At 41.1% G+C, this 72,089-nt stretch overlaps 1 protein-coding gene across 1 annotated transcript; it reads right to left on the minus strand.

The window, feature by feature from the left end:
- Positions 1–11,014: 11,014 nt before the first annotated feature.
- On the minus strand, positions 11,015–47,644 carry LOC140726682 (serine protease 23-like). The gene is made up of 2 exons (XM_073043367.1): positions 47,296–47,644; positions 11,015–13,521 (listed from the first exon to the last, which is right to left on the minus strand). Exon 2 carries the CDS (start codon positions 13,510–13,512, stop codon positions 12,394–12,396), a length of 1,119 nt encoding a protein of 372 aa, XP_072899468.1. The 5' UTR covers positions 13,513–13,521; positions 47,296–47,644; the 3' UTR covers positions 11,015–12,393.
- Positions 47,645–72,089: the final 24,445 nt, after the last annotated feature.

The raw sequence follows: 72,089 nt of genomic DNA on the forward strand, positions 1-72,089 counted from the left end.
GGCTGGAGAAGAGGGAGTCTAATAGGAGAGGACTGAAGGCAGAGGAAGAAATAAAAGGGGGAGGAGCACCAGAGGGAGGCAATAAAAAGTTAAGGAGATAAGGTGAGAGAGGAAAGGGGGATGGGGAATAGAGAAGAAGGAGGGCATTACCTCATCACCCCATTCTTAGTAATAGATATGAGAATATTTTGGCTATTTTTTCACTGTATGCAGCAATTTATGTTGCTATAGTAAAATTCGCAACTCTGAGTCACAGGTCAATTTAATCCCACTTCAGTAGCTCAGAGATGGAGCACGTGTAGTTCTATAATCTATTTAGAAAGGAAAATGGGTTTTGTGTTCATTGGACAGCCAATCTAATCTGAAGTAGGAGTTAAAATTATAACTATTAAGCATCATAAGTACATTTCATTGAATTATTCAGCATGGAAGCAGGCTCTTTGTCCAACATGGTCCATACTAACTAAGATGGCTCAGCCAAGCCGATCCTGTTTACCCGTGTTTGGCCCATAACCTTCAAACGTTTCCAATCCATTTCCCTGTCCAATTGTCATTTGAAAGCTCTTCCTCTGGCAACACATTCCACATACACACCACATTTTGTGTTAAAAGAAAGGTTGCCTCTCAAGTTCCTATTAAATCTTTTCCCTCTCACCTTAAACATGGATTCACGATTCAAGATTCAAGGCTGCTTAATGTTATTTCCAGAATACAAATGTAAAGGAGAACAAATTAATTGTTACTCCGGATCTAATACAGCACAAAAAAACACAAACAAGAGAAAATCTGCAGATGCTGGAAATCTGAGCAACACGCACAAAATGCTGGAGGAACTCAGCAGGACAGGCAGCATCGATGGAAAAAAATGCAGTCAATGTTTTGGGCCGAAACCCTTCCAAAAATATGTAATAAGGTTAAGAACACAATAACAAAAACATATAAATATAAATACACAGACATCCCATCCTGCAAAAACTCATTTCATGAGGTAGCACCATGAATTTGCAGGAGACTCCCAGGAGAGGTGGGATGTCTGCAATAGAGTAGCTCCTTAGCAGCTAGCTAGCTAGTTTAAATAACGTTAGCTATGCTAATGAATGAATGACGCCTGTTAAACTCACCTCTCCCTCTCCCTCTCCCGCTCTCACTCTCCCAAAAATCGATTTCCGGGATATTGTACATCATTTGTGGGTGTCAGGGAGCCGTTATCAATTTGCGGGAGACTCCTGGAACTTCCAGGAAAGGTGGGATGTCTGAATACCTAAGACGGCTTTTGTACGTCAATTGTACGTCCATAAAGTGATGCTAGTTACAGGAGTGTCTGTACGTAAGGTGACTCTGACAGGAAATTATAAAGCAGTGCTGGTGGGTGTGTGGTTGTGAGGGTCAGTGGGTGAAAGTATTGATCAGCCTTACTGTTTATGAAAAGTAACTGGTTTTGAGTCTGGTGGTCCTGGCACTGACGCCACATAGCTTCCTCCCTGATGCGAGTGGGACAAACAGATCATGAGCAGTGTTTGTGGGATCCTTCATCATACTTCTGGCCTTTTTTCAGCACTTCTCTGTATACACATACAGTGTGTCCTTGATGGTAGGTGGGTTGGTACTGGTGATGTATTAGGCAGTTTTGACTTCCTGTTGTTGAACCTTTCTGTCTGCCACAGTGCGGTTTCTGTACCATACAGTGATGCAGCAGGTTAGGATGCTGTCTACTGCACATTGCCAGAGTTTTGGTGTGTATAATCCACCTCTCTCCAGACACTCAGAAAGTATGGGCATTGGTGAGCTTTCTCGATTGTGTAGGATGGGCCTGGGACCATGAGAGGTTGTACGAGATGTGCTTCCCTGGAGTTTAAAACTGCTCGCACTTCCCACTGCTGTGCCACCAGTGGGGTGTGAGTGATAGAAGTCAATAACCCTCTCTTTTGTCTTGTTGACGTTGAGGCAGAGATGGTTTCGTTTTTAATTTAGTGCAGGTGTTCCCAACCTGGGGTCCATGGACCCCTCGGTTAATGGTAAGGGTCCATGGCATAAAAAAGGCTGGGAACCCCTGATTCAGAGATACAGCATGGCATAGGCCCTCTTGCCCTTTGAGTCATGCCCGCCCAGCAGCCCCGACAACCCATGGCCAAAGAACCTATCTGGTACAGCTTTGGACTGTGCGAGGCAACCGGAGCACTTGGGGAAGACTCACACATTCCAATGGGAGGATGTATCTGAGGTCTGTTGCCCAGTTGGGCAGTGATGTGCTTAGAATGGGGAGTCAGAGTTTGTTCACAAAGGTCTGTGGGTCAATAGTGTTGAATGCCGAAATGAAATGCGACTTCTGAAATGCCCTCTAGTTCTTGGTTCCCCAACCAGTGTGCAGTTACCCTTTCTATGCCCATCATGACTTGATACATTTCTATAAGATCACCTCTCAGCTCTGACGAATAAAATATAATCTCTTCCTATGAGTCAGTCTCTGGCAACATGCTTGTGAATCTTCTGTGCACTCTTTCCAGTTCAATGGCATCATTTCAATTTACTGAAAGAAAGAGAAGCACAGGAGTAATCATAGAAGAACGGGACAAATTTAACAATAAATGCAACAGCTATCATGGAACGATGCAGTGCTATGTTAAAAAATACAAAATAGAGTATTATCTTCATATCTTGGAGGCTTGACTGTGGAATTCAGCAGATGCTGAACTCTGCCACCAGGTGGTGCTACTAGCATGAGATTTGGGCTATACCCTGTTCAGCCTGAGGAGTCAATAAGATTGCTTACAACTACCCCCCACGTTCCAGAAACAAGACTTTCCCACTCCCTTTACACCACTAACTGACATCTGCAGCCAGTCATCCCTGGTGACCAAAGATACTGAGTAGCAGTGTTAGCATGAACCTAATCTACTTGGCCATTTATTCGCATTCTAACTAACACTTGACACATTTATGTGGTGTCTGTACAATACCAGCAGGTGCCCTTTAAACACACAGGCAATAAGAAACGCATGATGCAACAGGTAAATACTGATTGCTCCTACAACTTAAGAAGTCAAATTTTGTGGACAGACATCTAAACAAAGCATTTTTCTAATTTTAGTTTCTTTATCAAGAACAAGCAGAGGGAGCACATTAAGAGAACAGTCACTTCCAATAGGAACAAGCATGCATGGGATGTTTTAACATTGGTATGTCAGCTACAAAGGACAACAACAACAGTCGGTCGGCTTACTCCCAATCTACACCGATATTGTTCTCGCTACTAAAATTTTGGGCTGTATTTTAGGTAACCTAACGCTCAATGTTAAAAATAGCCAGGTCCACTCCCTTGGGATTCCGCAGCTGCTGGTATAAGGCATGTTGAAAGTGAGTTTGATTTAACCTATGGTCTTGACACAAAGTCAAAAGCAGTAGGAGTGCCTCACACCCAAAAATATCGCAATCATAACTGCAGCCCACCATTCCTCCACTGTGATCCTTTCAAGGATTTAGCCAATGCTGTCTATCAAACAAGAACAGCCCGGACATTATTCCATGCTTTCTGGCAGACTGCTGGCACTTCTAGTGTATTTAATATTACGGTAATATTTGACTAATTTTGTTATTTATTGAGATACATTGTGGAATAGGCCCTTCTGGCCCTTCGAGCCATGCCCCAATTTAACCCTAGCCTGATTACAGGACAATTTACAATGACCAATTAACCTACCGACCGGTAGGTTTTTGGACTGTGGGAGGAAAGCTGAGCACCCGGAGCAAATCCATGCGGTCACGGGGAGAACACGCAAACTCCTTGCAGACAGTGGCGGGAATTGAACCCAGGTCACTTGTACTGTAAAGTGTTGTGCTAACCACTATGCTGCAGTGCTGTCCAATTATATGCCAGTGGGCCTCCGTCAGTGAGGAAGCTGGAGCACCCGGAGAATATTGTAAGTATATTGTCTGATTGTAGCAGAGAGATAATGAGGGATTTATTTAGCCAGAGCGTGGTGAATCTGTGGGACTCGCTGCCAGAGGTGGTTGTGGAGGCCTGGTCACTGGGTGTATTTGAGGCTGAGCTTGTTGGGCTCTTGATTAGTTCAAGTGTGAAAGGTTACAGGGAGGAGGCATGAGAAGGGGGTTGAGAGGGAAATGGATCAGATGTGGTGAAATGGCTGAGCAGACTCGATTGGTCAAATAGCCTACTTCTGCTCCCATGTTTTATGGTCTGATTATATTATTAAGCATTGTTTGTTTACACAATTCATTGTGGATCATATCTAAGAAGAACATATTCAGTATTGGGACCACAGCTGTTTACAATTTATGTCAACAATTTGGATGAAGGCATTGAAAATAACATCAGCAAATTTGCTGATGATACTAAGCTGGGTGGCAGTGTGACATGTGATGAGGATGTTAGGAGAATTCAGGGTGACTTGGATAGACTGGGTGAGTGGGCAGATACTTTGCAGATGACGTTTAATGTGAATAAGTGTGAGGTTATCCACTTTGGGAGTAAGAACAGGAAGACAGATTATTATCTGAATGGTGTAGAGTTAGGTAAGGGAGAAATGCAAAGAGATCTAGGAGTCCTTGTTCATCAGTCACTGAAGGTGAATGAGCAAGTGTAGCAGGCAGTGAAGAAGGCTAATGGAATGTTGGCCTTTATTACAAAGGGAATTGAGTACAAGAGCAAGGAAATCCTCTTGCATTTGTACAGGGCCCTGGTGAGACCACACCTGGAGTATTGTGTACAGTTTTGGTCTCCAGGGTTAAGGAAGGACATCCTGGCTGTAGAGGAAGTGCAGCGTAGATTCATGAGGTTAATTCCTGGGATGTCAGGACTGTCTTACGCAGAGAGGTTAGAGAGACTGGGCTTGTACACGCTGGAATTAAGGAGATTGAGAGGGGATCTGACTGAAACATATAAGATCATTAAGGGATTGGACAAGATAGAGGCAGGAAATATGTTCCAGATGCTGGGAGAGTCCAGTACCAGAGGGCATGGTTTGAGAATAAGGGGTAGGTCATTTAGGACAAAGTTAAGGAAAAACTTCTTCTCCCAGAGAGTTGTGGGGGTCTGGAATGCACTGCCTCGGAATGTAGTGGAGGCCAATTCTCTGGATGCTTTCAAGAAGGAGCTAGATAGGTATCTTATGGATAGGGGAATCAAGGGATATGGGGACAAGGCAGGAACCGGGTATTGATAGTAGTTGATCAGCCATGATCTCAAAATGGCGGTGCAGGCTCGAAGGGCCGAATGGTCTACTTCTGCACCTATTGTCTATTGTCTATAACATGAATGGCAGATATCATCACAACACCGCATTGTATGTGCACAACAGATAACTGGATGCTGTGTACTGAATGAATTCAGCAGTATTTTGAAGCAAATGAAATAGCCAGTGATAAATGAGTGGCAGTGCTGTTGAGTGCAGTTGGTGGAAAAGCATACAGTTTGCTTAGAAGTTTAATTGTTCCAACCAAACTAGTCGAGATGATCTTTGCTGATATCATGAACACAAAACAGGAACGTTTAGAATCAAAACCACTGTTGATGGCAGAGTGCTTTAGGGTTCATGAGCAGAATCAAGAGGAAAAGGAGTCTATTTCAGTTTATGGGGCTGAATTGAAGAAATTATATGAGCATTGTCTGTTTAGTGATGGGCGTAATAATGCATGGAGAGATCATTTAGGATGTGTAATCTTACAAGAACATATTCAAAAATGCCTCCTAACTGAAGAACAACTCACATTTAAAAGAGCAGTTGAAATCACTGTATCAATGGAAACGCAGTCAGAGACACAATTGAGTTGCAGTCAGGAGTGAACGTGAGCGTGATCAGAAACCTGCCTGGCCAATCCAGAAACACTATCATTGTGGCAGGGCTCACATACACTGACCAATAAAGGTTTAAAGGTGGAACTTGAAGAAAATACAGTAACGAAGCCAGGAAGGATGGATCTGTGGTGATTTTAAGGTCACAATCAACCCAGTAGTGAAAAGGCCTGCCTTATGGGAGCTGGAAATAGTAGAGGAGCTACATGCCAGTAATCTTGGCATGAGATCTCTCTCTCTAATAAGAGTGTCTCTCTCAAATAAAAGACTGCTTTATATCTACTAGCTGTGTCTCTCCAGTGACTTTGTTCACATTACAACAGTGTAACCACAATACTATCAGCAAATCTCCTGTTCTACCAGAGGCTTCAATAACACTTTTTCTTTAAAAAATTATGGTAAATGATCACCGCAAACAAAGATGAGGCAAGCGAAGGTGAGCTGAGTGCGAGGCAAAGTCAGGGCAAAGTCGAGGCATATTTGACGTGAAGCCAAGACGAGCAGAGCAAAGCAAAGTCAGAGTGGAAGAGAGGCAGATTGAGAGCCCGTCCACCTGAACTGCCAGCGAGGTTGGATCCATCTAAGTGCCGGGCAGATTTGCAAAATTGGGTAAGGTTGGGGGTTTCAGAGCGAGCAAATACCTGGTGTTTGAAGGATTTAAATGCTGGGCCAGATAGATTGAAAAGGCAGGGTGTTGGGATTAGAGGCAATGGTCAGGCTGGTTCTGCTCGTGGCTCCGCGACATGTGTTCCACTCTTTGCTACACTGAGGCTGAGGCTGTGGCCTGCTCCAGCTGCTCTGGACTGACTCACTTTCGCTCCAAGTGCTATTTAATTACTTTTATTGTTTGCACAATTTTTTTTCTGTTTCTTTCTGCACATTGGGTGTTAGTTGTTCTTTTTTTCTGTGGGTCTCTTGTTTTGTCGCTGCCTGTAAGGAGTCGGATCTCAAGGTTGTGTAAGGTATACATATTCTGATAATAAATGTACTTTGAATTTTGGTATCAGTTGCTGGAAATCTGAAATAAAAGCTGTTTCTGGGAATACTTATATCAGAAAGCATTAACGTGCCTAAATGGAAGATGCCGTGCTGCTCCTTGAGTGTAAAAGCCAAACACAGGGAGGTCAGAGGAGAAGCAATCTTCCAAGTTTGCATTCTGACTCCTAATAGTGGGTCACAACCCAAAATTCCTCTCCCTCCACGGATGCTGCTTGACCCAGAGTTCCTCCAGCAGTTTGTCTTTCTGCTCCAGATGGCAGCATCGTAGTCTCTCATGTCACGTAGATAGACTGTATTTGATTCTGGTCTGCAGTCACCCATCTTCTGTCTAAATCTGCAGTGTGTCAAATAGTTAAAACTTTTCGGTACCCTCACAAATGTGTGGAATTTAAGTTACTTACAAATTTGCACAACTTAAGTTGATTTCACATGCTTTTGATTTGGCCTACTTAATTTGTTTGGGGAGCAGAAAATTTGCATTTATATCAAATCCCAGAATGAGGAAATCATGTTTTAAATAGATTTAATTCTCATTATTTTGGATGGTACATTTTATTTGATAAATCTGATCATTTTAACTAGACAGCATGTCACTGCAAACTTCATTGTAGGTTAAATTTATATTCCCTTTGTTTTCTGGTAGTCCCGATTTCACTTAACTGTTTTTATTATGCAACTTGAAATCTAGTTGATTTTAAAGATTGAAAGAGAATAAGTTGAAGTGTCAGCAGTCAATTTCAATTCATAGGCAACACTAGTGAATCTGCAGATGCTGGAAATAAATAATTTCAATTCATGTTTAGATCAGGTTTATGAAGCAGAGCTAATGACAAGTTTACACTTTGTATGGATAACTATACCCCGTGTATCACAAACTATTACACATGTGCAACATCTGATTTTACAGCTGAGTAAACAATGTTTTAAAAAATGCTCTAGGTATTACTAATAGAATTTATTTGGTTAGGAAATTTTTCTATAATCATGTCCAGGGTACTGACATGTTTCAGAGTCCAGCCTGCACATGTCAGGCGACGTGCAAGATGTGGAAGTTATTAATTGAACGTGAAGAATGTTAAAGACTTCAAACACAAAAGGATAAAAAGAGATTAGAGTCAGGGCAAATTTAAACAACTTAATAGAGGAGATGTTCTAAAGCAGACAGTGTTGATTTTGTGAATCTGGCTCTGCAAATTGAAGATCTAATTACTTTTTTTAGAATATTGTCACATAGTGCTACTTGACAAAGACTTAGTGGGAATCAAACTTTACAAGTAAATAAGGGACAGAGGTTCTTTGATTACAGGAAGATGATAACTTCAGCCCTCTGAGTCCCACACTTCAAAAATTCAATCCCTTCTCCTGCCTGTCACTACAAATTTCACCATTTGAAAATTTGTTTTGTGATCATCTGTGGCTATTAATGTACAGATACCCTTCATGCAGAATTATACAACTCAGTAGTTATTTACAATGGTCATTGTATTATTTCAGAGTTTAGATTTGATCTTAAAATCAAATGTCATGAAACATGTCCTTGATGTTGTTAAAGATGACTTTGCATAACTTGGACATCAATTCTGAAACCTAGCCATCTCATACCACTTTAAAGCACTGAACAATATTTTAAATATTTGATTATATGTTAAAGGTACATTGAAAGAATTTGTAAATCAAATTAATAGTTAGTTCTGTGCACAAGGATGAAATATGAAAGTGTGGTGAATAGCCAGGTGTATCTAATCCCACTTGGAACCTACATATTTAAGGGTGGATCAAATTAATGTGGGCTGCTCTAATGACTATCATCCAGTAGCACTCACATCGAAAGTGATGAAATGCTTTGAGAGGTTGGTCATGACTAGACTGAACTCCTGCCTCAGCAAGGACCTGGACCCATTGCAATTTGCCCACCGCCACAATAGCTCAATGGCAGAGGCAATCTCAATGGCTCTTCACACGGCTTTAGATCACCTGGACAACACATATACCTACGTCAGGATGCTGTTCATTGACTATAGCTGAGCATTTAATACCATCATTCCCACAATCCTGATTGAGAATTTACAGAATCTGGGGCTCTGTACCTCCCTCTGCAATTGGATCCTCAACTTCCTAACCGGAAAACCACAATCTGTGTGGATTATGATAACGTCTTCTCCTCTCTGATGATCAATGCTGGTGCATCTCAGGGGTGTGTGCTTAGCCCACTGCTCTACCCTCTCTATACCCATGACTGTGTGGCTAGGTATAGCTCAAATACCATCTATAAATTTGCTGATGATACAACCATTGTTGGTAGAACCTCAGATGGTGACGAGAGGGCGTACAGGAGAGAGATATGACAACTAGTGGAGTGGTGTCACAGCACCAACTTAGCACCCAATGTCAGTAAGACAAAAGAGCTAATTGTGGACTTCAGGAGGAGCAAGTTGAAGGAACACGTACCAATCCTCATAGAGGGATCCGAAGTGGAGAGACTGAGCAGTTTCAATTTCCTAGGTGTCAAGATCTCTGAGGACCTAACCTGGTACCAACATATTGGTGCAGTTATACAGAAGGCAAGACAGTGACTATACTTCATTAGAAGTTTGAAGAGATTTGGTATGTCAACAAATACACTATAGATGTACCATGGAGAGCATTTTGACGGGCTGCATCACTGTCTGGTATGGAGGGGCTGCTGCACAGGACTGAAAGAAGCTGCAGAGGGTTGTAAGGTTAGTCAGCTCCATCTTGGGTACTAGCCAACAAGGTACCCAGGACATCTTTAGGGAGTGGCGTCTCAGAAAGGCAGTGTCCATTATTAAGGACCTCCAGTACCCAAGGCATGCCCTTTGCTCACTGTTACCATCAGGTAGGAGATACAGAAGCCTGAAGGCACACACTCAGTGATTCAGGAACAGCTTCTTCCCCTCTGCCATCCGATTCCTAAATGGACCCTTGAACACTACCTCACTTTTTAAATATATTTCTGTTTCTCGCATGATTTTAATCTATTCAATAAACATATTCTGTAATTGATTTACTTATCTATTATTATTATTGTTTTTTTCTTCTATATTATGTATTGCACCGTATTGCTGCAGCTAATTTAACAGATCTCACGACACATGCCAACGATAATAAAGCTGATTCTGATGTTCAGCCAGTGCTGGTAGAGAACACTCTGGTTAACTGCTGAACTCAGTTCAGGTCATTTCTGATTGCCCTCCAGGGTTTAATGCTTCCAGACCTCTTCTTGCTGCTGAGCCCAGCACAAGGTCTGTGGGCTGAGCAGAAACGTATCCTTTTGGCAAGAACTGCTGGTAAGAGTAGCGGTTCAGTATTCATTGGGAAGGAGTCACTGACATTTATTTAGAAACATAACCTCAGTATCGTTTTACCATTTTCTTTGTTTTAATTAATTTCTAGCACAAAGGTATTTAAGAACATTTTAAATATTGAGTAATTTTCTTCATTTACTTATCTATCTTTTTAAAAATGTATGTTCAAAGGTCTTTTTTTTGAACCACAAGCTATAAAAAAAACAAGATATTAGGGACATCGTCTTGGAATTTGGAGAACTATCAACTAATGCACAGTTACCACTTATGGATTGCTTCACCTCATGGGACTGGCCTGATCACTAGGAAGATTATATGAGTAAAACTGTAGAATTAAGCATGGCTAATGAAAATGCATGGAAGTTGAATGGGTGAGGCAGGGTGGAACGGGAGAAGTCATAGAGTGATGGAGAGAGGCCCTTTTGCCCACCTAATCTGTGCCAATCTATTAATCTACCTAGTCCCATCAACCTCCACCTGGACTATAGCCCTCCACATACCTCCTGTCCACGCAACTGTCCAAATTTCTCTTAAATATTAAAAATGAACCCACATCCACCACTTCCATGGCAGCCCATTCCACACTTTCACCACCCTCTGAGTGAAGGTCCCCCTCATGTTCCTCTTAAACATTTCATCTTTCACCCTTAACCCATGACCTCTAATTCCAGTTTCACCCTAGCTCAGTGGAAACAGCCTGCTTGCATTTACCCTGTTCATACCGCTGATATTTTTGCAAGTGTAGGGTAACTTCACTAGAGTGACCACAATCGGGCCCAGTTTCTTTTATCATTCTCTAAATGTGGTCAAGGTTGCTAGGCCAGAAATGATAAAACTTTAATAAAAGGCAGCGATAAAGGAATTGCTACAAATACAAATAAAAATGGACCACTTGCTTTTTTATTGATTAAAATATTGACATAGATTGCATTAGATTGTCCACATTCAAAGCCCGTGGCTCATTAGCAACATATTAAAAACAATTCTTAGAGCAGAGCAGTATTACATTTGGTAGATGTGTAAGATATAAATTCTTCTGTAGACATCTTTTCATAATAAATTCTGGTAAATTTTCATACACACCAGCTTTATAGAAAACAAGTATTGCCCCATTATCCAAGTTCATCCTGCTGGGACTGAAAAATGCAAAAAGTTTATGAATTTCTTAACTTTTTGTTGAATAAACTAAAGCTTCAGACATTTTTTCCAATGGTTTGCAAGTGCTGTGCAAAAGGTATAACAAGGATTGAAATAAGCGTTTGAATTTGATATTGACTGATTCAATTTTTAGTACAGTATTCAAATACTGTTAATTTCCCATGCTCCCATTTTGTGGCCGAATCATTTTGTCATCACTAACTGCATATTTATTTTGAATAGCCATTCACTTTATGTAACTAAGTATGCCTCACAGTTCAAATTAAAATCAGTGAATGATGTCTTTTCTGCTTATTGTCATTAACAGTACAACATTTTACATCAAAGGTTTCCAAAAGAGGTTGTGATGCTTAAGGTACAGATGAATAGCTGATAATCGGCGGTACTCTTTCTATCATTCTTGGCCAATTACCAGCAGTTCTATTCAAGTCAACGTCTGCTTGAAATAATAAGAAAAAAAACGAAATTGCTGGAAACATTCAGTTCTAATGAAGGGCCCTAGACCCGAAATATTCCACAGAAATTCTATTCCCTTTTGCAGGTAATTCTAGACCCGCTGAGTGTTTCCAGCATTTTCCATCGTATTCCAGATTTTCTTCCAATCTTCAAATAACCTTAAATGGATCTGCCTGTCATATCAAACAGATAATATGACAGATTATAGACTTGCTTTCACAACCATAGATCATGGTCAATCTGCAATCAAAAACAGTGCATTTATGATGCAGTTGCTTGTCTCTAACACATGGTTGCAGCACCGGTTCTAGTTAGGGAAAAGCCGCTTTTCAGTACCCAGAAGAACTCTCGATTCTCCTACTCAGGAGAAGACCGAGTACATTATAGATCAGTACAACCTGCATGTCTGCACCATCCATGGTGCCAATCAGAATGCATCCTATCTGCCCATACGTGCGCTACATTCCTCTACTCCCTGCTATTCACACATCTGCTTTCCTCTTATTCTTATTGATCACCACTTTTAGGTTTAACAGAAGAACTGTGCCTACAGTAAAATGAGGCACTGGAATTGAATATTTGTGGTAGAAGTGTATACTAGCTTGCAAAGCACATGGTTTAAAAAGCAGAGCAAAAATTAAGATCTCATCCATCCCTACAGTCAATATAATTTCCTTTAATCCAGAAACAAATCTGAGCATACTTCAGAGGAGTGATGCGAACAGCTACATTGTAATCTTGCTGCATGCCGTTCTTATCCACCCACTGGTGACCTGAAAATATCCCAACCACTTTTCGTTCCCACTTCCGAATTTGCCTGTTCCACATTCGGATGTAAACACCTGAGCCACTGGCCCCGGGCTGAGCGTCACAGTGCTGATACAGGAGGTCATAGGTTTCATCTTTAACCAAGCAGAAACGATACACAAGATCCCCGGGACGATCATTATCAAACCCGGAAAAGTGAATCCGGCCACCGGGCAGCTTCTCCCGAGGAGGAGCAACTCCTATTTTCATGAAGGGTTTCTTGTGAGCTCTCTTCAGTTCCAGAATTGCGTAGTCATAATCCATGCCAACATCATTTGCTGAACCTTTGATCCACCCCTTTGGAATGTATGTCCGCTTCACCCTAATCCAATGGAATCGAGGCTTCTCTGGAAGAAGTGGGTTGATTTGGTTTATGACTCGTCCCTTCTCTCTCTGTTTGGTTTTAAAGAATCCAACTTTCATCTTTTGTGCATTTTTCACGTAGTTCTTGCCATCATGAACACAATGAGCAGCAGTCAAAACATGTTTAGCAGATACCAAGGTCCCGGTGCAACCCGTAGAGATTTTCACCGAAGTTGAAAACGGATAATTGAACAGCAAATTTTTCGACAAGATGCTGAATCGAGAGTCCAAGCCAAAGATCTGTCTTTTTGTTCTTACGCTGTTTCCGTGCTTCTGTTCATGTCCGAAACCAGCAGCAATGAAGCCATGGATATCCACATCTGTGAGAGTTCTGCTTCCATTTAGGTACAAAATTTCATAAGACAAATATTCTCTCAGATTTTCATAGGTTGGCAGGGGTGCTCTTTTGTGACAGTCTAACCCACACTGCGAAGTTACCTTCAGCTTGGCTTTACCTTCAAAATGCGCACTCTCCAGTGTAACAGTTGCCTTGGGGTAAATCGCAGGTACGTAAGATTTCTGCCATTCAGCCTTGCGCATCACCACATGTTTAATGGAACAAAGCAAAATGAGAAGAGCTGGCCTGGCCACCATGATGACTGGCTGTGTGAAAGAACAGACTTCTGTTAGTGACATGATTAATTCCATACTCACACACATTAACAGAACAACGCATAAAAATTATTAAGCCAGTAACTGGGCTAGCCCCAGCTTTCTATGGACTGATTCCAATTGTAGCATCAACTTCTTTCTCAGAGAAACACCCAGTCTACCACTATTACTCAACGATGAGAAATTGGAATGGGCCAAAAAAATCTAGTGAATGTGGTTAATGATTCATTTTTAAAGCCTTTTCTATCAAGTTGTTAGGAAATTGGGTCATAAAAATGCCATCAGATTCAGCTATAAATTGCAAAGGTTTTATAAAGGTATTTTATAGAAAGAATTAAGGAATGCAGCAGAAAACCTGGAGCAGCCACATAACCTGCCTTTTATTTAACTGATGCCAACTGTCTAACCCACAAGTCCGGACTACATTGGCAAGGCACAGAACCATTAGCAAGTTTTTACTCTTAACTAGACCCCATTTAATTCTTGCAAATCACAAAAACGAATGAGAATTCCTTGTGCAAGTTCCTTGCAATATGTTTTTCTAAGGTAACAGGCTTTTCAACAAGAATTGTTTTCCTTATGTGGGGCTAAAAAATGAAAGAGAAACAATCCATAAAAAAACTTCCATTACATCTTGCACAAGCTGAATGTGTAGCTGTTATTTTTCATTTGTTCTAATAAGCATAGGTCTGAATGTTTAATATTAGCCAGTTTGCACGTGGGGGCTTCAGACACCCAAAATTTGATTAACAGGTAAACAAAATGTGTACTGTCATTACAATTCAACAGATGAGAAAACAGACACACAGTATTGAAAATAGTCAGTAAATTCTCACCATCTTAAAAAAAAACTAACGCTGACTTGCTAGGTTCTTGATTAATAATGGTGTCAAAGATTATGGAAAGAAGCCAGGAGAATGGGGTTGAGAGGGATAGTAAATCAGTCATGATGGTTGGGCCAAGATTCAGTGGGCTGAATGGCCCAAGTCTGCTCCTGTGTCATATGATCTCTCATTTTTTTCTATTGTTCAAATCACTTTATATGAAAGTGACTGTAACTATTCTAAATATCTAAAATGGGTTTAAGTATCAATTTGTGTGACCTTAATGGCCACAACACTAGACGAAATACTTCATAAGTTGTTGAAAAACTAACATTTCAATTGCAGGAAACCTAAAATAAAGACAGTACTGGAAAACCTCAACAGATTAGGCAGCACTGGTGCATGGAGAAAGGAAATTAATATTCCAGGACAAAGATTTCATTCAAACTGGAAAAATGATTTAAAAGTGTTTAAACTAACAGAATGGAGGAGTGGAAAAGATTCAAGATTGTTTAATGTCCTTTCCTGTACACAAGTGTAAGGAGAACGAAATAGTTGTCACTCCAGGTCCGATGCAGCATGAAAAAACCCACAGAAGATAATGAACACAGTTATAATAATAAAGACACACACAATAAATATAAATACACCAGGTAGCTTATTCAGTAAGTGACACTAGTCTGTACACAAGGTGACTGACAGGAAATAATAAAGTAGTGGTGGAGTTAGTGGGAGGAGGTGTTGATCAGTCTTACCGTCTGGGGAGCATTAACTGTTTTTGAATTTGGTAGTCCTGGCGTGGATGCTACATAGCCTCCCAGTAGAGTGGGAGTGGGATAAATTGTTCATGAGAAGGGTGTGCAGGGTCTTTCATGATGTCACTGGCTCTTTTCCTGTATATATATCCTTGACAGCAGATAAGCTCGTGCCAGTGAAACGTTGGGCAGTTTTGATCACCCGTGTCTACCACAATGCAGTTTTAGTATTAAGTACTGATGCACCTTGTTAGAGCACTCTCTACTGTGCACCTGTAGAATGACGGGAGTATAGATGTGCAAATTGTGCAAAGTCCAGCTCTTTTAAGCCTTCTCAGAAAGTAGAGGCGTTGGTGAGCTTTCTTGACTGTGTAGGATGTGTTCTGGGAGCGGGAAGTTGTGTGTGACATGAACTGCCAGGAGTTGGTAACTGTTTGCAATCTCCACTGCTGTATCACTGACATGAAGTGGTGTGTGGGTGTTGATGATGAGCCCCACCTGTCGTGTCCTCGGTGAACTTGACAATGTGATGACTGGGGTGTTTGGCCGTGCAGTCATGTGTGAGCAGGGTGTACAGCAATGGGCTCACCCATGTTGAGGATGGTGGGGAGGGAGGAACGGTCGTGCATCCTGACTATCTGACACCTGTCAGCAAGTCCAACATCCAGTTGCACAGTGGTGTATTTAGACCGCGGACTAAGAGTTTGTTCTGTGGGACAACAGTGTTGAATGCTGAATTGAAATCCAGAAACAGCATTCTGACATAAATGTCCCTGGTTTTCTAGGTGCTTTAGGGCCGGGTGAATGACAGATTCTACGGCATCTGTTGTTGAGCGGTTCTGTCGGTAAGGATATTAGTGTGGGTCCAATGTGGCAGGAATGGAGTTTTTGACACGTGCCATAACCAGCCGTTCAAAACACAACAGTGCCTTCGCCTGGTAGTCACTTATTTCTGAAAATATGGAGTTCCGTGCTGCAGGGATGATGGTGGCTGATTTGATGCATGTGGGCATAGCAGTCTGGATGAGTGAAGTGTTGATTTAAGTAAGCTAGTGTGCATACTCCCCGAGTATTCGGCCCGGCTGCAGAGTCCTTCTCACGTGAGCATTTCTTACAAACGGGGACTGCTCACCTGGGAGGGGTTTAGCTTTCATGACCGGAGTTGTGTTGCATATCATGAACAGAGGAAGACTGAAGCACAGTGCTTTTGGTGATACCCTTGATACCTTTGGTGATAGATGCACCGAGGCATTTAGACAGGAAAAACACAAGACCGTTCTGAAACTGTATGATGAGGAACAGAGCAGCTGATGGAATTCTGAGAGTAAAGACCATACTTTCTGAGAAAGAGAAGTGTGGAGAGAGGAAGAGAAGGGGGAAGGGAGGTGGAGTCAGAGAGGAGGGGGGGCTGCCATGAAGCGGGATGAAGAAAACAGGGATGTTGTCAGGAAGCAAGTGGGGGGGTGGTAGTGTCGGGAAGAGGTGGAACAGAGGTGGGCATGGGAAAAAGAATGAGATGTGTAGAGGCATGGAGAGGGGTTGTCGGGGTGACGGGAGAGCGGTGTGTTGGGGCAAAGGGAGGAGGTATAAACTGCTTGTAATGTAATCCACCTTTAACACAACAGAACTGGGACAACTTTGACACACAGATAAGGACTGGTATCTGAAACCACTGAATTCAGTCGAGTCCGAGCGTTTACAACATGCTCAGGTGGATGTCACACTGTTCCAGAAGCAAACTCAGTCCTTGCTGAGAGGAGGAGTTGACAAGATCAAGAAAGGAACTGAAAGTCCTGTCAGCCATGGCCCACACTCCACTGCAGTTGAAGGCAAGAGGAAATCATTCCAAAGGATTGATGTAGAACATCTTGTTATGAAAACAAATGCTTAAGGCCAAGAGAACGTATTGGATTCCTTTCAGGAGGTAGGCAAGAAGGCGTATTGCAGCAGCCATGACAGTTTGCTCTTCTCCCCATTATACATCTGTAACGGGAATGTCTGTGACAGGGTGGAGACCAAGATTTACAAAGCTTTGGGAGCTATTTACTTAATAGTAAGATGTCTATTTATACTTAAAAAGGTCATAACTGAACATTAAATGACAGCCTCTGCCTCCATCTTACCAATATCCAGAAGCCCATCCTTCTCTATAAATACTTAGATATACTTACTCAAAAGTCAGACATTCGTTTTGAAAACAAGATATTCCAGACCAATAAATTGGCAGTCGGTGTAAGAGCTAATGGATGCATCTTCTGCGTCAGAGCTCACCTGTCTCCATGAATAAACCTGTTTCCTGTGGCTAATTCCACAAAGGCTAGAAGTCCTCAAACTACCCTCTAAACATGGCAGTGGTTGAAAGATCTCTTCATTTTGTAAAATTTACATGTTTTCCATGATATTCAAAACAATTTCTCATCACCAGATGTCCAGGTTTTGCCCAGTTTTGGATGGCACCACAACCGGAGACTTATCAAGACGCTGACCCCGCCATACTAATATACATCATAGCCAACATGCTTAATACGTTAGCAAAGACACCCCTTGACATTGAGCTCTTGCTGAAGATCGGAGATCCAGGATTATTTAATGTCGTTCTTCAGTACACGAGTGTTAAGGGGAGCAAAATTATTGTTCCTCCAGATCCAATGCAGCATTAAAAGAAAACACAAGCATAAAGACAATAAAAGACAAAAATCACAATAAACAAACACAAAACAGAATGTACAAGCAACTCTCCGAGTGTGGATGTATAGTCATAGGATTAGCTTACACAGACTAGTAATACATACGTAGAATAACACTAGGTGCAGAAGTATCTGTACATAAAGTGGCTGATAGGAAATAATAGCAGCAAAGTGGCTCTTGGCAAGAGGAAACCTTCTGGGTAGCAGCAGGACATATGAAAACACAGTAGCGCAGTGACTGTGTCAGTGCAGCTATGAGGTGAGGCGTGTAAGCGTAAAGGAGCAGTGCAAGGAATGGGGATGAAGTGTGCTGAGGGCCTGTGGAGATGAGTGGCTGGCCTGTATACTGGTGGTGTGCGGGTGGTGGGCTGAGTTAACGGGTGGAAGTATTGATCAGTCTGACAGCTGAGGGAAATGACTGGTTTTGAGTCTAGTGATCCTGGCGTGGAAGCCGTGTAGCCTCTTCCCTGATGGAAGTGGGACAAATGGTCTATAAGTAGGATCGGTGTGATCCTTTGCAATTTTCCTTTCTGTATATATACGTATCTAGGAGTCCTTGTTCATCAGTCACTGAAGGTGAATGAGCAAGTGCAGCAGGCAGTGAAGAAGGCTAATGGAATGTTGGCCTTTATTACAAAGGGAATTGAGTACAAGAGCAAGGAAATCCTCTTGTACAGAGGATCCAGTACAGGGCCCTGGTGAGACCACACCTGGAGTATTGTGTACAGTTTTGATCTCCAGGGTTAAGGAAGGACATCCTGGCTGTACAGGAAGTGCAGCATAGATTCACAAGGTCAATTCCTGGGATGTCCGGACTGTCTTATGCAGAGAGGTTAGAGAGACTGGGCTTGTACACGCTGGAATTAAGGAGATTGAGAGGGGATCTGATTGCAACATTTAAGATTATTAAGGGATTGGACAAGATAGAGGCAGGAAATATGTTCCAGATGCTGAGAGAGTCCAGTACCAGAGGGCATGGTTTGAGAATAAGGGGTAGATCATTTAGGACAGAGTTAAGGAAAAACTTCTTCTCCCAGAGAGTTGTGGGGGTCTGGAATGCTCTGCCTCAGAAGGCAGTGGAGGCCAATTCTCTGGATGCTTTCAAGAAGGAGCTAGATAGGTATCTTATGGATAGGGATATGGGGACAAGGCAGGAACCGGGTATTGATAGTAGATGATCAGCCATGATCTCAGAATGGCGGTGCAGGCTCGAAGGGCCGAATGGTCTACTTCTGCACCTATTGTCTATTGTCTATTGTATGTCGTTGGTGCTGGGTAGGCTGGTGCCAGTGAAGTTTTGGGATCTTTTAACCAGCCATTGGAGAAACCTCTTGTCCACTGCAGTAATTCACAAAAATTTGAGATTATATACTTGATTCTAGCTCACTGAAGTAATTTAAGCTCTTTTTGGTTGCAGTTAATTATTATTTCACAAAGAAGATACATTTGAAATAAGGCAACAAATTAGTACAATACAGTGCAAAGTTTGATAAGATACGAAGCAGCAGGAATGCAAGATATTGCTACTATATAATCTGTATTATGACCTTAAGATAGCAAGACATCAAAAGGCATTTCACAGAGGCAATGTCAAACAAAAATTGACACCAGCCTCCATGATGGTAATGCCAAGGCAGGTGACTAAATGCTGGATTAGAGGGTAGTAGGAAAATCAGGAGCTTTGGGCCTCAGTAAGTGACGGTGAGTTCTGCATTATCATCCACCTCAGAACTCTTGATTTGGAAGTCATGAATACCCAGGGAACAAATTTTAAAAGCAAGTGTTTACTGCTCCAGCATTCCTTTCTTTACTAGAATTTTTTTTAAAAAGCACAGTTATTGGGCTGTGCAGTAGGGCTGTATGCCTCATAACTCCAGCAACCTGGCTCAAACTCAGGGGGTAGTTGCTGCCTAGTTACTGCAGTCTTCCTTTGACCATGTGGATCTCCTCTGGCATCCTACATCCCAAATACATGAATGTTGATTGGCTACCGTAAATCACCCCTTCTGTGGCGGCAAGGGGTAGAGTCTGAGGTGAGTTGATAGGAGTGTGGGAGAATAAAATGAGGTTGATCTACGTTTGTACATGAGCGCTTGATATCAGCAAGCATCGGCTTGGTGAGTCTCAAGGACTGTTCACACATTACAGGGTTCGATGACTCCATAACTACTCACCAGGAGACATCTGAGAAATTGGGAGAGAATGCACTGAGGCAATTTAGTTGGAATGACTAATTGAAATTGAATAAAATATTCAACAGTCTACTGTATTGTAATCCAGTTAATGAAATAAGCCAAACTAGTAGAAAAATTATCAGACCAGAAGCACATCAATATCTCATAAAGTTAACAAAATATACAAATGAAGAATTCTACCCACCTCAAATCAACTTTCTTTATAAATTTGGATAAAACCTAAAGGAATGTACCATCAGGCCCAACGATAGCTTCTATCCTGCTGAATAAGACTATTGAATGTACTTGCATGATAAGATGGATTCTTGATCTCACAATCTACCTCACCATGGCCCTGCACCTTATTGTCCATATACAGTGCACTTTTCTGTAATACTTTATTATTCTGCATTCTGTTATTGCCTAAAGGCCTGAGCAGATTAGTTATTTCCCATGATAGGGGAGTCTAGGACAAGAGGGCATGACTTCAGGATTGAAGGATGCCCATTTAGAACAGAAGAAGAAGAACAACAACAACCCTTAACTCGGCAGTGGAGTTATTGGGGCACCATCATGACGGTGTTTCCATAGCAAGCTATACTTGTTTTTACGAGGCCGAGTTGCTAGCTCAACACTCAACCCGACTTGGATTCGAACTCGGGAACCTTCGCTCCGGAGTCCAGTGCTGATATTATTGTGCCACCAAGTGGGACATTTAGAACAGAGATGCGGAGAAATCACTTTAACCATATAACAATTACAGAATGGAAACAGGCCACCTCGGCCCTTCCAGTCCGTGCCGAACACTTACTCTCACCTAGTCCCACCTACCCGCACTATATAACCATATAACAATTATATTAGTCAGAGGGTGGTAAATCTGTGGAATTTGTTACCACTGTGGAGGGCAAGTCATTGTGTGTATTTAAGGCAGAGATAGATAGGTTCTTGATTAGCCAGGGCATCAAAGGGTATGGGGAGAAGGCAGTGGAGTGGGGATGACTGGAAAAATTGGTTCAGCCCATGATTGAATGGCGGAGCAGACTCAATGGGCTGAATGGCCTACTTCTGCTCCTATATCTTATGGTCTTATTTTCCCATGTCTTACCTCAATGTGCTGACATGGTGACATGATCTGTACGGGTAGCAAACAACACTAAGTTTTTCACTGTACCTCAGGATATATGACAATAATAAATTAATTTACTAACTTATTTCCCATATACAGCAGTTATGAATGTCACTTATGTCTGGGCTAACTTAAACGAAAGTATCAACTTTACAAATTATTTTGGGTTATCATTGAAGGACATCCATAATCCTCTTTCAGATTTGATGTTTGCTGCATACAAAATGGATTTTTCAAAGGATCCTTCAGTCACATGAGGATCAACCTTCCCCAGAGAAAATGAACAGCCACTCCAGCAGCAAGGTTTTGGTTATACTCAAGCAGTTCCCAATGGCAGGTTACATAGTCCAAACGGCTGACACTAAACTCCTGAAACAAGCACCCTACCCGGAGCTCCCTCATGGCAAGAAATATCCAAGAGAATATTGAAAATTATGCTAGAATATTTGCAAAGCCTCCTTCCCAACTTTAGGATTTTGGACCAAGATTCATCAAAATAGTAGAGCTGTACCTGGTAGTACTTCAAGACTAGCAACCTAACAACCCACCCACTCAGTTAAGCAACAGTTACCTCAACTGTGGGAGAGTATGCATAGACCTCTTCATCCATGTCAACGTCCGCAGAACTGTAGATTCCAAGAGTCTACAGGAACTTTAGAGTTGATCATGGTAGATTCTGTCATATACAATATTGAAGATTAATATTTCCTTAGTATCTGACCACAGTGCCAGACAGATCTTAAAAGACATCACAGCCTAGAAGAAATGTATCCCATTAAGCTCTAACCTAAACGTAAACATTTCCTGACAAAGGGTCTCGGACAGTGACAGTGACAGTGCTTCTCCGTACTGTGCCTGACCTGCTGCATTCCACCAGCATTTTGTGTGTGTTGCTGTAAACAATTAACATTGGTAATTGGTTAGAACTTTATCACAAGTAAACCACTGAAATAGGTCAGTGTATTGCACCTCGTTCAAGGTTGTTGAGGAATAATTGACTAATGCGAAGATCTGACAAAAGGTAAAAACTCGTACTTGTTTTTTACTTCTAATTTATTTTAAAAGCTCTATAATAAACAACTTGTTTTTACAGTTCCTTGTAAATAGTGGGAATGGCCCTTATTTACACCAGTGGTTCTCAATGTGGGCCATATCCCCCCCCCCCACCCCCGCTGACAGCCATGCTAGATTTAGTAGGGGGCCGCAAGTGAAAAAAGAAACTGTGAGCCACAGTGGTTTCTGAATGAGCCACGGTAAGTTCACAATTTTAATGAAATATCACTAAAACATATAAAGAGAAATGAATACATGCAGTTTAATTGGAACCCTGAATGAAATGAATGGGAAAATATACTAGATGATGCAAATGAGGCAGCAAAACCACTTAACCGAGTGGGGAGGACAATAATTATCTCTGCTCCTGCTTGACCATGCACAAATCACTGTTCAGATTCTGCCAGGCAGCCTACTGAGCCTCCTACCCGTTGCACAATCTACAGCCTACAGCCTACTACCCATTGCACAATCACCCCCAAATCACTGATTACACTATGAGGAGGGCGTGAGCCAGCAGGATAACCTGCAACGTGCTCCACCAGCTGGTGATTATGATTACTATCTTATAGGTAATTACATGATAATAGGGAACTATCTGCACTTAGTTCCAACTGAATGATTTTTGAATGATTATAAGGCCAGTGAAGAAATGCTTTTTGCCCAAAGGCTTGAGACAGATACCAAAGGTGAAACTATCTTTGAAGAAGTCAAGAACGATTTCTTGGAAAACTATATTCCACTGAATAATATAATGCTGGAGCAATAGTGCTGCTTTGATGGTAGGAAGGCAGAGCATTTATTGCTCATTTAAAAATACGCTGTGCCTGACATTTTTTTTGTATACACCATCCTCCACCGTCAGCATCTGGTTACAAAAAAACTGGGAGGACATTTGCACGATACCCTTGCTAATGTCATAATGGCTGTCAATTTCATCAAATCAAATGCACTCAGGATCATCTTTTTGACAACTTAGTGAGGAAAAGGAAGAAGGTTTTGAATGGCTACTAATGCATGCAGATACTAATTATTGAAAGGTAACTGTCTGCATCACTTTGTTGCACGTGGTACTGCAGCATTTCTAAGTGATAAAAAGCTTGATGAACAAATTGTCTACAGGGACCACCCAGTCTGACACATTTTACCTGGCAGGTAATTTGAAAGCAAACAGTTATAAGGAAAAAAAACTACAATCTCATACCATGTAGAAGATCTATTACCAATTTCCTTACTACCTTTACAGCAGCAGTATTGGACGTCGCGAGGTTACGCCTTTTCCTTCACTGGCCACTCTTAAAATTGCAAGATGATGATCTGATTGTATACTTTGAAATGACTGCACACTATTGTGGAAGCTCAGTTCAGAGACCTGCGGAGGGTGTATATTCCAGATTGGGTAGGCCTGAGATTTACAGTGTGAAAACTATCAATAGACAAGCAGTATGCCTACGTCACAAGTGAACGGCAAATTAATTAAAGTGGAACTGGACATTGGCTCGGCTGTTTCAGACATCCCACAAAGTGACGTATAATTCCATTTCAGGCATTTCAAAGATTCTGAACTGAAGCTGGCAGATATCCATCTGAGAACTCACACTGGAGCAAAGATAACTCCGGTGGGAATGATATTTGTAATAGTGAAATCCAGCAACCAACAAGCCACATGGGGCTTGTATGTGGTAAAAACACGACGGCCAGCATTGTGGAGTTGTGATTGGTTGAGGCAACTACAACTTAATTGGGGATCCATGCACCATTTGCATGCCACATCTCCTACAATAAAATCAACTGAAAGGGAATTAAGAAAGATTCTGGGTGATGCCACAGCAGTGTTCAAGGATGGCACTGGAAAACTCAAACATATCATTGGGCAAAATAGTGTTAAATGAAAATGCCGCTCCCATGTTTTGTGAAGCCCATCCAATTCCTTATACCATTCATGATAAAGTCGCTAGTGAGCTAGATGGCCTGGAGGCTGAAGGAATTCTTTCCAAGGTTGAGTGAAGTCCATGGACAATGCCAGTGGTCCCAGTAGCCAAGATGGAACAAAGCTGGGAACTGTGATGATTCTTAAGGTCACCATTAACCTAGCACTGAAAGTGGATCAATACCCTCTACCCAGGATAGAGGATATCTTTGCAAACCTTTCTGGAGAAAAGCACTTCAGCAAAGTCAACTTAGCTGAAGCCTAACTAAAGATGGAGATGAAAGAAAGTGCCCAGCATGCTTCTCACCATAAACACTTGCAAAGGGCTTTATCACTATAATAGGCCTATTTCTGGAGAGCACCTGCACTCTGGCAGAAAGCTATGGGCCAGCTGCTGCAAGGCTGCCCAGGCACTCAGTGTTACCTGGATGACTTAAGTTGTTATCAGTGAGGATGACAAGGAACATCTCCAAGACTTGAAGACAGTGCTAAAAAGATTGGAAGATTATGGGCTGAGAGCACAATGTGACAAGTCTGAATTTTTTAAACCAAGCACCATTTACTGTGGTCACATTATTAACGCACAAGGATTGCACAAGGTGCAGAGAAAACTGAAGCAGTGGTGGATGCAACAAGGCCACAGTACTTCTGCGGCCTTTTTTAGGATTCGTCAATTACTATAACAGGTTCCACAGAGTAACCTGGCTACTCTGCTTCACCCCTCGAACCCATTACTACAGATCGGGAAGACATGGCAACGGACAAGGCAGTGTGAGGTGGCTTTCCAAAAGGCAAGGGAAGTGGTGACATCAGACGCTGTACTCACACATTATGGTCCACACTGTCCGGAGAAGCTTGCCTGGGAAGCCGCGTGTTACGTTCTGGATGTGCCCATGTCACATGTTATGAGTGATGGAAGTGAACGTGCCATAGCCTTTGCATCAGGTTCTCAACTGCCACCCAGCAAAATTACACACAGATCGACAAAGAGGCCTTGAATCTGGTTTGCAGTGTAAAACACTGCAACCAGTAACTGTATGTGAGAGAGTTTACCTTCACTACTGATCATCAGCCACTAGTGTCCATTTTTAATTCCACACATGGGTGTCTCACTAACAGCAGCAGCACGAGTGCAGAGATGAGCTCTGTTTCTTGAAAGGCACAACTAAAAGAAAGAATTCAAGAGGACAACTAATCATGGAAATGCTGCTGGATTGTCCCGTTTACCCCAGGAAAAATATCTGAAAGATCCACAAAAGAGGATTTTTCTCCTCTTGAAGTATTCTCCCAAATACAAATCGAAAGTCTCCCTATAATGGCAGAGATGATCCACAGGAAAACCAGAAAAGACCCCACACAGACTCAGATCTATATGGCAACCAAAAATGACTAGAATGTGCAGCAGAAATTACAGTTCCCCCGTTTTTAACAGCACCAAGATTAACTTACCTTTTTAGGGGGGTTGGCGTATGTGAGGATTCAGAGTTGTTGTACCACCCAAACTGACTGCTGAAGTGTTGACTCAGAGCTTTGTCTGGCGGCCTGCGATAGATCAGCAGACTGAGCAGGTTGCTATGCACTTTTCGGGATGCCAACGCATCCAGAAGAAAGGTGTGCAGAGCCATCAGAACCACTTTTTGCGGTCCCCGAGTCAAATCCGACAACCACCGTGAAGGTGGCACAAGAACTTGAGATCATTTCACAGCCATATCTCACCTGGCAAGCAGAGCAATCCCCTTGTAAAGAAAGATATTATCCCACAAGAGTGAGAAATCCTCCACAGCAATTACATTTTTAGGCCTGAATGGGACAATCTGAAATTTACTCTGCTGTGGATGTTTATAGAGTAGTTGTATTATATAGTACACTGTGTGTCTGTATGTGTGTATAGGACTAGAGGGCAACACATCACACGAGGGGTGATTGATAAGTTTGTGGCCTAAGGTAGAAGGAGTCAATTTTAGAAAACCTAGCATATTTATTTTTCCTAGATTCACACATTTAGTTCAGTGGTCGTGGAGCATATGGATCCCTTCTTTGTAGAAGTCAGCATCTTGGACCTCCAGAAGTGGTCCACAGCATGGGGTGATTGATATGTTTGTGGCCTAAGGTGGAAGGAGATGAGTTATTAGCTTCAAACTTTCTGCATAATCACTCAAAGAGTTGAACTACATGCGCATGTAACGAGAGCTGTATAACTCATCTCCTTCTACTTTAGGACATGAACTTATCAATCACCCCGCTGTGGACCACTTCTACAATGAAGGAATCCGTATGCTCCCGACCACTGGACTAAGTGTGTAAATGTAGGAGGGGACTATGCTGAAAAATAAATGTGCTAGGTTTTCTAAAATTGACTCCTTCTACCTTAGGCCACAAACTTATCAATCACCCTTCGTATATTTGATTTGAAATACATTCTATATTGAGTTGGAGTTTATAGCTAAGCAGGGAGGACACTAGAGTATTTAATATTTAAGTAATATTGTAAATATATTGTTCAATTAAATATTGTTTACATAATTCATATGGATAACATGTATGTGAACAGCATGTGTCATCATGCTTCATCGTATGTGAGTACTTCACTAAAGTAAAAATGAAGTAGAACCCATTTCCTGGTTCCAATATTTTCTTTCGATTCGTTTCTGGAGTTACAAAATATAATAATTTCTACTGCTGCTACCCGACCACTGAGGCCCTCCAGCATTTCGTGTGCGTTGCTCTGGATTTCCAGCCTCTTGTGTTTATCGTGTATTATTGTTTACTATTCGCAGATTCCACTCCTCCTCCTTCGGGTGTCTTGACATTTCTGAACTCGACGGCTGCCCAACTCTGGTTTAATGTTCACGAAAGCAACGTGTTTCTATGGATTCTCTGTTTCCAAATTGTTGTAAATGGGCTGAGATCCAGCAAATGTGTAGGCAGAAGATTTAAATTTATACTTAAGTTTCCTGCAAAATCCTGTGCCACGTCCCATCTCACCCTATTATACTCTGTGCCATCTCATTTGGTGAAAGGGCAAACTGTTTCAAAAGAACACAGGAACAGAGACAGGAGTAGGCTATCTGGCCGATCAAACTGATTCCACCTTTCACTGAGAGAATGACTGATCCTCATTCAATTCACTTCCCTGCAAAATCCACACAATTGCTCAATTTATAAAACGTTCCCATCTCATATGCACTCGGTGGCACAGCATCTGGAATCCGATGACTGGAGAGATTCATAACACTTACATCTCAGTTCTAAATGCTGAGTCCTTATTTTGAGACTGTGCCCCATTTGTAAGCTTGGTCAAAGCCAAAAAAAGTCAAGCTTATTGTCATATGCACAAGAACATGCACACACTGGTGTAACTGCATACTCACTTGCAGCAGAAACATAGACACAGAGCATCATATAACTAGCATTCACAAGAGAGGCTTTAAGGAGAATTTTAAAGAGGTGATGACTGATTTATTCAGCATTTATTTGTTTAGCGAGCATCTACTGAGACAAGTGTATTTGTTTTTAAGCAAAAAGACCAACTCAGTGCACAGTGATCCATTATGTATCATCAAGGATCGATATGAAAGAACCCCTTTTCCACTCAGATTTCAGTACGTACTAAAGGGAAGTACACCACATGCTTTGATAATTGTCTCCTACAGTTTGATACCTTTCAGATTCACATGCAACGATACTAGGGATTTAAAACTATTCTGCTATGCTCTACCAATACAATTAACTTCTCTTTTTTTTCCACATTACATTGCCAAATCCCATAAAATATCAAACCTTGAAAATGACATTTTGGTTAAGTCAATGTGTGGAGGAAAAGGGTTAATAAGCTACGAGTATAAGTTAATACACTGCAAAGACCCTTGTGTGCAAACTGGGAACAGTACATGCTAACTCTTACGAGATAAGGTATGAGTCTAATATGCTGTGACCACAGAAACAGAAGCTAATGTGCTGAGCTCCACAAGATGGGTTATCTTGTAACTGCTCCTTTCACTCCAAGGTTTTTAATGAACGCTAACATATTGTTCGTGTGGTAATATTTCTAAACAATGATTGGATTACTATTACTATGCTGAACTGTATAAAAGGACGCTATTTTAACAGGAGAGCAGAGCTGGGAGCTGGTGGAGACCAGCTCTCTCTCTCTCTCTCTCCTTAGCACCAAGTAAAATAAAGATCCCGAAATGAGACTCAGGAGTCAAGTATTCTTTTCATCTGACTAAGGTCAAAATTCCATAAAAAAATGTATATAAATTATTAGGTCAAATAAACGGCATTTTAAATTTATCAACATGAAAACAGATCATCACACACTCACAGTCGGTCAGAACACTCTAATTCTTTGTCATTATTATCCAACTTATCATTCCATAAGACCATAAGGGATAAGGAGAGAATTAGGCCATTTGCACCATTAAGTGCTCCGCCATTTCGTCATGGCTGATCCATTTCCTTCTCAATCCTATTCTCCTGCCTTCTCCCTATAACCTTTCATACCCTGAATAATCAAGAACCTATCAACCTGCACCTTAAATAATGACCTGGCCTCCACAGCTACCTATGGCAACAAATTCCACATCTCTGGCTAGAGAAATTCCTCATCTCTTTTCTAAGTGGACATCACTCTATTCTGTGGTTATGCCTCTGGTCCTAGGCTTCCCCTCTCCTATCTGGGCTTATCAACATTCAATAGGTTTCAACGAAATCCCCCCCCCCACCCCTCATTCTTTTCAATTCCAGTGAGTACAGGTCCAGAGCATCAAATGGCCCTCATATGAAAACCCATTCATTTCCAGAATCATTCTTGTAAACCTCCTCTGAATGTTCCCCAATGTCAGGAATCCTTTCTTAGATAAGCTCACAATACAGGTTCCCCCCCGCTATCCAAACGTAAAGCATTCCTATGAAACCGTCTGTAAGCCAAAATGCCATAAAGCGAAAAAGCAATTACCATTAATTTATATGGGAAAAAATTTTGAACATTCCCAGACCCAAAAAAATAACCTACCAAATCATACCAAAAAACACATAAAACCTAAAATAACACTAGCATATAGTAAAAGCTATAATGATATGATAAATATACAGCCTATATAAAGTAGAAATATTGTATGTACGGTGTAGTTTTACTTATCAAAATCCGGAAGACAGTGAGCTCAAATCGATTTGGAGAAAAAAATCAGCACGTACACGCATGTGCACACAATTACCCGCACAAGGCTTCATGGTCATGGTAGTCTTTCTCGGGGTAAACACACGTACAAAGCGGGCTTCCTTTTTTCATAAAAGCGAAAATCCTCTTTGGTTAGCGACAACAGGTACTAATGTAGGTCTTTCTTAACAGCCAGCTGTCGCAAAGCGAACGTTTGAAAAACGGGGGGGGGGGGGGGGCCACCTCTACTCTAAGTGTGGTCTGCCCAATGCCCTACAAAGGCTCAACATTACATCATTGCTTTTATATCCTAGTGCTCTCAAACTGAATGATATATAACCATATAACAATTACAGCACGGAAACAAGCCATCTCGGCCCTTCTAGTCTGTGCCGAACGCTTACTCTCACCTAGTCCCACCTACCTGCACTCAGCCCATAACCCTCCATTCCTTTCCTGTCCATATAACATCACGTAACATTCCTGCTAACATCACATTTGCCTTCATTACCACCGACTCAACTTGGGAGTCGTTGTGCAGGATCCCCTAAAGGTTAACTTTCAAGTTGAGTTGTATTTTTGAATTTTCTCCCCATTTAGAAAATAGTCCATGCTTTTATTCCTTCTACCAAAGTGCCTGGCCATAAACCTCCTAACACAGTATTCCATCTGCCACTTCTTTGCCCATTCTTCTAATCTTGTCTAACTCATTCTGCTTCCTCAACACTACTTGCCCATCTACCTATTGTATCTTTGTATCGTTCGCAAAAATGGCCACAAAGCCATGAATTCCATCATCCAAGACATTGACATATAACATAAAAAGAATCCATCCCAACACCAGTTGCTGCAGAACATGATTAGTCACTGGCAGCCGGCCAGAAAAGGCTCCCTTTATTCCCACCTCGTCTCCTCCTTATCAGTCAATCCTCACACCATGCTGGCATCTTTCCTGTAATACCATGGGCTCTTACCTTGTTAAGCAGACTCATGTCAAAGACCTTCTGAAATTTCAAGTACACAATGTCCACCCCCTTTCACTATCCTGCTTGTTATTTCCTCAAAGGACTCCAACAGATTCATCAGGCAAGATTTTACCTTAAAGAAACCATGCTGACTTTGTCCTATTTTATCATGTGTCTCTAAGTACCCCAAAATCACATCTTTAACAATTGATTCCAACATCTTCCCAACCATTGAGGTCAGGCTAACTGGCCTATAGTTTCCTTTCTTCTGCCCCTCTCCCTTCTTGAAGAGAGAAGCAATCCTGCCCACAAGGATATCAGTCCCCCTTGTAACCCGTCCCTTTTGTACAGGTCTTATCTTCCCCAGATGAGATCCCAATGGCCCAGAAATCTGAAGCCCTGTCCCCTGCACCAGTTCCTCAGCCACACATTCATCTGCCAAATCATCCTATTCTTACTTTCACCAACGCAGGCGCAAAGACCAATCCAGCGATTACTACCCTGGAGTCCTGCTTTTCAGCTTTCTACCCAACTCCTTAAACTTTCTCCTCACGACCTCATCCCTCTTCCTACCTATATCATTGGTGCCAATCTATACCAATGGTCACCCTTCTCCTTTAGAATGCCATGGACCCCATCCTAGACATCCCCGACCCTAGTCCCTGGGAAGCAACATACTATCTGGGTGTCTCTTCCACATCCACAGAATCTCTTGTCTTCTTCTCTGACTATGGAATCCCCTCTCACTACTGCACTCCTCTTCTCCCTCCTTCCCTTATGAGCCACAGCACCGTACTCAGTCACTGCAGCTGCCCCCCACCCTGTAGTTTGCCCCCCCAACAGTTTTGAAAATGATATACTTATTAATGAGGGGCATGGCCACAGGGGTACTCAGTAATTTCTGCCCATTTTCTTTCTCTTTCCTGATGGTCACTCAGGTACCTGCGTCCTGGAACTCAGGGGTGACTACCTCCTATCTATCACCTCCTCAGTTCCCCGTATGAGCCAAAGGTTACTGACCTACTGCTCCAGTTCCTTAACACGTTCTCTGAGGAGCTGCAACTCCATACACCTGGTGCAGACGTGGTTATCTGAGAGGCTGGAGGTCTCTCAGAATTCCCACATCTCACACGAAGGACACAACACAGCCCCTGGAGCCACTGTCAGAGCTCTAACTATGCACTGACAGATGGAGAATGAAGAAGAAACTTACCTCGCCCAAACCTTCCCACCCTATCACTGGCCCATTCACACTCTGCTTTTCCCTACCTTATTTTCATTTGCCCTTGCTAATGAATCTCAATTTGATTGGGCTGCCATTAAAAAACAAAAGGCTGTGAATACTTTTTTAAAATCACTTGTCCTGTCCTGTGTGGATTTGATTGGGCTGCCAAAAAAAGCCGAAACCCTGTGAATGCTCCTTCTTAAAAGTGCTCACTATGTGGAGACTCTTCTGTCAATGATCTTTTCATTCATTTATCTTTTCAGTATAGCTACAACAGCCACCACCAGTAGTATCCCCTCTATGGACATAACGGGTTCTCCTCTGACAAATCCCACCAGGTGCTGGCTTCACTGGCAGATACAAGGGAACTCTATTGCTCTTCGTGCATGCCCCTGACATCATCTTAATTTTACAAACACAAATGAATTTTAGTTTAATGCTGAGTCTAGTTTAATATGAATAATTCACAATCCTATAAATAACCTGAACAATACTCCAGGCTACTTAACTCAACTGCAATTCGGCATACATCAAGTCACTTTCCCTAAACATCTCCACGGCATTCCCACGAACACTAAAGAGTTTAATCTTAAATTAATCCATATGGCACTAGATTGTGTTCATTTAAAAATGTCCTGCCTCTGTAGATCTTTATTAAAAATTATGCTGTACACTTACTGGCCAAATTGTAAGATGAGTTTGCAGAGTTTACTCAGATTCTGATTTATCACCTGTACTTCAAAACATACACTGAAGTACGTCATTTGTGTTCGCAACCAACACACCTACTGTAATGATGTGCCAGGGACAGCCTGCAGTGCCAAAAAAGCATAAAGCATGACCACAATGTTCAGCTGAACTATATAAGCGGCAACAAGACAGCAGCAAAAAAAAGCCCCTTTCTTATTTTCCCACCCATCTATTCGCACAAATGGGCAGGCCTCCAACCCCAGGGCTGGGCCTCCAGTCCTTGGCCCCAGATTCTCAGACATTCTTGGCCTCAGTGGGGGGAGGGGGGGTTACCAGCCCTTGTGACTCCCACCCATACCCAGGACTCACCTCCCATATGGACCTCCGACCCCAGACTGAGACTTGCCAACCTGGGGATTGTCGGTCTTCTCAGAGCCTGTCAACCTGACTTCTGTGATCGCTGAACTTCGAGCACAGAGTGCTCCAAACTAGACACAAGTTCCTGTCCAGACTCTTCATTTACCGCTCCTGACCTTTGACACCCCCTCATCCCAGTCCCTAACCCCTAACTCTTCATGCTGTCCCCAAAACCATCCCTATGAACCTAAAAACAAACAAATAAGGCCAAGCCACGACGTTGATGATCACTGCAGCTCAGCACCAGTACTGTACTCAGCATTGTGTTACTCAACTAATTAACATCAAGTATCAGTTATTTCTCTAGTGAGTGGAAATAAGCAAAAATAATTCTTTTGTCTACTTTTTTACTTTAGCAGATCAGTTCATTCCCATGTAGGCCAATAAAAATCCCAGAAATGCAAGTATTAATCTTATTAAGAATTGCTTGTTCTTTCACAAGGGAGCTTGTACTCTCCCAGTGCCTGCGCATTTAGAAGCAAAACAGCCTCCTGGCATTCTTGACCTACAGCTGGCACTCACCATTGAAAACAACCCACCTACTTCCTATTCTTCAATCCTCCCTTCCACCCTTTGCTACCCAGCTCTCCTCAAATTATAATTATAATGCAAGTTGGAGAAACATAGAAAACCTACAGCACAATACAGGCCCTTCGGCCCACAAAGCTGTGCCGAATATATCCCTACCTTAGAACTACATAGGTTTTACACAAAGCCCTCTATTTTTCTAAGCTCCATGTAGCCATCCAGGAGTCGCTTAAAAGACACTATCGTTTCTGCCTCCACCACCACTGCCGGCAGCCCATTCCACGCACTCACCACTCTCTGTGTAAAAAACTTACCCCTGACATCTCTTCTGTACCTACTTCCAAGCACCTTAAAATTATACCCTCTTGTGCTAGTCATTTCAGCCCTGGGAAAAAGCCTCCGACTATCCACACAATCAATGTCTCTCATTATTTTGTACACCTGTATCAAGTCACCTCTCATCCTCCTGCACTCCAGGGAGAAAAGGCCAGTTTCGTTCAACCTATTCTCATAAGGCATGCTCCCCAATCCAGGCAACATCCTTGTCAATCTCCTCTGCACTCTTTCTATGGTTTCCACATCCTTCCTGTAGTCAGGCGACCAGAACTGAGCACAGTACTCCAAGTGGGGTCTGACCAGGGTCCTATACAGCTGCAACATTACTTCTCAGCTTTTAAACTCAACCCCATGATTGAGGAAGGACAATGCACCGCAAGCCTTCTTAAACACAGAGTCAACCTGCGTAGCAGCTTTGAGAGTCCTTTGGACTCGGACCCCAAGATCCTTCTGATCCTCCACACTGCCAAGTCTTACATTAATGCTATACTCTGCCATCATATTTGACCTACAAAATGAACCACCTCACACTTATCTGGGTTGAACTCATCTGCCACTTCTCAGCCCAGTTTTGCATCCTATCAACGTCCCATTATAACCTCTGACAACCCTCCACACTATCCACAACTCCCTCAACCTTTGTGTCATCAGCAAATTTACTAACCCAAATAAGTTGTTTGGAGGTATCGATGAAATGGCAAGAAAAACATTATAGTTGAAAAGTATATTAATATCGGGTCAAGCAATTTTGTGCATTTTGTCTAGCGCCTTGCAGTCAGCCATTCCCATCACATGTTCAACTTCCGGCAAGAATTTCATGAACATTAATGCCATGCTATTGGTGTCAATACTGCCCAAAAGACATCAACAAAAGTATGACTCAAAATTCTTCATTACTGTTTTAAAATGACATGGTCTACAAAATGACTCAGTGAACTCGGGAAAAAAATGCCTTTTACAAATGCTAAAAGCTCTTAAATAATGTTAAAGGGCCAATCAGACAAAGCTTGTATTCACAGGCAGGATCCTGTATTCTACACGACAACGGATTACTCTGCACACTGTTCACTTGGCACTGCTCAAGCTGAAGACTGGCCCTTCCTTGCACATTCAAACACATTGCTGGTCACTTCTGAAAGTACCAATGCTCATTCATCTGGACGTATCAGTCCACTTTATGGACAGCACGGGCATGACACTTCCCAGCCACAAGTGTCAACAGGGCTATCACCACAACAAGAATACAAAGATAACATGGACCACGGTGGAGTGTGTGTCACTGGGGTCTTGCTGAGCTCTCAACTGTGTGTCTTAGATGCCAACAGTGGCAAGAAATTGTCAGATGGAGCTTTCTAAATGCGGTGTTACAAAGGGAGCCCAAACCACCCAGTTAAGTGAAAAGCAGTATCCGAGGAAGCGAAAGTTGCAAATTGATGTGTTGCCGAGCTCCTTTGGAGTTTTGTTTTCTTTCGTGCTCCCAGAATGTATTTTGTCTTCAGGAGGGCATCCAAGTGATCTGATTTACTAAAACGTGGTCTGGGCAAGGAACGGTAGGCATTACTTATCTTAGGGTAGCAATGGTCTAGTGAGTTGGGACCTCTGATACTATAGGTTATATGCTGGTGATAATTGGGCAGGGTTTTCTTCAAACAAGACTGGTTGAAGCCTCTGACTTTAGTTTGAACTGCATCAGGATGGGCTGTTTCTTGTCTGCAGATGACATCATGCAGTGTTCGACTATAGTTGGCCACGGGTGGTATACAAGCTGCTGTCAGACCCACGACTCCTCCCTCTGCTGTCAGGATCACAAGGCAAATGGAATGGTCTGCATTTGATTGTTACGTGCCCCATGTTGGGGGAACATAAGTTTGACAGAACCGCTGCGTTGGAGCACCAATGAGTATTGACCATAAAACACACACCTCCTCCCTTTGCCTTACCCGAGTCTGCAGTTTGGTCCATTCTGTAAATCATAAATCCTTCTGACTGCTGCATCCAGCGTGTCCGTAGATAACCAAGTTCCGATGCAGCAAAAACATTGAGATGTTTCTCATCGGCCTCTGATACAGCAGTCTTGCCCTCAGATCCTCAATTTAATTCTCCAGTGAATGCACTTTTGCTCAAGATGCCGGCCAGAGGAGGCCTCATCCCTCTGTGGTTCAACCTCATTTCATGCTAAGACATTGCTCTGCATACAGGAATTTCCAACTGATCACAAACAATTATATTTTTTACCAACACCAGTATTGTAATGCCCTTCCCTTGGACAACATTGGTGGCGTGGAGAGGGGAGATTTGCAGCTTGGGCAACTGCCGGTCTTCCATAAAAAAACCTTGCGCCCCGGAAACTTTCCAAGGTGCAAATCCATGGTCTATTGAGACTAACGGAGGCCTACACATTGTAACGAAGTGAAGCAGAATTGGACATGGAGTTCCTTCAATCAGCACAGACACAAATTAGCACAACAGCTTCCAAAACACAGCTCTGAATGCATGTCCATGTGTGTAGCAACATTGGAAACACAGGAAAGGCATTAACCGGGGATTGAGACATTCCAAACTTAATCAGTTGTATATTAGATATTTGATGCAAATTGTAAGTTGTCTTCCTTTAGAGAGATTACATGGACTATTCTAAGTGGTGATCTATACTTGTGCATCGGATCTACACTGTAGGTATCGTGTACCCTACGCCAATCTCTCAGCACGGCTTTCCCTGGCATCCCTCAGGTCTGCCGACTGCCTTACCGATACAGTGCCTCACTCTTTACCTTATTCCTGCTGGTCCAAGGTACAAGATGCAAACTTGAGCTGGAATCATGGTTCTTCAAACAGCTTGTAGCAATTTACACACAACACCCTCAAGTGTAGCAGCAATCATAATGTGGGATGAAACAAGCACTGCCCATGGAATTTCAACTAAATATACAGATTCCAAAGTTAAATCATCAGGACACTAATTATTTCTCCATCACAATATCATTCCACTAAAACACAGGCCACCAGTCTTGCTGCATTTGTGAAATTCAATGCTGTAAACTCTGATCAGTCTTCTGCCATGTTGCAATTATCATTGGGGGAAAATTGCGCTGGGCATAGCCAAATGTCTGGACTCTCAGTATGCCAAGGCAAACCTGCCCATTTACCTTAGCCTAATGAACAGATCCTCCATACGCACTGTTATACATCAGCAAACAGTAAGGTTCGGCCTGTAATCTGTGAAAAATTGTCACCAAGCACCCTGAAGATGCTTAGCAGTAGGCAGAGTCTCCTCCTCTCCTGATGAGGGCAAAAACTTTGTTCTTGTCAGGTTTGGAGAATGGAATAACAATATCATTGTAAAAGTACTGTGACATCTGTTGTAAAACATCATCTCCATTAATTAGCAACACTGTCCCAATACATTGAAATACATTATTTCTTATGTTGTAATATTAATTTTGCTTACTGTAAAATTTAAGTTACCTTTTGCGCATTACAAAAACAACCCCTTATCTAGCACACACTAGCTGCTAGTCAAAAATCTGTTCTTTGTCCACTATATAAATGCGGGATTAGATCAGTTCTGTTTTGCTTTCTGAAGCAGAGATCATTATATAAAGGCCACTACTGCCATGTACAGTTTGGCTGTAAGTTTCTTCACTGTTACGGTTGGGATGTTGGGTCACACTGCCATTGCTGTATCCAGTCCTACTGGCTATTTCTTGGTATCAGGTGGAGAGTAGTGAATTGGCTGAAAACTGGCTTTTGTGATAAGTGGGCAATTCAGCACGAAACTAAGATGGATTATCGGGCTACATATGGCTGCGGCCACAATCGTTGAACTTGGGAGTGTTCCTGAGGCTTCCTCCTCTTGGCAGCTGTTTAGTTTTTATCATTCATAAAGTGACAGAGTCATAAAAAGCTTTACAGCTCAGAAACAGGTCCTTAGCCCAACTCATCCAAGACGACTAAAGTGCCTTTTTGAGCTAGTCCATTTGCCTGCCTTTGGCCCGTATTCAATTATGCATGAATACATACAAATGTCTTTTAAACATTTTACCTACCACTTCCCCTGACAGATCTTTATCTACCAACTCTTTGTGGAGAAACTTGCTCACCAAGTCTCATTTAAGCTTTCCCACAACACCTTAAACCTATGGCCTATCGCAGTGATTCCCAATGGGGACGTTAAGGGAAATAGAAGAGTTGTCAGGGGGGCGTTCAAGATTTTTGGGGGCAGAAGGTAATTGGCACCCTAATTTGAAGCATGGCACCCTACGAGCTGTTAGTAGAGCAGGCACTTCAAAAAAAAAGGATGAGGCACCAGAACTCAGGAAGAACCACAGCTCTGCATGTGGTGAGCACTCGTTGTCACAACACATCCGAAACTCAGCAATCTCATCCAACCTTACCAACCAAACAGACATTATTGGGGATGTATAAATTAGCAACCAGGGTGCCCAACAGTTCCCTGGACTCACAGCACAGAGCAGGTTCATGCAATTTAATAGTTGGTAAGTTAAGTACACCCTCTCAACTTTCTCTACAGATCTACGGAAAACAGGTTGGGCAATGGTACAGTGCTGGCTGGAACCAAATAGTGAAATAGAGCCAGTCAGTGAGCCTTCCGACCCTGCAGATTCCTCTTGAGGCGCTCAAAGTAACCTCGGCTTCATATTGTGGTCAAGAACCATCTTTGAGGTCAATTGCGCTAACTGGAATAGTACAGGGGTTCCCCCGCTTTATGAAAGTTTGCTTTACGCCGCTTCGCTTTTACGAAAGACTTACATTAGTACCTGTTTTCGCTAACCGAAAGAAATTCAAAGAGGATTTTCACTTTTACGAAAAAAGGCGCCTGCTTTGAACTTGTGTTTACCCCGAGAAAGACTACTATGACTGTGAAGCCTTGTGCGGGCAGGTGTGTGCGCATGCGTGTATGTGCCGATATTTTTTCTACAAATCGGTTTTTGGCTAAATCTTCCCGATTCTGTTAAGTGAAACTACACTGCACACACATTATTTCTACTTTATATAGGCTGTGTATTTAGATAGATAGATAGATAGATAGATACTTTATTCATCCCCATGGGGAAATTCAACTTTTTTTCCAATGTCCCATACACTTGTTGTAGCAAAACTAATTACATACAATACTTAACTCAGTAAAAAAATATGATATGCATCTAAATCACCATCTCAAAAAGCATTAATAGCTTTTAAAAAGTTCTTAAGTCCTGGCGGTAGAATTGTAAAGCCTAATGGCATTGGGGAGTATTGACCTCTTCATCCTGTCTGAGGAGCATTGCATCGATAGTAACCTGTCACTGAAACTGCTTCTCTGTCTCTGGATGGTGCTATGTAGAGGATGTTCAGAGTTATCCATAATTGACCGTAGCCTACTCAGCGCCCTTCGCTCAGCTACCGATGTTAAACTCTCCAGTACTTTGCCCACGACAGAGCCCGCCTTCCTTACCAGCTTATTAAGACGTGAGGCGTCCCTCTTCTTAATGCTTCCTCCCCAACACGCCACCACAAAGAAGAGGGCGCTCTCCACAACTGACCTATAGAACATCTTCAGCATCTCACTACAGACATTGAATGACGCCAACCTTCTTAGGAAGTACATTCGACTCTGTGCCTTCCTGCACAAGGCATCTGTGTTGGCAGTCCAGTCAAGCTTCTCGTCTAACTGTACTCCCAGATACTTGTAGGTCTTAACCTGCTCCACACGTTCTCCATTAATGATCACTGGCTCCATATGGGGCCTAGATCTCCTAAAGTCCACTACCATCTCCTTGGTCTTGGTGATATTGAGACGCAGGTAGTTTGAGTTGCACCATATCACAAAGTCCTGTATCAGTTTCCTATACTCCTCCTCCTGTCCATTCCTGACACACCCCACTATGGCCGTGTCATCAGCGAACTTCTGCACATGGCAGGACTCTGAGTTATATTGGAAGTCTGATGTGTACAGGGTGAACAGGACCGGAGAGAGCACGGTTCCCTGCGGCGCCCCTGTGCTGCTGACCACCGTGTCAGACCTACAGTCTCCCAACCGCACATACTGAGGTCTATCTGTCAAGTAGATTTATCATATCATTCCTGCTTTTGCTATATGTTAGTGTTATTTTAGGCTTTATGTGCTATTTGGTATGATTTGGTAGGTTATTTTTTGGGTCTGGGAACACTCAAAAAATTTTCTCATATAAATTAATGGTAATTGCTTCTTTGCTTTACACCATTTCGGCTTACAAAAGGTTTCACAGGAACGCTCTACTTTTGGATAGTGGGGGAAACCTGTATAAAGGTAGATTGCTGAACACCAGCTCTATCCTGACTGATATTCAGATTCCAGTCTGAAACCTGGTCAATGTAATTTTGACTGTTGTGATCGTCAACTTTCCCTCGCCCTTGCGTGCCGCTACCATCGTTTCGTCCATGTTAACTCACTGCCATCGCCAACATCTGATAGGCATCCACAGTTTGTGTTAATTTTTTATTTCAATTTAGTCCCGTTAATGATGGATACATACAGTGCGATCTCTAGGAGAATGAAGGCAGGGAAGCCTTGAATTCTAAAGAAACAGAAATTACAGAAAGTGCGTCAATACAATGTTACATACCTAGAGTACGGTTTTATTCCATTTCCGTCAGATCAGCGATGCCCCATGTATTGTATTTGTAATACTGTACTGTCTAACGAAGCCATGAAACCATCAAAATTGCAGAAACACTTCTGTAAGACACCTTGAAAAGGCTACTTATATTACTCAGTTCCAGAAGTTGAAAGGAGCATTTGAAAGTGGTTACACACTCAAGCCATTTGCCAAAAAAGCAAAAAATTACCTTGATAGAGGTCTCATTGCTTCTTTAAACATTTCCAAAATTACAGTAAAGTGTGGAAAATCTCATACAATTGGTGAAAGATTAATAATGCCTGCTGTATCAGACATGTTCATCACTGTTTTCAAAATGGATACCAGTATTTTAAAAGCAATTCCTCTGAGTGATATCTCTGGAACCCGTCATATTGACGAAATGAGTGAAGATACTGAGGATCAACTATTCACAGAGCTACAAAAAACAGATTTGGGATACAACTGGATGAGTTAACTGTGTGAGACAATGAGACATAGCTAATGGCATTTGTATGGTTCATCAAAAATGGAAAAGTTTATGAAGAGGTCCAATCACAGACAAGAGAAAATGTGCAGATGCTAGAAATCCAAGCAACGAAACGTCAGCTGTGCTTTTTTCCATAGATGCTGCCTGGTCTGCTGCGTTCCTCCAGCAGTTTGTGTGTGTTGCTAAGTTTACAAAGAGAATCTCTTTTGTAAAAAATTTAAAACAAATATCAACGACAAATCACTCTCCAGCTCAAAATGTATATTGAGGATAAAAGTATTTGATTAGGAACATGATTTCTTGTGCAACAGATGGAGCATCAAATATGACAGGTTTCTATGCTGGTTTAGAGGCATTCATGAGAAAAGAAATTCCAAGTCTGTTTGCAATCTATTGTGTAATTCATCATCAATATCTCGCAGCCAAAAGCCTCAGCCAGCGACTTTTTTCAAGCATGTCTCTTGTAATATCTGCTATCAACAAAATTTAAGGTCATTCATTAAATAGCAATATTTTGCCAGTTACTCCAAGATAACAATGAAGAGTTTGAACTCTTGCTTTTTCACACAGAAGTAGGTTGGCTGTCAAAAGGCTGCTCCTTAAAACATTTCTTTGATCTTTTTGACACTGTGTTAAATTTTTGCTCAATGTCGACAAGAGCTTGGGAAATAAGATTGAACTTTTATATGAAGATGTGGCATATCTAGCTGATCTGCATGACAAAATGCACATTCTAAATATGAAGCTGCAGGGTGAGAATTTCAATTTAATCCAGGCAAAAAGTGCAGTGGCCACTTTGATCACAAAATTGGAAATATATAAGCAGAACATTAGGAGAAGAATGTTTTCACAGTTTCCCTGCATGGAAAGTATGGCATTTCACAGACAGTGATTTGCGAGAGTCTGCTTGCACCTGCAGTCACTGAAGAAAGATTTTCAGAATTGATTCAAGGATTTGAACAATTTGGAAACACCGGACTGGGGAATTAACCCATTTCTTTACAAGGTGGAAGAACAGGATGAGAGCTTGCAAGAAGAAATTATCAAAGTTCAGAACAATGAAGAAGCAAAAATGCTTTTCAAAAATATCAGCTTTTGAGGCATGTCATATGAAGTTTCCTAGTCTTTGGAGATGAGCCAAACTGCTCTTCATTGTATTTCCATCCTCCTACCTTGTTGAAAGAGGCTTCAGTGCAGAGAGCCACATACTCACAAAACATAGAAATCACTTGGACATTGTTACGCATGGGGACTTAAGGCTTTTGCTGTCACAACTTGAACCAGATACTTCAACTCTTGCTAAAAACCATCAAGCCCAAGGATCACATCGATATTGAAGCTGCTGTACAGCGCACAGGTACAGTGTAAACTAGGTTTAATGATAAATAAAAACTTAATGCAGAATCATTTTTCACATGTTAGCATATGGTAGACATGGTTTTACGCTATGGGGGTGCCGGTAAGCATACTGTGTCTAAGAGGGGCATTGGCAAGTACGAAGGTGCTTTAGGGGGGCGTTGGGCTAAAAAGGTTGGGAAACACTGGCCTATAGTTTTAGAATTGTCTACACTGGGAGAGAGACTGCAACCATCCACCTTATATATACCTCTCATGATTTTAAGCCTTTAAAAGTGTATTCTCACTGCCCCCCACCTTTTGACTCCAGGGAGATAGTCCCAACCTATGCAGTTTCTCCATATTGCTCAAACATTCCAGATCCTTTAAAATCCTTATGAACCTCCTCTGCATCCTTTCTAGCTTAATCACATCCTTCCTATATTCTGGCAACCAGAACTCCAAGAGCAGTATCAGAAATGTCTCATACTCAATGCTCCACGCAATGAAGCCATGCTTACCATAAGGCTTTCATACCACTTTATCCACTTGTGTTGCCATTTGCAGAGAACAACGGACTTATAATCTGCTGTCTCTCCGTTCTACAACACTTCCTGGCATCCTGTCATTCACCTTACCCTGACTGATCTTCCCAAAATGCATCACTTCACTCTCGTCTGAGTTGAATTCCATCTGCTATTCATTTGCCCACTCTCCCTGGTGGTAACATTGCGGAACTTAGCTCTATCTAATCCATTTGTTGCAAAGTAGTTGAGCTCTGTTTATTGCAAGCTGCCTAGCTTGTACATAGTCCTGCGCTAGAAGTTAATCAGGATGACACCTTAGATATACTTGGCTCTACCTCTGACATGCTCTTCTGCATTCCTCATTGAACCAGGCTTAACTGTAACAATAGGATCAGGGATATGGTAGGTGTGAGGTTACATCTTGTGGCGTTGTGCATTTCTGCTGTTGCTGAACATGCACAATGTCACCTGAGGATGACGTTTTGAAATACCAAGCCATTTGACAAAATCTGAAATACAACCATAAAATGCGAGAAAGACTCACCAGGTCAGGCAGCGTCTGTGGAGAGAGAAATGGAGTTAACATTTCAGGCCATTGACACGGAGAGAGAAAAGTTAGCTTTAAGCTGCAGCTGCAAGAGGGATGAGGAATGAATAATAGAAAGTGAACATCTCTGATAGGATGAGGTCAAAATTGCCACCAGGATAAGCTGTAAGTACAGTCATACAATTGGTAAGTTAATGATGGCAGAGACAGTGACACACAAAGTCAATGAGATGTATGTGTATCAATGTATAATCTATGAATCTATAAATGTGTAATTTCCTAGCAGGCCAGACTGCGCTAATGAAGATAAGAAATCTGAGCCAATACTACACATAGATGATACACTAAAACTGGCCAGTTTTGATAAATACAGAAACTAAGTTATCTGAAGCCAAGGTATTCAATATTGATTTCAAACCACTGCAGAGATTACAGTGTTCTAGACAGCTGCCGTTGGTCATTTCCAAACAATGAGGTTGTAACAGGACCACACCAGACTGGGACTCCTTCGATGAAGTCATTGTTTTCCTTTCTCCTTCACTGCTACCCTGGTGGCACCAGCCTCAGCCCTCCATTTGCCTCTGCACCTCCCCACTCTTCCAAGTTGTAGAACTCAAACCCAACTGAGGAGTGGCTCCAACTACCCAACACCCCCACCCCCTGCATCTCCACCAGCATTACCCAAAAGGCAATAACTGTTCTGGTAGCCAAACCCACTTTACCACATCTCTCCTCATAGGACTCCAATTCTCCTATGGACAAAGGTTCCCCATTGCTTGGCCCTGATCCTCCAGCAAATTCTACAAAAACCACTGCACTACCTCCCCCTCCACTCAAGTCACCGGTCAGGGTTAAACCTATCCTACCCTGACATCACCAACAGCTTGGCTTTTGCTACAGATGTTTCAGTAATGCACAGCAGAAAGGTTATTAATGTTTGCAGAATTATCCAAATCTTTGTACACTATTACAGTCTTCAGTCATTGGACACAACCAAAATCACCACTGAGAGTGCAACTTTAAGTGTGCACTTGACCTATGCCAGTGACTTGCCACCCATCTCAATCATCAATTTCAGTCTCTGCCAAAATGAGCACTGCTTTGATAAGGTGCATTGACCACTTGCATAAAAGAAAATTGATATTACATAATTAATTTACCAGCTATAATTTATATGTCAAAAAACAAGGGAAGTTGAATTATGTAGTTCTGAACAGTTACTCTTGATTAGATCCCAATGCACCATCCTTGGGTGCACAATCCCATCCAAATATAATCACCCTCATACAGGCATATTTACAAGAATGAACAACAAACGTAAACACAAGAAAATCTGCAGATGTTGGAAATCAACACACAGTAACACACAGAAAATGCTGGAGGAACTCAGCAGGCCAGGCATTATGCAGTTGCCGTTTCAGGCCAAGATGCTTCATCAATTTCGATGAAGGGTCTTGGCCAAAACATCGTCTGTTTACTCTTTTCCATAAGATGCTGCCTGTCTTGCTGAATTCCTACAGCGTTTCCTATGCGTACTAAAAGCACGAGTTTTTATTTCCAAAATATAATCACTGAGAGATTGCTTTGTTGTTCTATAATGTGTAAAATGTATGAATGATTCTGCAGGATAAACTAGCAAAGGTGGAATGAATGGACGGTCAACCAAGTGTTGCACTAAAACATCAGGGCAATAGCAGTTGGGGAAGAATCATCTCTGACATTGAAACACACACTGCTTCATATATGTCTGAGATGGCCTAGAAAATTGAACGCAGTTTCCAAAGTGACACCATTAAGATGATAATTAAAGCATTTTCAAAGCTCTAGATCTACCTGGAGAAGTAAGAAATTATCTTGTTTCAAATTTGCCCTTTAAAATCTTTTAGGGTAAATGGATCACATGGCTGCCAAAAAAAAGACAAGCAACATATCTGAAGATTAAATTAGAAGGTTAACAATCATATACTATTCAGATTAGTGCAATTCTGTTCTTTTTCAGTGTGTTTATGAGAGCAGTAGATGAGGCAATTCCCTGACTTCAAAGTCCTGGAATAAGAGCACTATTGCATTCTTGCACTCTATCATCACCAATGCTCAGGTGTTTTGATATTAAATTTATGTTAGGATCATGTGGACAAGTGCTCTCTTCAATAGTAGAAGTTTCAAGACATTTGTCACACTGCACTGCGAAGGTTTTTTTTTGTCCCATTATTATTAATTATGATCAATGAATAAACATCATTTGTACAACTACAACCTGCCCAACCACCCACTTCCTATGATCCCTTCCCCCACCACCCCACATCAAACTGAGGTCTGCATCCAGGTTTGAAAACAAGGATGTACAAATTTTTAAGCAACTGCACTACAGTGTGCAAGGTCGCAGGACTAACCTACTGCAATGGCAATGCACTCCTCAGTGCAGACTGTGGGAGAAAACCAAAGGTCAAAATAGGAATGGACAAAGAGAACTTAGCAATGGAAAGGGGCTTGGTATCAATAGAAATGGAAAGGATAGGGTCAAGATCTTAAATTCATTTTTGGAGTAAGATGTTGACTGATGGGCTTTTACATTGGGATGGAAGATGTGGCACAAAATAACTACCAGTAAGTAAAGTGAGCTTGTGACTTCATCTCCATGGGGGACTGGAAAATTTACCACAATTGATGATTGGAGGATGGGAGGGTGGTTGGGGGTATAAATGTCAGAACATTGAAAGAGAAGGGGGCATCTCTGAAAATCTAAGGAATTGTTCAGGGGAAATTCCAGTCTTCTTTCTCCTAACTTTGAAAGCATTTAGCCAATTCCCTTCTGACTCATTGGTGACTTTCAATGGCACATCTCATCCAATCGATTTCAGACCATACTAAAAAGAATTTTCTGCATCTTTTTGCCAACTATTTGACATATGGCATGTGCCATCTAGTCACTGATCCTGTGGTCAGTGAAAACAGTTTCTGCTTAACTATTCTCAAGTCTGAACATCTCCATGAAATTCTTTAATCTAATGAGAACAATCAGTCTGGAATTGTTGATGACAGTTTACAGTTAATGAAACTGAATACACTTTTGGCTGTGCTAATATCCCGTTGGTGATATGATTCAACTCTGGGAAGCAAGCGTAACTACAACAAACCTAAACTCCAAGTCACTGTTGATCTCTCTGGATTTGAAAAAGGACCAGCCAGAGGTCTGAGTAACAACTCAACCTACACATTTTGATAGCCTGCGATTTTAACCATTTAACCCCTTAATGCAATACAAAATGCTCAGCAATACCAAAAAGAGATTCAGATTATCAAGTTAACCGTTCGATAATCACTTGGAAATAAAATAAATGCGGAAAACAGCTTGGTCATTCCTAGCGGTCCTGCGCTAAACCGACGCTCCGGGCACGCCCTCGCCTAGGGAGGGATCGGCTGAAAGCCTTGTGCGGGGTGGATCACTGATCTCCAGCCTCTCAGTGGGCGCCGAACAGGCTTCAATGGGTAGGGGGTGCAGAGGTGGGGGGGGGGGGGGAAAGAAAATGAACCAATTACTGTTATTAGTCAGGTTTGGCATAACGACAAGCCCTTGTCAGAGGGATAAGGACCGGGAGATGCAGCGACATCCCCACCTGTATTCAAATGAACATGAGTCTGACCGTCCGTCTCATGGCGCCGCACCCAATGCAGAAAGAGATTCACGACAGCGTTCAGCGGCCTGATAAACCGGACAACGTGGTGTCTAACTACGGTTCGCCTAAGCTCTTACGGTCAATTGTTCAGGGGGAAAGGCTGAAGGTCAGCTTGACCATAAAAGATGTATGAACAATTATGGAACAACACCTCAGGGCATCTTCTCACCCTTCCTTTGCTTCACCACCGGATACATTACTACTGGATTTCGTCAGTGGAAAGCCAACATCTTAGCTATTACTTCAAAATTTTAAAACTATTTAAATCCGAGTAACTGACATGAATGCACAAATAAAACCAAAAGAAAACTGCAGAGACCTAAAATCTGAAAAAGGAACATAAATGCCAGAACTGCTCAGCAGGTCCGGCAGCACCTGTGGAAAGAGAAGACAGAGTTAATGTTTCAGGTAGAACCACCTAATGAAAGCAACACGGCAGTCTGGCTGCGTGCTGCTCTGTTTGCTTGAAGTCTGAAGTTTATTATGATTTCCTTGAAATCCATGCTTCTGATTTCAGTTAACTGGGTGCTTGACGGGACTAAGTTCACCAAGATATGTCAGCTTAATTAAGAGTTTAAACCATTGCTGCTCCCGTAACGTTATTTCATGGCATTCCCACGCAGAACTACAACACCCGCTTCCCGCTGGAAGTTATCAATAAAAAGAACCGAGTACAACAAAACTAGTCCGAAATTCATTACCTGTTTTTAAAAGGCTTTCCCCACGTAGATTTTGCTTTTCTCAGCGATGTATCTATCTTATACTCTAGCAGGCGAACTATCTGTCATTCTGTCCGGTCCTGCCGATATAAAAACGCACTGGCAGGATGCTCAACACTTCGCAGGCATAGGTGATTCCGGTTGGCTATTTTCCTACCTATATGAATTAAAATGCTTCCTGCCAGATGGTTTATTATTTTCATAGAGCTGTGAGAACTGCCTCGGACAGCTGCTGACGCCTCTCCTCACCAAACCTTCAGCGCAAGTTCCTGGGAAAGTTTTTTCCCCTGAACTTTCTCTGGGTTTTCTCTGGGCTGTGTTCATCATCACGTGGGTCCAGGCGACGCCCAATATTTCCATCAGGCCAACTCGACACCCTTCCCCCGCCTCCCCCCCACTCACCAACCGCCAGCAGCATCCAAGCGTAATCTACAGAGGAGCCACTTGATAAGATCGTCCCCCTTGTAATTACAATGGCAATGCAGCGTAGGCGGGCTTTCCAGACACATTTATTAATATTTTCCAGCTCTTTGACTACCACGATTTGGCTGAAGAATAATGTAATGCGTTTTAATAATTGTTAAAACCCTGGGCGCTTTAGAATTGTCGGCAGTCATGCTCCATGCACTGGACCCCCCCCAGGTAACCAGATATTATTTCGTATCCAAATTGTGCACAGCAACAAGTGGAGAGGCAAAGCGATGCGTGGTGAACCGCGGCAGCAGTCTGCGATATGTCAAAAATAGCCAGCGTTCACACAAATCGCACAATGCCTGCTCAAGGCTGCAAGGAGTGATAGACTCGTCCAGCTCCAGTACAGGAACAATCCTGCCCACCATTGGGGACATCTTCAAGATGTGGTGGCCCAGGAAGGTGACATCCATCATTCAGGGCCGTCCTCATTATCTCCACCATCCTGCTCGTTCCGTTCTCATTACTACCACTGGGAAGAGGTGCAGGAACGTGAAGACCACACTCAGCTTTTTAAGAACAGCTTCTCCTCCCCTTTAGAATTCTGAATATTCTATGAACCCAGGAACATTACTTAGTTATTCCTCTTTCACACTATTTATTTATTTATTTAGCTTAACATTGCCTTTGTTCAATTCTGGCACAATCTATAGGGAATTTGTACGTTCTCCCTGTGACTGTGTGGGTTTCCTCCGGGTGCTCCTGCTTCTTCTCACAGTCCGAAGAAGTACTGGTTAGTAGGTTAATTGGTCATTGTAAATTGTCCTGTGATTAGACTAGTGTTAAATAGGTGAGTTGCTGGGCAGTGCAGTTCGTTCTGTGCTGTATCTGTAAATAAACATCAAGTGTTATTGAACCTGTTTGCAGTTGTAAGTTATTGATTAGGTGAGTGGTGATCCTGGGGGAACTGAGATGAATATGGAGAGAATAGAATTAGCCGAAATCAGCAAGGACCCAATGGACCAAAAGGGCTTGTTTCATGCTTCCAGCTCTGAAATAAAGTCAATGATTGGTCACTTCATTCATGGGTCAATGAGCTTCACTGGAGTACAAATATTCATCAAAGCAGTGCAGGACACCAATGTATTGGCTTTGAATAAGAGGAATAAGGTATACTTATGAAGTTGCTAGAGCTTTGGTTCTGGCCTTCCCTGGCTATAACTCAGAAGCAAACAACATCTCAGCATGCAATGCCTGAGGAAGAAATGATCACTGATGTATGCTTCTGTAGAAATCAAATCCAAAGATGCAATCAGTTCACAGCACAGGAGCATCTGTGTAGTTTTAACCATTTGTCCCTAATTATATTCTTGTAAGATTGTAACAAATAGAATTTGATTATTTGGCATCATTCAGTGTGCTGCACTGCATTGTATATAGGAGGCAATGTGTTTTTTTTAGATTCTCTCTAGAGATAGGGAATGATATAGTACCAATTTCCCTCACCAGCATCATGCTGAAAAAACCCAGTCAGATCAGAATTTACAGATTTGCATAGAAAACTTAAGTCTGAGAGGCTGAATGTCAGCTTTTCTCAAAGGTCATCTCCAATATTTAAAAGTATCGGAAGCATTCAAAAACAACTAACTTATGCTTATACCATTAAAAAGTTAAAGTTCTATGGAAATTTTAAAAATGTAACACTTAAGTACAGAAATTAAAACATAGAAATTAATTTTAAAAATGATAAAGCAGATCTCTTACAGTTGTTCATTGTTGGAATTAATTAGATTAGTAAACTTGTGTCAGGTTGAACCTGGTAGTGGTTCAGTGGGCAGCCTCCCCAGTGTGGCAAGAGAAAATGTAGGAAGTTGGCATCCTGTAGTTGGAAGTTATGAAGTGTCCAATAGTCAAATACAGTTGGTGAAACCTTGATGAGAACTCCTCATGGATTTCTGTATTCATGGCCACTTATGTGAAGAGAAATCCTATCAGATCCACATGGAACTGCTAACATTTCTCATTAATGTTTTGGCCAGTGTCTGGTGTGCATTAGACATTATGTGGTCCACACTTTACAACATAGAATTATAGCTTCAGATTTAAAGTAAGTAAGACTCACTATGAACCGCAGTGGAGTAGAAAATAATAAGAAAGGAATGTGCAGTTAGAAATAATATTGCTTGGTTTTGGTTGTAAAAGCATTATCTCATTGAAGATGCACTTTGGACAGAGTAAAGCATAAGTTTGATCAAAGTAAAATAATTTCTTGATCATTTCCAGGTTGTTTTATAAGCCTGACATTTACCATCTGTTACACATCCCACAACTGATAATCTCAGCCAATTAAATCAGCAACATCAACTCCCTGATGGTCCCAGTTGCTCAACCCGCCAACACTCTGAACTATTTGTTCACATGCCTTTGCTGTGGCCCAATCCTGTGTTCATTGATTTGAACCATATATAATTCCACATATCTATTCTTTACCACCACAATCTCAACATTACAACCACTATCGACACTTTCTTCCCAAGCCCCCTCCCCAACATCTTCCAGCCACCTCTTGAAAAAGGTTTTGCCCCGACAACCCACCACGTTTTCCATGCTCTGCAGTGAATTAAGGGAAAAGTACACTGCTAGTTTGTAGTTGACCAAAGCACCACAATTTCTATGTTGTAGTTTGCTATCATAAATTTATTTAACCTGGTCAGGTCTGTGAAAGTAATCGCACATCTGGGTAGTGCACGATTTTAGAGGCAGTAAAATTTTCCTTGTTTTGATGGTCTGTTATGCAAAAGAAATATCATTGTTGATAGGAGTGCCAAGTTGCCTCTGAGCACCAGTGATATTGATAATGCAATCCCACTATGGAATAGACATGAGGTTTGTCAAAAAGTTTTGAATTGTCTTTTCCATGAGATACTGCTCTGTAGCACAGACGACTGAACACTTATCAGACCATGACGCAAAGCAGCTAATGGAGGCAAACTATCACTGAAGTCAACTTATCTGCCCATTAAATCAACAATTGTTCTCACAGGCAATATTCTTACTTAGTTTGTTCTCAAAGTTTATTTTATAACATTCCATGAAGTACATTGGAATTTTCTATTACATTTAAAGGACACTGTATACTTTATACTGCCGTTGTAAAAGACGTGTCAGCATGGCTTCATTTTTCAGCGGGGGTTAGTTTAACTTTCACTATTTATACAACCTCATGAGGTTTATATTCGTTTGAATATTGGCATTTTGTGTTCAATGACTCTATTAATAAAACTCAGAATCTTAAATGCTTTATGACCTGTACTCTCTGGCGTGTAAAATTCATCACCTAAAGTCAAGCTTTTCTAATGTTAAGGATGTGCTTATCTGAGATAATTGTGTTTGCAGCAGGCCTGTGAACCGGAAATCCTCCAACCCTAGTTTGGGTCCAAACTGGGAGCGTATTTTCAGCAGTCCAAAACCAAGGATTACTATATGCATTCACACCAATATTCAAAGATTACTATGAAATCATACCAGTATTTTAATATACAGATCTTAACTAATCTTACATGTTTGTTTTCAGTAGGTGGGGATAGTATTGGTAGAGACAGCAAGCAATATAGTCTCCCGAATAGCCTCCAGTTTTAACTTGCTTACATTTTAGCTACGGGCCTCAATGGTTGGTGGGGTGGAGACTCATCTGAAGAGGGTGTGAATGGTTGTGAAACAAGACTACAGCTGAGCTGCAAGTCCATCAGGGTGGAGGGTAATATTGTTGGGGTAAGGGCACAAAGTGGTTGGGGACATCATGCAGAAACACTGGGAAACTGTTAATGGATAGTGAGAACAGAACATATACTTGGGGTGTCTGGAGAGTCCAAATGGTAGTCACGTTGAACAAAGGTGCTGGTTTGTTGTTCTGATCTCCAAATCATTGGTGAGAAGGTCATATCCAGTTGCTGGTGGTAAACCAATAGACAGATCAGTTTGATTCACCAGGTTTCACCTGTCATCTTCCAGCCCCCAATTCACTGCGCCCTTTCACATTTTCACATTTTAAAATGACTGGTTACATTCTACACTTTCAGTCCTGATGCAGAGTCACGATCCAAAACATTAACTATCTCTTTGTGTCCATTGACACTGTTAGATTTGCTGAATTCCCCCTGTAGTTTATTTTGCTCCAGATCATGTTGGAGATTGTTATTGCTTTGAAACTAACTAAATTTGCAAGAACCATTCAAACGTTCAAGGTTTGTTTATTACTAAAGTACACAACACTGAAATTCTTCAATTCTCCAGGTAGCCACAAAACCAAGAAAGGCAGCTTGATCATCAACCCCCAAATCCCACCTCCCCGCAAAAAAGACTAACAAAAACAGAACAGTCACATCAACCCCCAAATTGCCCCTCCCGCACAAAAACCAAGCAAAATGGGTCAGGAACATTGACCACCAAGTTTCTCCTCCAGCATAAAAAGTGAACAAAAATGAAACAGGCATATGAATCCTCAGATCCCTCCTCCTGCACAATAACCAAGCAAAACAGATCAAGCATATTGACCCCCAAATCCCTCCTCCTGCACAAAAAAACAAACAAAATGACAGAACAGGCGCATCAAACCCCAAATCCTCCTTGCTGCCCAAACAAATGAACAAAATGGGTCAGGCACATCAACTACCCCCCAAACCCCCGCCCCACAAATATAATGAGAAGACCAGGCAAAAAAACACAGAATATAAAAATTATAAGACTGAAAAATACGAGTCTATAGTCCAAAGTCCAAATCCAAAACACATAAAAAACCCAGACAATATTCTCCGGGCCATGTAAAAATAATGTTGGATTATGTGGAAGTTGTATTCCAATAACTTGTTCTGGTAAAACTCTTAAATTTGTCCAAAAAGGTTGAATTTTAAAACAAGACCAAGTAGAGTGTTAAAAAGTACCAATTTCTTGATTACATCGAAAACACTGATCAGATAAATTTGAGTTTAATCTATTTATTTTTTGTGGTGTAATATATATTTGATGTAAAAAGTTATATTGTACTAATCTTAGTCGAACATTTATTATATTTGTCATACTGTCAAAATATAATCTTGACCAACTTGTTTAATCAATTTTTAATATTCAAATCAGTTTCCCATTTTTGTCTTGACTTATGAATTCCTTGTTTAATTGCCTGTTTTTGAATCAAATTATACATACCAGAAACAATTTTTTAAATTTTTCCTTTATGAATTAAAGTTTCTATTTCATTAGGTTTCGACAATAACATTGTTTGACCCAGTTTATCTCTTAAATAAGCCCTTAATTGGAAATAACAGAAAAGAGTGTTATTTGATGTTTTATATTTATTCTTTAATTGGTCAAATGACAATAATATACCTCCTTCAAAACAATCTCCTATATATCTAATCCCTTTGTGAAACCAGTTATATAAAAGTTGATTATCCATTGTAAAAGGGATAAGTTTATTTTGAATTAAAGGTCTCTTTGCTAATAAAGATTTCTTTATCTCATCATCAACATTTATCTTATTCCATAAATCAATCAAATGTTTTAGTATAGGAGATTCTTTCTTTTCCCGTATCCATTCAGATTCCCATTTATATATAAAATCTTCTGGTATATTTTCTCCCATTTTATCTAATTCTATTCTAATCCATGCCGGTTTATCTTCATCAAAAAAAGATTCAATAAATCTAAGTTGATTTGCTTTGTAATAATTCTTAAAATTTGGTAATTGTAACCCTCCTAGGTCAAATTTCCATGTCAATTTTTCCAACGATATTCTTGACATCTTACCTTTCCAAAGGAATTTCCTCACACATTTATTTAACTCTTGAAAAAACTTCTGCAGCAATTGTATTGGTAGTTTTTGGAATAGATATTGTAATCTAGGGAATATATTCATTTTTACAGCATTGACTCTACCTATTAATGTTATTGGTAACATCATCCATTTATCATGATCCTCTTGAATTTTTTTCAATAATGGCAAATAATTTAATTTATATAAATTCTTTATATCATTTTCAACTCTTATACCTAAATACTTTATACCATTTATCGGCCATCTAAATTGAGTTATTAATCGACATTGACTATAATCTCCTTTAGTAAGGGGTAGAATTTCACTTTTATCCCAAGTTATTTTATACCCTGATATTTTCCCATATTCTTCCAATCTAGAAGATAATTTACGCAACGAATGCAATGGGTTAGTTAGATAAATCAGAACATCATCAGCAAATAAGTTAATCTTATATTCCTCCTGATTAACTCTGAAACCCATAATATCTGAGTCAGTTCTAATTAATTCAGCTGATGGTTCTATCGCCAACACAAATAAAGCAGTTGATAATGGACAACCTTGTCTAGTTGACCTTGTTAACTGAAATGATGTTGAAATTTGGCCATTTGTCACCACTTTAGCTTTGGGGTTAGTATTTAAGGTTTTAATCCATTTTATAAAAGATACTCCTAATCCATAAATGATCTCCAAACATCAGTACCCGCCTTGATGTTTCAATCACCCTCGTCGCTTTAATTGGCAAACAATGGAAGGTATAATCAGCAAAACTGGGTCAAACATGGGCCCGCGACCCATCCTGCAGCCTGCTCACCATGAGGTTTCTCTGCCTCCCAGAATGTCGGAGACTGCAGAGCACTGAAGCACCCAAATGATCTCCAAACAACAAAACAGGGGCTCTGACAGTTCCAGCATCACATTCAACATAAAAAACAAACGTAAAAGACATAAAAGAAATGGGAAAAAATGGTTTCATGATCTATCCAGATGTCAACCAAAGGAGAGTTGTACACAGACGCCATCATGGTCAATTTGCTTACAAACAGTGGAAGAATGGCATTTACCTCATGATTAATTTCCTGGCTCCATCCTCTTGTAGGCCTGGCAATCCATTATATTGGTTTATTTTGTCACACGTACCATTATACAATGAAAAATTTGTTTGTGTGCCACCCAGCAGACCATGTTATACAGAAGAAAACAAAATGCAGTATCTGGTGTAGCAGAAGTGTGAGGTGCAGGTCAAGAAGAAAAGTGCATGGGCTACGGTGAAATACTGTAGATTGGGAGATCAAGGTATCATCTTTTAGCTCTTGAGAATATTCAAAAGTCTGATAACAGTGGAATAGAAGCTGTCTTTGAGAAGTTCATTACAATATTTAAATAACGTTTTCATCTTCTGAGAGTGGATAGATTGTTCATTCCCCATTCCTTACTTTTAAATCCAAGAGGAAACTGTACTTTGCTGCCTGTGACTTTTGTCGTTGGTTCTGTTTCATTACTGCATTGGTTAATAGATTTTGCATTGTGTATTCTGTAGTGTTTCAACATGGCAATGAGAACAATCACAAACTCCATCTGTGATCACTGAGGCGTTCAATTAGTATGTGTCCATGAGTCAAGCACAAAGGGAGAAACAAATTCTACAAATTATTAACAAAATATTTCTTAATTTTGAAAGGGATCTTTGTGGCAAGCTATGGTGACTCACCAGAGATTTAAAAAAAATGCAATATCTGTCATTTATATTTGAGAGAAGTACAGCTGTCAACATATACTTGGCTTCATTTTAAATAATTACGGTAGTGCAATTCCATTATTTCAATAATGTTACTGCATGTGGGACTGACGGCATCAAAGGAGTCATCTGTTTTGGGGTTCAGTCTGTGAAAATGCAGTATGTGCAGTGCCAGATTTCAGACATAATGTACAGAACTCCCAATGTCATCTCCGGAAGAAAAAGCATTTGGCACTCAGCATTGTCATCAAAATCTCAAGTTTAATTTTGAAAATGCAACAAGGAATTGAGCTGTAAGCATGTCTGAAAAACTCAACTTTTCTATGTTACACCCTTCTTTCCTTGCACATGTCTGCTTTATTTTTACAATTCCCCTTTTGCACAATGTAGGTGCAACTTAGCTTTTCCTGTCATGAATTAGAAGTAAAGGCCTTCCTGAATGAAGTGATTATTTCCAAAATATGAACAATGTTACATATGGGACAGGTTCCTTTCGAGCTAGGAAATGCATAGCATGCCAAGAATTTCCTTGCAATCAGAATTTGCTTCCTTTCTTTTGGCTGACCATTTTGTTTAATGTTATAGGGTTGGATTTCTGAGATCTTTTTCTTACTGATTAAGGAACATATTGACCACTGCTTCAATTTGAAAAAGCAGATCTCTATCTGTTTTAAAAGAATTCATGAATTCAATATCTTGGAGGTGGTATCAATTTTTTTAAGCAGTAGGTAAATTTTAATAACTTTATATATACCTATTGGCTCACTATACACTAGCTCTCCACCACAACATCCTATTTCTATCAGTCCATGTTTTTTCTACCTAGGCAAGAGCAAGTTCCTTATTCCCGTATTGTCCTTCAACTTGTATTCACTCACACGGCCATCAACTCCCCATTTTTTCACTTTCCTACACCAAGGGTTAATTTACAGCAGTTGATCCATCTGCATGTCTTTGGGTGCGGGAGGAAACTGGAAGCAATCCGGAGTCACACAATACCCGAGGTAAGGATTGAACCCAGGTTCCTGGAGATGAAGGGTTACATCACTATGATGCCACCCATGCAGAGTCTTGTTGTATGTTACAAACAGGATTTGATTATCGGTCAGCTAAACAAGGAATTAGATGAAAAAAGGATAAGACATACACTGTGTACATTAACATAGCTTACATGTTTCAAACAGATTTAAGTAAGTTTGTGTTGGATTGTTTGGAGCCACACAATTGCAATTGCAGCATTAATCTCATTAATAGAACATAGAACTTAGAAATCTACAGCACATTACAGGCCCTTCGGCCCAAATGTTGATCCAACAATGTTACCTACTCTAGAAAACTGCCTAGAATTTCCCTAGCGCAAAGCCCTCTATTTTTCTAAGCTCCATGTACCTATCTAAGAGGCTCTTAAAAGACACTTTTTTAAAAATTATGGAATATGAAACTTAATTAAAAAGAAAGAAATATAAGCTGAAATACCAAATTTAGTCTCTATTGCAGACACTGCTCAGTAAGTAAAGATGAAATGAATGTCTTGTGTTTCAGCACATCAATGGTCACTAAGAACTCCTTTCATTATTTTGTAGAGCACTGGTCCAATACTAAATTGGATTCTCAAGAAAGTAAAATCACTTTTACGTTAATTTACACTTCTTTATCTGGTTTTGTTGGAAACAATGTATTGATATGTCCAGGTTTCTTGGCATGATTATATAATACAGGATGGACAATAAAATCAGCTTGTTTTCCATAATTCTAGTGTGTGCTGGCTAAAAAGGCGGGAGGAGACAAAGCATGCTGGTGGAATTGTAGACCTGCTGGTTCAAGATATAGTTTTTCATGATTGGGAAGGGAGCTGTCTGTTTCATTGAGTTTCCAGGAAAAAGGCCCCTGCTCTAGGTGGAGTATAAATATGACTCAGTTACATGACTCACATGACTAAATGTGTATAGTCACACATTGGCAACCAAAAATCAGTTCTGGCATTTAAACTATCCAGGCTGAAGACATTGAAAGATGAAACATTGTGTAATTTAGCAACTCAGTGATGTCAAAAATGATGCAAACAAATCAGATTAAATGCAAATAAATAAAAGCAGGCAGTGAATAGGGTGTCTGTGTTTTAACATTAATTACATTTTCTGTACTTAATCTTTTCATAAAGTCTGCCCTACCAATCATTAGTTCATGAACTGTTTGGTATCGTGCTAAATAGTCCAGACATGAATATTTGCCCTGGCACAAAATGCACTTCACTATTGATAGCAGAAAGACTTGATCCAATTGTCTCCTCACAAAGGACATGGACTTCATCCAGATGAAGCTGCTGTAGTTCCAGTTAACTGGGTTTTGTTGAGCTCCAACTTTGATGTCCGAAATTAATTAGGAGAAACGCAAGGTATAGATCTGATTTGTATTGATGTAATATTATTCCACGGTATAAGTTTAGGTCACAACTTTAATTTATAAGATGTACTCTTTAAGGAAGCTTTTCATAAAACAATTGCAAATATATTAACTATTGTGTCACTGACATACTGATGACTATAATTCATTGACTGTAAAATACTTCCAGATAGCTTTAGACCATGAAAGGCATTGAGCAATGCACAGTCGGAGACCAGAAGCCTGGGAAGATGTGATTCACTCGGGTTCGCTGAATGAGTAGAAAAGGCAGCAACTCATAGCAGTTTGAAGCTTTGAGCAGCAGCCCGTCGGAGATCAGGATTGATTAACATGAATAAATTAAAGAATGGGAGGGGTGAATGGAGCGACAATTGCTGGAGTGGACAGAGTTAGATTGGAGATTTTGAGGCTTTAGCTCTTCAAGGCTTCAGCGAGGGGATGCTTCAGTCAGAGAAAGCAAAATAAGTTGTAGGTAGAGTTTTTTTTCACCCCCACAGTTTATTGTTTCTCCTTCCTTATAGTTGCTCAGTTAGGAACAGTGGGGATGCCAGGCAGGATAGTTGTTATGTACCCCGTAACTGCGTGTCTGACCAGCAGAGAAAGAAGAATCCTTTGGAGTCTGGTGGTACCAAACTAAAGGTGTTTATTAGTAAACTACACAATACAATATCAAAAATGCAAATATACATATAAAACAAGTTAGCAGTAATAAACCTAAAAGTGTAGGAATAATAATAATCAATAATAAACAAGCTCTATCGATGTCTAGGGGTAAATGAATTGTCATAGGAAAGTATAGAGTTCAGTTCATAAATGCTGATGTAGTAATGGTTGTTGTGTTGAAATCGTTGGAGAGAGAGAGAGAGAGAGAGAGAGAGAGAGAGAGAGAGAGAGAGAGAGCAAGCAAGCGAGATGTAACAGCAACAGCTGCTGCGGCAGGCAAACCTTTTTGTGGCTTTCTTAATCCGTCGTATCGTTGTGGTCATTCAGTTATGACCCCTCTGGTCTTCAGCTAGACCGTTCTTCTGTGGTGGACTCGTCACTCTGGCATGAGTGGACACATACACAAGTCCCCACCGGCCCTACCGTAACACTGTGAGCTTTACTGACTGATCTCCTGGTTCGGTCTCCGAAACCCCCACCTTTCTGTGGGTTCCCAAAACTCAGTCAGTGTCCACTGGTGTGTCTGAAGGGTGTCTCTCCAGACCTGTCTTTTATCCCCACTCATGGCGTCTCAGCTATCCATCAACTCCGAATGACCGTGTCCATCAAATCAGGCCACTCCTGCTATCTCCTGAGGAATGTTAACGAGCCAAGTTAAGTCCTTGTAGTGGAAGGTGAATAATCCAGGAAGAGTCAAAATACAGTAAATCAACAGTTTCTCTCCCCCTCTTATCTGTAGCAAATGATCTTGCCTGGGCTTTATCTCTCTCTCTCAATAGCAGCATAACACAGCAATAGTTCGTAGTTCTCAGGAGGGGGGTTGGGAATGGTTAACTCTGTACCCCATTGACCATCAGGTCTGTTCATCACTCATAACATAATGGAATGCTTCTCTTGCAGGATGAGGGAAGACAGAGAGACATCCAGTGTCCCTGATGACTACACTTGTGAGAAATGCATCCAGCTGCAGATTCTAAACTCCATGTTAAAAAGTTGGAGATGGAACTGGATGAGCTCTAGATCATGCTGGAGGCTGAGGGAGTGATAGATAGGACGTATAGAGAGGTTGTTGCACCCAAACTGCAGGACACAGGAAATTGGGTGACAGGGCAGTGTACCCCTGTGGCCATCCCTTCAACAACAGATATATCACTTTGGGTACTGTTGAGGTGGGGGGTGGGGGGAATGACCTAAAAGAAAAAAGACATAGCGGTCAGTTCTCTTGACATTGAATCTGGCTCTGTGACTCAGGAGGGAAGGAGGGAAGGAAGGAGAAGAGGTGAGCTGTAGTGATAGGAGATTCATTAGTTAGAGGACCAGAAAGGAGGTTCTGTGGAAGAGAATGAGATTCTCAGATGCTATGTTGCCTCCTGGATGCCAGGGTCCAGCATATCCCGGATCAAGTCTTCTGCATTCTTAGGTGCAAAAGTGAATAGCCAGAGCTCGTGGTCCATGTAGGTACCAATGGGTATTGTTTATGTGGATTTTAGTAGTAAAGAATTCAACAATGTCCTTTCTGATTGATACTTTATTGGCTGATCCTGAAAATTTAGTCATATGGGATCCATGGTACTTGGTAGATAGGATTGAAAACTGGCCTGGCTATAGAAAACAGAGTAGAGGTGAAATGCTATTATTCTGTTTGGAGATTTGTGACTCGGGAGCTCTGTGGCAATCAATGTTGATTGCAATACTTGGATGAAAATGTAGGTGAGGTCATTATCATTTCTGCAGATAACCCCAACTTTGGTGGAGTAGTGGGTGATGAAGAAGGTTGTCACAGAATGTAGCAGGATGTAGATTAAATGGAAATATGGGCAGAGGAATGGCAGATAGAGTTTAATCCGGACAGGTTTGAGGTCATTTTGGGAGGTAAAATGTAAGAGAAAAGTGGAGAGTAAAAGCCAGGACCCTTAGGAGCATTGAAGTGCATAGGGATCTTGGGGTGCAAACCTGTAGCTTCTTGAAAGTGGCAACACAAATTGATAGAGCTGTAAAGACATTGTTTGACATACTCGCCTTCATTGGCTGGGATGTTGGGTATGAAAGGAAGTCACTTTGTGGCTTTGCAAAATACTTTGGTAGGTCACATTTGGAAGTTAATGAGCGTTTCCAGTCAATGTATCACAGAAGGATACAAAGGTTTTGGAGAGGATGCAGAAGAGGTTCATGTTACTTGGATTGTAGAGTATTAGCTATAAGGAGAGGTTAGACAAACTTAGGTTGCTTTCCCTGGAATGTTAGAATCTGATAAAAAGTATACAAAATCATATGAGTTATGGATAGGAAAGATAGAATATTTTTCAAATATTAGGGAGCATAGCTTAAGAAGAGAGGAAAAAAAGTTTAAAGGTTTAGGAGGCAAGTTTTTTTTAAAACTCAAAGAGTGGTTGGTTTCTGGAATGTGCAAGATGGTGGAAGCAGGTACAATTACAGTGCTTAAAAGGCATTTGAAGAAACTGGGAACTAAGGGATATGGACCACAGGCAGGCAGATGGGATGAGTTTGGAATCATAGCAGAGACATCATGGACCAAAGGACTGTTCTGGTGTTGTAATGTTCCATGATCTATGCGAAGTCTATGCTCATTTCTGCCACAACACTCAGTCTGAATTTGTGCTGCCTGGTCTACAACAATTCCATAACATTCCCCCCGTATGAAGCTGACCATCCAAAGTTAAGAGTGACATCTTCTGTGATAATCAGCATGAAGCAATGTTGTCTTTCACCTATTTTACCTTCCCTACAATCTTTGGCACAACCATGAATTCTATCTCTAAGGTTTCTCTTTCACAGTGTAATTTGGAATGACTGAGCTTGCTTCTTTCCCATCTAATTTTATTAATTTCCCTTCCACAACTTGCATGAGTGCCCCAAGGACTTTAGAGCAGTACTGTGCTTCTGTGTCTCCTGGTCGACTCTTGGTGATTTCATATCTAGAGACAAAGTTTGTTTTCATGCCTCGACTCCAGCTAGGAGCTCAGATGAGCTAATTGTGATTGCTGTTTTATTGCTGTGTAGTTCGGCTATTTGTGTAACAAGAATTATTGACCCAAGCTATTAACTGTTTCTCTTCCCATAGATGCTGCCTGATCTGTCGAGCATTTGCAGCCTTTTCTGATTTCTGGAAGCTGTAGATTTTACACTCAGAGATCACTTTATTAGGTCAACTGTAACCTGCTCGTTAAAGAAAATATCTAATCTGTGCGATTCCTTGCCACAGATGGCTGTGGAGGTCAAGTTATTGGGTATATTTAAAGCAGAGGTTGATAGGTTCTTGGTTAATAAAGTTGTTAAAGATTATGGGAGAATGCAAGAGAATGGGGTTGAGAGGGATAATGAATCAGCCATGATGGAATGACAGTGAAGACTTGATGGGCTGAATGGCCTAATTCTGCTTTTATGTCTTATGGTCTCATGGTCTAATCAGCTAATCATGTGACTGGAACTCAATGCATAAAAGCATGCAGACATGGGGGGGGGTGGTCAAGAAGTACAGTTATTGTTCAGACCAAACATCAGAATGGGGAAGAAATATGATCTAAGAGATATGACTTTGAATTTGTTGCCAGGTGGAGTGGTTTGAGTACCTCAGAAATTAATGGTCTGGGATTTTCGTGCATGACACTCTCTAGAGTTTGCAGAGGCTGGTGCAAGAAACAAAAATGAAAACAATTAAGTGAGCATCAGTTCTCTCTCACTCTGTCAGAGGTCAGAGCAGAATGGCCAGACTGGTTCAAGCTTACAACAGTAAGGCAACAGTAACTCAAATAACCACACATTACAACAGCGGTGTGCAGAAGAGCATCTCTGAACACACAACGTATCGAACTTTGAAGTAGATTGGCTACAGCAGCAGAAGACCATGGATATACATTCAGAGGCCTCTTTTTTAGGATGACCCTAATAAAGTGGCCACTGAGTGTATGATTCCATCATATTCAACAAATTGATGACTCGATCTTCACTCTAGTCACCACCTTTGATTGGTATTACCTCTGAACCTGACTATTTGTACCAGGCCAGGCCAGGCACCTCTATTCTCTGCTCAAATACCTTGAATCCATCCAAAGCTTTGCCCCGTTTAATTACACACATCAAATTCTATTCTGTCATCACACCTATTCTCAAATTCTCATTAGCCTTTATTGATTTCCAGTTAAACTACACTACATTTTTAAAAAGAATTCCCATCTTTGTTTGCAAACCCCCCCGAGGCCCCAGTTCCCCCTATCTCTACAGTCTTCTCTCTCCCTACAATACGTACAATATCTGCACTCCAATCTGGATATTTAACCATCTCGAAATGCAATTACTTTAATCTTGATGACCATGCTGTCACCTGCCAAGACCCTAAACTATGGAATCATATCACTTACTGTATATCTTTTAAAGTCCTTGCCTCTCTATCTTCATTTTCCCTTTTGAGATTCTGTTAAAACCCACCTGCAAGGTCATTTCATTCTGTTATCTTCTAATCTGTCAAATATTGTTTGATTGCATTTTGGAGAAGGGCTTTAAGTCCTCTGCTACTTGAAACATTTGCTAGTTACTGTTTTCTCAGAGTAAACAGATTGAAACCTATCCAGATTAGCATTGATTTTCAATTATCGTGCTTATTTAAACAAACAAACTCAAGTGAGTAAAAAAGTTGAAGCATTCTCATTACTAGTATGCTGTAAAACAGCTTGCATTTATCTTCATGAAAAATCCTGCCATCCCTTCCACAAGACATGTTAGCACAATCAACATAAAGAGCATTCACAGCACAAATCTCTCTGCAGACCTCATTTGGCTCTCCCACACTACGTTGTGATTCCTCCATGCTTTCCTGATTATGCTAAGCCTGGACCTTACGTAGGAAATGATGTGTCAACAGTGTAAAACCTGTGATGTTTAAATGACTAATGAAGCAGTTGGTCAGAGGGTTGGGTTTAGATCAGCTCCAAATGTCATGAGAGCTCTAAGTGTTGCAGCAAATATTCTTTGGTGCCCTGTTCAACACAGAGTGTGATTTTACATTTATTACTGCTTCATATGGCTGCTTTAGTGATGTTTCCACAGGACAACCAGCAGCAAAGGGTGAAGGTTCGAGGAATCAGAATCAGGTTTAATATCACTGGCATATCTCATGAAATTTGTTGACTTTGCGGCAGCAGTACAATGCAATAATAATAGAGAAAAACCTTTGAATTATATTATACTAAATAAGTCATGCAAAAATAGAAATTAATAAGTAGAGAGGTAATGTTCATGGTGTTAATGTCCATTGAAAAATCAGATAGCAGAGGGAAAAAGATGTTCCTGAATCATTGAGTGTGTGCCTTCACACTTTTCCAACTCCTCCCTGATGAGAACAAGGCATGAAGTGGGTGATGGGGCCCTTAATTATGGACGCCGGCTTTTTGAGCCATCGCTCCTTGAAGATGTCTTGGATACTATGGAAGCTAGTACTCATGATGGACCTGACTAAATTTGCAACTCTCTGCAGCTTACTTCAATCCTTTGCCGTAGAATCCCCCCCACCCCCACTCCCTTACCAGACAGTGACGTAGCCAGTTAGAATGCTCTCCATGGTACATCTGTAGAAATTTTCAGATGTTTTTGGTGATATGCCAAATCGCCTCAAACTTCAAATAAAATATAGCCACTGTTGTGTCTTCATTGTAGCTGCATCGATACGTTGGGTCCAGGTTAGATCCTCAGAGATGTTGACACTCAGGAATTTGAAACTGCTTACTCTCTCCACTTCTGATCCCTCTATGAGGATGGTATGTGTTCCTTCGTCTTACTCTTTCTGAAATCCACAATCAGTCCTCTGGCTTTACTGACATTGAGTACAAGGTTGTTGCTGCGACACCACTCAACTAGCTGATATATCTCACGCCTTTACGCCCTCTTATCACCATCTGATATTCTGTTAACAATGTTTACATCATCAGCAAACTTATAGATAGCATTTGAGCTGTGCCTAGCCTCATGGACGTAGAGAGAGTAGAGCATTGGGCTAGGCACACATCCCTGAGGTGCGCCAGTGCTGATTGTCAGCGAGGTGGAGGTGTTTCCGATCCGCACAGACAGTGGTCTTATGTTTAGGAAATCGAGGACCCAGTTGCAGAGGGAGGTAGAGGCCCAGGTTCTGGAGTTTTTTGATCAGAACGGTAGGATTGATTGTGTTAAATGCTGAGCTGTAGTCAGTAAACAGCGTCCTGACATAGGTGCTTGTATTGACCAGGAGATCTGAGGTCACATGAAGAGTCAATGGGATTGCATTCGCCATAGACTTATTGTGTTGATAGGTAAATTGCAGTTGGTCCAGGTCCTTACTGAGTCAGGAGTTAATTCTAGCCATAACCAACCTCTCCAAGCACTTCATCACTGAAGATGTGAATGGTACTGGATGGAAGTCATTAAGGTAGCTCACCCTTCTCTTATTAGGCACAGGTATGATTGTTGCCCTTTTGAAGCTGGAGGGAATTTCTGACTGTAGTAATGAGAGATTGAAAATGTCTTTGAACACCCCCGCCAGTTGGTTGTTGCAGTTTTTCAGAGCCTTATCAGGGACTCCGTCATGGCCTGTCGCCTTGCTGGGTTATGGATGTAGATGGACTACATCCTCTTTCACCCTCTTGAAAGGCAGCTTGATGAAAGCCTCTGAGACAGGGGTCACAGGGTCACCAGGTGCTGCAGGGTCACTGGGAGAAGTGAGAAGGTGCCAAAGGAAGAGTAGAATAGGGACTCATGCCTGAAAAGCCTAACCACTAAAGGAGCACAGGAACCAAGCACTTTCTTCAGCTCTCCAAGCTTTTCATAGGCAGCGCAGACTAAGATCTGTTAGCTTCTCAGTTGAAGGATTGCAGATTTTGCTCCCTTGACCACCTGGTGTATTGGACAACCTGGTAATGGGCAGGAGACAGATCACATTTTTACTTTCATAGCCTCAAAGCCTGGACTAAGAGTTGAATCCATCACCACAGTGGAAGTACACTGCACCAAGCTTTCAACAAATAGCTTTTATGTGTTCCTGCTATAGCTGTGACTTAGGTGACCTTTACCTGCACTACAGTGATCATTTTGTGTGATAAGAGACCAGGACAAGGGAGAGCAAGTGAAATCATTAGGACATATCAATGGGTCAACACCCACAGGGGAGGAAAATACAAAAAAATAAAAGCTCTTTGTCAGGAAAACCGTGTTTTTGATGCAGTTTGCAGGCATTATTTCTAATGTAGATCTCACCACTAAAATCAGCAATAGGACTGGAGGGAAAGGCGGGATAATGTATGTAAAATGTGGTTTTCAAAAAGACAACTGCTCAAGACCAAGGAGATGGTGGTGGACTTTAGGAGATCTAGGCCTCATATGGAGCCAGTGATCATTAATGGAGAATGTGTGGAGCAGGTTAAGACCTACAAGTATCTGGGAGTACAGTTAGACGAGAAGCTAGACTGGACTGCCAACACAGATGCCTTGTGCAGGAAGGCACAGAGTCGAATGTACTTCCTAAGAAGGTTGGCGTCATTCAATGTCTGTAGTGAGATGCTGAAGATGTTCTATAGGTCAGTTGTGGAGAGCGCCCTCTTCTTTGTGGTGGCGTGTTGGGGAGGAAGCATTAAGAAGAGGGACGCCTCACGTCTTAATAAGCTGGTAAGGAAGGCGGGCTCTGTCGTGGGCAAAGTACTGGAGAGTTTAACATTGGTAGCTGAGCGAAGGGCGCTGAGTAGGCTACGGTCAATTATGGATAACTTTGAACATCCTCTACATAGCACCATCCAGAGACAGAGAAGCAGTTTCAGCGACAGGTTACTATCGATACAATGCTCCTCAGACAGGATGAAGAGGTCAATACTCCCCAATGCCATTAGGCTTTACAATTCTACTGCCAGGACTTAAGAACTTTTTAAAAGCTATTATTAATGCTTTTTGAGATAGTGATTTAGATGCATATCATATTTTTTACTGAGTTAAGTATTGTATGTAATTAGTTTTGCTACAACAAGTGTATGGGACATTGGAAAAAAAGTTGAATTTCCCCATGGGGATGAATAAAGTATCTATCTATCTATCTATCTAATTTTAAACCCGAAAGAAATAATGAATACAGGAGCCCAGAATTTGGAATAAGCACCTGGTAATCCAATTGGCAATCATATAGCAAAATATAAATGACTGATCTAGACATACAAAATAAAAATACTCAGCAGTCAGATAGCATCTGTGGAGAGAAAAAAAGTTAGCCTTTCAGATCAATTGTCTCCTAATTTTCCAGTTCCTGACAAAACAGAATAATTATTTTTTTCTCTCAACAGTGAAATGTCAGGAGATTGTGTAGAATACATCCAAATACTTTGAGGAAGCTCCAGCCACTTTTGGCAAAGGCTTTTGTCACTTCCTCCTGTGTCTGTGCTATATGTCAGTGCTATGCTGAATAGGCAGATTTCACACAAGAACAAAAGAACTAAGAAATTAGGAACAAGAATATCTCATTCAGCCTGCTCTGCTATTTCATCAGGATGATGACTCATCGTCATCTTCAACACCATTGTCCTGCTTTATACCCATTTCCCTTGATTTTCTAATTTCAGACATTAACTTCTGTTTTGACTGCTATCAATGATGAAGCCTCCTCTTCTTTTTGGGATAAAGCAAAGATGCATCAGTGTCTGTGAAAAAAAGTTTTGTATCTTCAGTCCTAACCACTTTTAAGATTCTGACTTATAGTTCCAGGCTCTATAGCCATTAAAAAGTGGTAGGCTGAAGGGTCGGTTTCTGCTCTGTACAACTCCATGCAATTACCTCTTAAAGTGTTTCGTATATCGCAATGAAAATTTATTTTCATTCTTTTAATTTCTAGAAAATGGAGGTTAAAACTCTTCAGTGTCCACTTGTATGACAGACCCTTTACCTCAGGAACCAATCTGGTTATTCTTCACTGCACTTTAATATCATTCTTTAATTAAATACACTAATATTGTATACAAATTTACAACTGTGGTCTCAGCAAGACCTTGTCTTATTCCAGGCAAACACCTTTACTGAGGTCCCCAGAGTCTTTTCAATATTTACTTTTCTGATTGCCTGTTACACCTGCTTTCAATGACTAATGTAGGACAGTCAGATCACTTTGAACGTCAACATTCCCTATGCTCCAGCATAAAAAAGCTTGCCATTTGCCTTTCATTTTTCCATGCTATGCTCTATCTGCCATGTTATTGTTCACTCACTGCTCTGTGTCCCAATTAAATGGTATGCCCTCTCAAAGAACTTACATTACTACTTATTTTCAGGTCTCTAGGAAACTTAGAATTGTTACATTTGATTCCTTCTGCCATTCATTAATAAAGATTGTGAATAGTTGGGGTTCAAGCACCAATCCCAGTCTTCCCTATTATTCACAGCCTGCCAACTCAAGAAGAGTCTGTTTATTCCTATTTTTCGTTCCCTGACTGTTAACCAATCCTAATCCACATTGGTATAGTAGCCAAATTATACAGTCAGTACCCTAAAGTTATTCACCATTCTGCTGATTTGGAACTCTTCAAAAGCTTTCTGAAAATCAAAATCTCCCCCTCATCTATTCCATAATCCAAAGGTTTAGTCATAAATCCACATTGATGATATTATGTTCTGCATATCATTAATAAAGATTACAACACTTTCCCACCTACAAGCTTCATGCTTTCCAGTAGATAGTAGTTTCTTGTATTTTTTACAAGAATTTTCCCTTATTTTTTATTTCCCTTATTTTTTAAATACCAAGGTCACATTTACTACCTTCCAGAATTTGAGACTGAGCTGATCACTGCCCATTTTAACGTCTCAGTTTATTAAAAGTCAAAGTTGATTTATTGTCATATGCAACAGGTTCAATTAAAAGCTTACTTGCAGCAGCACCTCAGGCATATAGCATCATATCAGCTGCATTCACAAGAAGACCATACACTAAACATAAAACAGGCCATAGAACAGTACAGACCAGTACAGGCCCTTTGGCTCACAATGTTGTGTCAACCTTTTGACCTACTCCAAGATCAATTTAATCCTTCCCTCCTGCATAGTTCTCCATTTTTCTTTTCTCCATATGCCTATCAGAGAGTCTCTTAAATGTCCCTGATGTATCTGGCTCTATCATCACTTCTGGCAGTGTGTTCCAAGCATTCACCACTCCCTGGATAAGAAACCTGTTTTTGACCTCCCCACTATGCCTTCCTCCAATCACCTTCAAATTATGCCTTTTCATTTTAGCCATTGTCACCATGAAAAAAAGGCACTGGTTGTGCACTCTGTCTATGCTTCTTATCATTTTATACATATCTAGACATAAACTACAATATACACAATTTTTCCAAGAAAGAACACATTAGAGCAAAAAAAGTCTATTTCAATGGAAAGTGACCAAAATGGTCCTAATGGTTCAAAAACTGAATGGTTGATGGGAAATAACTTGGAGATTTGGGACATCAAGCTTGTGTACCTCCTGCCTGATGGGAGCTGTGAGAAGATGGCATGGCCCAGATGGTGGGGATCTTCGATGATGGATCCTTTCATCATGAAAGGATGTGCTTAATGTTACATTTCAAATTAAACAGTGAATTGAAATCCTGACTGACTATCCACATAGTTTCAGATTCCATGGACACATCAAAGAAAAATAGAGTTCTCTAGGCCACTGTTCCCTTTTCAACTAACATAATTTACATTCCACTTGTAAATTTAGTATCCTTGCTCTGTAGTAAATGACCTTTCTGTATATCAATAACGATTCTGAGAACTGGAAATCTTAAAACATCACCTCCCAACATGTTGTGCTGCAAACAAGCTCCAAAGCATACAACCCTGATATTCCATCTTCGTTTACTGAGACATAGCCAAAAATAATTTTGGAAGACAACATTTTTCAAATTACACTACAATAAATTTAATGATAAGCTAGAATCAAAGGCAAAGGAATTAGGAAAAAAATCCAAGTTGATTTTTTTTTTGCAAGGATATGAAAGCCAAATAAAGTAAGGATTATATGTGAAACAAAAACGATGATTCTGTTCAAGAAGTTCAGCTGTATGGATTTAAGTAGGGCATGAGAAAGCTAGTAAGCAGCTTGGGCAGCATCTGTAGCGAGGTGTTCCATCACAAGATTTATTCTCTGCAATTGTTTATGTGTACAGTATATATCCGAATTCTATTTTCAAGTCATTATTGAATTTACATTCTCGAATCTATTAATCCACTGTATTCTAAATTCCAGTAATAAAGCTATTCAGAACATGTGCTTCTACCTTTTGTATTAACTCTTATACAAAAGGTGATGCTCTTTTGGCAACCACCTCGAATCTCTGTCTTCTGATTTTTGACCCTCTAGAGGGAAGAAATGGTTGTTAATAATCCAAAGCCTTCTCTATTCTTAACAAGAACTCTGGCCTATCCAATCTATCTGAAATCTCTCACCTCTAGAATTATTCTTGTAAATATTTTCTATACCCTCTCCAAGGCCTTTATATTCTTAAAGTGATATGCCCAATATTAAACAAGACTGAGCTAGCATTTAATACTGGCAACCTTCCCTTTATATGCTTTGCCTCTAGTTATAAATAATGATCAGAATTCTATATGTGCTTCTAACTAGTTTTAACAGTATTGGCTCCTTTCCTGTTAACCCTGCTTACCTCAGAATTTAGATACAACTCTGAGCCATGTCATCTGCAGAAATTCTTTGACGACTCAGCAATAGTTGGGTGTATAAAGGGAGGATAGGAGGATGAATACAGGGCCTTGGTGAAGGACTTTGCCAAATGTGCAAGCTGAATCATCTGCAGCTCAACATCAGGAAGACTAAGCCTGCACTGCTCCCTGTTACTATTGATAATGAAGATATGATATGGTGAGGACCTACAAGTAACTGGGTGTGCACATGGATGACAAACTTGAGTGAACCATCTACACAGAGGATGTGTACAAGAAGGGTGAGAGTCACCTTTACTTCCTGAGGAGACTGAGGTCCTTTGGAGTACGCAGTCCTCTCCTTCACATGCTCTACCAGTCTGTTGACACCAGACTTCTATGCAGTGGTGTGCTGGGACAATGACATCAACATGGCTGATGCCAACAGGCTCAATAAACTGATTAGAAAGACTGGCTTTGTTATAGGAGTCACAGTGGACAGACTGGAGGATGTGGTAGAACAAAGGACCCTATGGAAAATCCTGGGAATTCCAGGCAATGTTTCTCAGCCTCTGCATGCCACCTTGGCTAAACAGAGGAACACGTTTAGTAGTAGACTAAGACAACTGCGCTGCTCCAAAGAGTACCATATGAGGCCATTGGGCTCTATAATGAGTCAGCCTTTAGCTGGAGAAGTGAAGACCCCTTCCTGTTAGACTGTTTGACGTAACATGTTTTATCCTTTCTTACTTCTGTTCTAACATGTGTATATTTGTATATCTGTGCACTTGTAATGCTACTGTGACACTGTCATTTCATTTGGGATCAATAAAATATTCATCTATCTGTCATGATGAAACTTTGTGTACAAACACATTTAGATTTTTATAGGACTATTTCAGATCCTATAATCTCAGATTCTGAGATAATATAAATCTATTTGATTATGGAGGGGAAAGCATTCTTTTACAATTTAGAAAATCAGCCTTTTAAGAAATTGGTTAAAAATTGAACTTCCAAAGAATGTTTAGAACATGTGCATTTTGAATTTTGTATCTCTAACTGTAAACATTTTACATTTAAAGTTAAGTAACATTCATATTTTATGCATACTCATTCATACACAGTCCCTAAACATTATCATGTGCTTTCCTTTAATTCTGTTTCAATCTGAAATATACTGTATGTTTTGTCCACTTGGACAATGTTTCGATGTTACGTAATAAGTCCTTTATTGTCATCATTTCTACCAATTGTTGATATCATGTGCTGTAAAGGTCCTTTCCAGACTTTGACAGGATTCTGTTCCCCAGAGTGTCTGTAACCCAAATTGTTCCCAAATCAAAAACATGTCTGTGTACTGAGTTCCCAAGTGGAAGAAGTTGCCTGCAGAAGTGGGTTGTCCCACAGGAACAGATAGTCTGGAGAAACATTTTAAATCTAGTTTTGTCATTCTTCATAACAAAGCTGATATTAACTAACTTAGCCTGAGTCAATCTTGGGTTGATAATGATATTCTTTTAAAAGATTTTACTGCTGATGAGATTTTAAATGCCAAGGATGATTTTAAGAAGAACGTTGCTGCTGGCCCAGATGGCTTGGCTCTAGATAGGATTCGCAAAATGTGCGTCAACATGTTAATGTATTTTTCTTGGGTTTGATGTTGCAAAATTCCAGTTAGTGTCAAGGAAGTTGAAGATCAAGTTTATTTTCATCTGATTGTACATATATACAACCAAATAAAAAACACTCCTCTGGACCATGGTGCACCCACAGTAAATACAGTACATCATACACACTGCATGAAACAAAATATTACCACACATACATCTATAAAATCTAAGTCTAAGTGAAGTGTGCGGCACAAGTAAACAATAAACGGTAAACAGCTCGCTGCCCTAGTGACGAGACCTCGGTGGTGGCAGGGTATTCATTAGTCTCACAGCCTGGGGAAAGAAGCCATTACTCAGTCTGGTGTTCCTAGTCCTGATGCCTCTGTTCCTCCGTCTTGATGGCAGTGGGTCAAAGTGATTGTAGGATGGCTGATATGGATTCTCAACAATGCTTTGAGCCCTTTGTCTACAATGCTCTTGG

This window comes from Hemitrygon akajei, chromosome 4 (genome assembly GCF_048418815.1).
Source record: "Hemitrygon akajei chromosome 4, sHemAka1.3, whole genome shotgun sequence".
Lineage (NCBI taxonomy): Eukaryota > Metazoa > Chordata > Chondrichthyes > Myliobatiformes > Dasyatidae > Hemitrygon > Hemitrygon akajei.

Coding starts and splice junctions, on each gene's coding strand:
- LOC140726682 (XM_073043367.1), bottom strand. CDS start 13,512: ATGGTGGCCAGGCCAGCTCTTCTCATTTTGCTTTGTTCCATTAAACAT.